The sequence below is a fragment of the Gobio gobio genome (assembly GCF_949357685.1).
Source record: "Gobio gobio genome assembly, chromosome: 4".
Lineage (NCBI taxonomy): Eukaryota > Metazoa > Chordata > Actinopteri > Cypriniformes > Gobionidae > Gobio > Gobio gobio.
Window position 1 is genome coordinate 14,366,412 of NC_137100.1, and position 72,089 is coordinate 14,438,500.

Here is a 72,089-nt window from a genome sequence, read left to right on the forward strand (position 1 = left end):
TCTGGGCCACTATTGGTGATGACTATTTTACAATACTTCAAAAATGCTTTCTTGATGGAATTCTTCCGACCAGTTGTCAACGTGCTGTTCTATCTTTACTCCCAAAAAAGGGTGATTTGACACTTTTAAAGAATTGGAGGCCGGTAGCGATTTTATGTACTGAATATAAGATACTTTCTAAATGTTTGGCCAATAGACTAAATAATGTGTTGCAAGAAATTGTGCATAAAGATCAATCTTATTGCATAAAGGATAGATCCATTACAGACAATCTTCATCTAATAAGGGATGTTTTTGATTTTACTCATTGTAACAATGTTAATTTTGGTTTGTTATCGTTAGATCAAGAAAAGGCTTTCGACCGGGTGGATCATGTGTTTCTTTTTGATACTTTGAAAGCTTTTGGGTTTGGGGAGAATTTTATTTCAAAAATTAAACTTTTATATACTGAGGCAACATGCATGATTAAAATGGCCGGTGGTTTAAGTATCCCTATAAGAGTGGAAAGAGGTATCAGGCAGGGTTGCCCTCTCTCGGGTCAACTGTACAGAATCGTGATTGAACCCTTGCTGTGTAAATTGAGGAGAGAGCTAACGGGTCTACAGGTTGATACCTTGTGTTCTAATATTAAACTTTCTGCATACGCTGATGATGTCACGGTTGTAGTTCGGGAGAAAGATGACATTCAGATACTCAAGGAGGCATTAGAGTGCTATGGGAAAGCCTCTTCAGCAGTTGTTAACTGGGGGAAATGTGAGGCTTTGTGGTGTGGACGAGTTCTTAAAGGTCCAGTACTTCCTGGTGGCTTACAGTGGGGGAGAGTAGGTTTTAAATACTTGGGGGTATTTATAGGGACTGAAGAGTATAAAAGAAAAAACTGGGAGGGCCTGTTGGAGAAAGTGTGTGCTCGGTTGTCTAAATGGACATGGTTGCTACCCCAGTTATCCTACAGGGGGAGGGCACTGGTTTGTAATAATTTGGTTGCATCTGTTTTATGGCACAAAATGGCAATATTGGAGCCTCCTGATGAACTGGTGAAAGAAATCCAGAAGCGACTAGTGGAGTTTTTCTGGTCTGGACATCACTGGCTGAAGGCAGCGGTGCTGTATCTGCCCACACATGAAGGAGGCCAGGGACTGATCAACGTCGCATCAAGAGTAAAGGCCTTCAGAATGCAGACGACACGGAGACTGCTCTACGAAGAGGATGTGAGCTGGGCTGGAGTTGCCTGTGCCCTCCTGAGGCGAGCCGGTAAAATGGGGCTGGACCGCCATCTTTTCCTCATGGATATTAATAAACTGGATCTTTCTGGACTGAGCTCTTTTTACAGATCACTTTTAAAAACATGGACACTGTTTAAGTTTTCACGGATTCAGAATGAGACACAAAGTCTATGGTTGAAAGAAGAACCGCTACTTTTTAATCTCGCATTGGATTTGGACATTTCTAAATCGGATACCTTCAGAAAAGCAATGTGGAAAGCAAATATAATAAAAATTGGACATCTAATGGAAGCAAAGGGATGGATAACAGTGGAAAATTTTGCTTTTAAACTGGGACTAAGATCAATCAGATTGGCACAGAAAGTGTTGAATCAGATTTTAGAGTCCCTGCCACAGGACTATAGACTGGCACTGGAATCTTTCGATAAGGAGGTGGATAAATGCGTTTTTCCAGAACTGAGTGTCGCTGCTGAGACTGGACTATGGCAAGAAAAGGAAGGTAGTTTGCTTTCTTTTAAGACACCTCAGTTGTTTTTGTTTCGTGATGCTGGAAAGAAAGCCATTTATACTCTGTGTGTTAAAACATGGTACTTGAAAACACTAGAGAGTGTTAAAGAATCCAAATGGCTGGAGAAGTTCGGGCTAGGCGCTTCCCCTAAAGGTAGCTGGAGGTCCTTGTACAAACCACCGCTTGAGAAAAGGTCTGGAGACCTTCAGTGGAGAATTGTACATGGGATTATAGCTACAAACAGATACAGAGCACACCTTGATCCACAGGTTGGGAGGGGTTGCCCTTTATGTGGAGAACAGGAAACCGTTTTTCATTTGTTTTTGGAGTGTGAAAGGCTTCAGTCACTATTTCTTCAGTTGGAAGAGTGGTGTCATACTCTGGGGGAAGTTTTTACACCAGTTTTATTCATCTATGGCCCTAAATATAGTAGAAATAGGAGGGATGTTCATGTTTTAATGAATTTTTTATTTGGACAATCAAAACTGGCCATATGGCTTTCACGGAAGAATCTTTTGAGAGGTGATGGATCAACTGATGTAATGGCCATTTTAAATGGTTTACTAAAATCACGGATCAAAATAGAGTTTACTTACTACAGACTGGTAAATGACATGGAAATGTTTAAATACATATGGGGAGTAAATCAATGCATTTGTGATGTTGATGATGATGGTGTGCTGCAAATTTATGTGTAACTACATTTGAAAAGCCCCCCCCCCCCCTCCCCCCCCCCCCCCCCGGAAATATCTGTTAATGTTTAAAGATTATGTTTTTTAACCTATTTTGTAAATAAAAAGACCTTTAAAAGTCTCTCTCTCTCTTTCTCACACACACACACACACACGCACACACATCCTTTTTTATACTAGTTTGTGGAGTCCAAATATCTTCACAAAGATAGCAAAATAAGGAATTTATGATGTTGTTGGGTCCTTCAGTTGGACTTATCCATCACAGAGAACTGTCTTTATTTAAAAAAAATTGTATGCAATTTAAAATAACTGTGTTCTATTTTAATACATTTTAAAATATAATATATCTGATTTATTAATCAAAGGTGATTTTTCAGCATCATACTCTTCAGTGTCACATGATGCTGATTTATTATCAATGTTAGAAATTGTTTTGCTGCATATATATATATATATATATATATATATATATATATAAATAACCTTTTGTAACAATACAAGTCTTTACTGTCCCTTTTAATGAATTTTGCTCATCCTTGCAGAATAAAAGTATTGATTTCTTTCAAGATAAACAAAAGATTTATTTAAGTAAATGCTGCTATTTATTTATTTATTTTAACTTTTTATTCATCAAATAATCCTGAAAAAGCATCACAGGATCAAAACAAACAAACAAAACCAAGCAGTTTCCAACAATGATAATAATAATAATCAGCATACTAATGTTTTCTGAGGGATCATGTGACTGACGACTGGAGTAATAATGATGACAATTCAGCTTTAATCACAGAAATAAATTATTATAAGAATGTTAAAATTAAGACCCGTTGTATAGGTTTAAGGAGATTGAAGGGGCATGGTTTATGGAGTCATATTTAGTCTTATAAAAGATGTTGTCATGTCAAACTTTCCTCATTTTACTATCTTTGTGCAGACATTTGGTTCTCCCAAAGTAGTAAAAACAACACACACAAAGAGAGAGAGAGAGAGAGAGAGAGAGAGAGAGAGAGAGAGAGAGAGAGAGAGAGAGAGAGAGAGAGAGAGAGAGAGAGAGAGAGAGAATTTGAATTTTGAAAAAACTTTAATTCACAAGTAGTCAACAATTACAATCACCTTTTTAACAAACAATCGTGTGTATAAAAATTAGGCTACTTACAATATATTTTTTTTTAGAAGCAAAAGATTAAATCATCCTCAATTACTGTACACAACACATCATGACTGCACCATCTCATTTTAAAAGTGGCAAGATCATTCATGTCATTGTAAAACCTGAAATCAATCAGCATTCTTGCTTTGACTAAAGATCTAAAAACCAGAATCACATCATCATTACACTCTTTCTCTATTTTACTTTTTCTACTCATATAAATCGCCAATTTGGCTTGACCAAAAATAAAATTCAACAATTGAAACTCTATGCGTTTTTTCTGCACATACTTAAAACCAAATATAAAAATTTCAGGATGAAAAATCTCATTGAACTTATCACACATTTCTTGAACCAACAAAAATAAAGGCGTAAGCCTAGAACAGTACACAAAAGCATGAAAAACAGTCTCCTTTTGAAGACAAAACGGACAACCCGGGTTTTTACTCGCATCCAAAACAGAAATAAAAGAGTTGACTGCAATAGCCCCGTGCAGAATTCTCCACTGCAAATCACCCGTCTTTTTTAGTAATGGTGTTTTATATAGCACTCTCCATTCAGGTTTTACATCACCTGCCCCATTACCCTGGCCAATCTATTTGCCAATGTTTTTGAGACTAACTTATAGTCACTGCATAAGAGTGAGACTGGCCTCCAGTTTTTAATCTCAGTGAGATCTCCTTTTTTTGGCAGAAGGGTAACCACTGCTCTTCGGCAGCTCAACGGCAACCCGCCCTCCAGCAAACCTTCGTTGAGCACCTCAAGCAGATCAGCTCCAATCTGTGACCAAAACGTTTTCAGAAAATCGACCGGTATCCCATCTATTCCAGGAGTTTTTCCGGACTCCATACTCTGGAGTGCTTCATGGAGTTCTCCTAAAGTTAGGGAACTCTCCAGGTCATTTATAGATTCTTCTGAGATCTTGGGTAAGCTTTCACCCAAAAAACGTTTTCCACTTTCTAGCCTACCCTCACTCCTATACAGGGACTGATAAAAACTCACTGCCTTCTCACGAACCTCTCTAGGATTTGATAATAAATTACCATCCTCGGAACGTAAGGCATGAATTATACGCTTTTGCCCATTTTTTCTTTCATGGCCAAAAAAATATTTGGAAGGTGCATCCATCTGATCAACATTAAAAAATTTTGCACGGACTAAAGCCCCTTGCGCTTTATAGTCTATTAATTCTTTGAGCTCAGCTTTTTTCTTTAAAAACGTTTCTAAATAAATACTATCACTTGAGGTTTGAGTCAATTCCTGTAAATCCATTATTTGTTTTTTTAGCGACTCCAATGAACGAGTTAAATCCTTGGTGACATTTTTAGTGTATTGCTGTGTAAACTGTTTTATTTGTACTTTGCCATAGTCCCACCATTGTTGTAGGGAATTAAAAGATGACTTTGTTTTTTTAAACTCTTTCCAAAAAAACTCAAAAGATTCTATAAAAAACTTATCATTTAGAAGACTTGTATTAAAATGCCAGTATGCGCTTTTAAATCTAAATGTATTCAAAAAGAATTTACAACTCACTAAATGATGATCAGAAAAAGATACTGGCGTGATATAGCATTTATTAAACATGTTCAATTGATGCTTAAAACCATACAGTCTGTCTAATCTAGCTAAAGATAAATGATTATCATGTGTATGAGCCCATGTATACTGTCTTTCATTTCCATTCAGAGCTCTCCAAACATCACACAAATCATATTTTTCAATTAAATGAACAAGACGTTTACGTGAGGCCATGTGGGGTTCAACATGATTTCTGTCTCGATCACATTCAGTACAATTAAAATCATCACCTACAAATAGTAAGTCTTCTGTACAACAATTTTGTAAGGTTGAGCAAAGGGTGTCTAAAAATAAAAGTCTTTCCACAGGTGCAATTGGAACATAGATGCAAATCAAAACAAGAACAAAACTTTGAAAAGTGGCTCGAACTTTTAACAATCGACCTTTTATAATTTCATCAACATCATAAGAAATTGGTTTAAAGTTCTTATTAAATAAAATAGCAACTCCGCCACTTAAAGTAGAGTTGTGGCTTAAAACAGGTGTTCCATTGAACTCTTTCATCCAATCAATAACATTATCTGAGCTACTATGTGTCTCTTGTAAGAATGCTATATCTATATTTTTCTGTTGAATTTCATCAAAAATATTTGCTCTTTTCTTAAAATTCCTTGCACCATTTACATTTAAAGAAGCGAGATGTATTTCACTCATCAAAAGAAAAGTTAAAAAGAAAAGATACACTCCATGATGCCAAAAAAAGGAGCTATCTCTATTCTTTATTTCACTTGCCATCTTTATTTAGGGCATTGTTAGTGTTCCTCACAATTTTTTTAAGTCTATAAACTTCCTTGTTGGTAAAGCAATCTCCGTCCATAAAACTCTTTGCTTTATCAGCAAACTGCTTTAGGTCAGGGAAATAATCTTTTACCCTTACTCCTCTCTTGATTTTCGTCGATCTTAAGAACAATTTTATATCCTCAAGTTCGTAGCTACGATCTACAACTTCACTTTGAGAAAAACTCACGCTACATTCTGAGGAATCACTGTCACTCTCGGTGTCTTGTGTCTCGTTTGCGTCATCAATTTTGCTAACTTTTGCCTCTAAAAAGTTGTTTTTTAATCTTCTTTTTTTAGGCATCTTAAAAAGGTTCTCTTTCTCCGTCAACTTTGCTTCACTAGTTTCACTTATAGCCGTTTGATTCTGTTCGTCATTTCTGCTGTCTTTTTGGCTCTCAGACAGAGAAACCGATGACTCACTAGAAACCGTAACTGCACTATTAGGACACGACTCAGTTTGCTCATTCGGAGCTGTGGCTAACCCAGCCTCAGACTCCCCCGGAGGATTTTCTACAGTTTCTGTCACAACCGAGCCTCCACTCGGCACAGCTGTCTCCATCTCACCGTTACTTTCCTCACCTTGCTGAACCATTCTATTCTCATTTTCTTTCTCCCCTTCATTATTTTTATTCGGACAATTTCGGATTAAATGTCCCATTTTTCCACATCCGAAACACTTAGTCTTTCCAGTAGTGACAAAAATGGTATAGCTAAAGTCCTCAATACGGAAATTCAATGAAAGATCCAGATCCGCATCATCTGGAATGACCATGTAAACAAAACGCCTGAAAGAAACTATATGTTTCAATAACGGTGATTCACTACTGATCGGTATCTTTTTAATTGGAGACACTAGCTTACCATAGCGAGACAATGCTTGAGTTAAGATCTCATCACTCACAAAAGGAGGTATGTTTGACAGTGTTACTCTTTTGGCAGGCAAAGAAAGATTCAAGATTCAAGATTCAAGAGTTTTATTTGTCACATACACAGTTATATACACAATATACAACTGGCAGTGAAATGTAAACAGGTCCGCTCCATGGACAGTGCAAATAACAGTTACAAGAAATTAAAATAGAAATAGAATAAAATTAGAATAAAAAGTATTAACATAAGTAGAATTATAAATAAATCAAGTAAAAGATAAAAATAGGAAATAAGATAAAAATAAAAATATAAAAATTAAAAATTAAAATATAAAAATATAAAAAAATAAGTGGATATGATAAGTGAGATAAACTGTAGACTTAGAAATAAGTGGTTAACATAAATATATATATATGTATATATAAAGAAGTATAATGTGCAAGGTTTATTACAGGTTGTTACGCAGTAACAATAGGAAAGTAAAGTGCAGTGCAATGGCAGTATGTGGATGTTAATGTTTAAACTGGATGTTTATGCGTGTGCGGGGTGAAGTGAAGTCACCTGACTGAGTTCAGGAGTCTGATGGCCTGGGGGAAGAAACTCCTCCTGAGTCTTTCAGTCTTTGCCATCAGGCTACGGAAGCGCTTACCAGATGGCAGCAGGGTGAAGTGAGAGTTTGCAGGGTGATTAATGTCTCTGATGATTTTGGTAGCTCTACCTCTGCAGCGTTTGGTGTAGATGTCCTGCAGAGACGGGAGAGCTGAGCCTGAGATGCGCTCGGATAAGCGCACCACTCTTTGCAGGGCTTTGCCATCGTGACTGGTGCTGTTCCCGTACCACGCTGTGATGCACTGAGTCAGGACACTTTCTATCGCCCCTCGATAGAAAGTTTTCAGGATGGCTGGTGAAACCCTGAATTTCCTCAGCTGGCGCAGGTGGTACAGTCTTTGCCTGGCTTTTTTCACCTGTGTCTGGATGTGTGTAGTCCAGGTCAGATCCTCGGAGATGTTCACACCCAGGTATTTGAAGCTGCTCACTCTCTCTACCGGTGTCCCGCTGATCATGAGAGGGGAGTATGACCGATGCTGTCTCTTCCTGAAGTCCACAATCAGTTCTTTGGTCTTGTTAACATTCAGAGAGAGACAGTTGTCCTGGCACCATGATGTCAGTTGCTCCACTTCGTCCAAGTATGCCGTCTCATTGTTGTTGGAGATGAGACCCAGGACAACAGTATCATCAGCAAACTTGATGATCGAGGTGGAGCTGTGTGTGGACAAACAGTCATGGGTGTAGAGAGAGTAGAGCAGGGGACTCAGCACACAGCCCTGTGGAGCTCCAACACTCAGGGTGATGGAGGTGGAGGTGAACTGGCCTACTCTCACCGCCTGGGGTCTGCCAGTGAGGAAATCTTCAATCCAGAGGCAGAGAGAAGAATTCAGGCCTAGATCCAGGAGTTTGTGTGTTAGCTTAATGGGAACTATGGTGTTAAAGGCTGAGCTATAGTCAATAAATAGCAGCCTGACATAGTTCCCACTTTTGCTGTCGATGTGAGTGAGGCAGGAGTGAAGGACGTGAGAGATGGCATCTTCAGTCGATCTATTGGGACGATAGGCAAACTGAAGAGGGTCCAAAGTGTCAGGAATGGAGGAGCAAATGTTGTTTTTAATGAGTCTCTCAAAGACCTTCATGACTAAAGATGTGAGAGCCACTGGACGATAGTCATTTAGGCAAGAGGGTTTACTGATCTTAGGTACAGGGATGATGGAGGATCGTTTGAAAGAGGTGGGGACAACAGATGTAGCAAGGGACTCGTTAAATATGGATGTAAAGAGCCCTGCGAGCTGATCAGCACAGGACCGCAGAACACGACCTGAAATACCATCCGGCCCAGCAGCTTTCCTGACATCCACACGTTTGAGTGCCCTCCGAACCTCGTCCTCCGAGACAGAGATCACGTGACCGTTGCTGCTCTGAGGGACTCTCTCTGACGCGTCACTCGCCGGAGTCGCGCTGCCGCGATTACCATCAAAGCGAGCGTAGAAAGAGTTTAACTCGTTCACCAGCAACGGATCAGCTCTCACCTCTGCAGAGGATTTAGTTCCAAAAGCACAGATGGTCCTCAGTCCCTGCCACATCCGCCGGGAGTCGTTGAGTTGGAAATGAGATTTCACTCGGTCTTTATAGCGGAGTTTTGCGGCTTTAACGGCGCGCCGGAGGGCGTAACATGAAGCTTTGTACTCCCTCATATCCCCCGTTTGGAGACCGGCATTGTACGCGATAGTGCGCGTGTTAACTGCAGTGCGGATTGAACTGTCCACCCACGGTTTCTGATTAGGGAAGGACGTTATAGTTATTGTTTGTGTGGCTTGCTCTGTCAGTGTGTTGATAAAGCAGAGCGCCACTTCTGTGAACTCGCTGACGTCTTCAGAACTCGCGCGGAACATGTCCCAGTCGACGTCATCAAGAGCTGCCTGTAGCGTGATCTCTGAATGGGATGACCAGCGTTTGACTTCCCTCCTCACCGGGGGCTCTTGAACGAGCCTTTGTTTATATTCCGGTGTGAGGAAAATGGCGGCATGGTCCGATTTGCCAAAAGCTGGCTGTGAACGAGCTTTGTAGGCGTTCTTAAACAGAGAGTAGCAATGATCCAGTGTGTTTGCTCCTCGTGTGGGACAGGAGACATGCTGGTGAAAGTTTGGCAATACTTTCTTTAGGTTAGCTTTGTTAAAATCACCCGCGACGATGAAAGCAGCGTCGGGGTGTTTGTTTATGAAGCCGCTGGTCACATCATGGAGGGCCGATAAAGCCAGCCCCGTGTCTGCCTGTGGTGGAATATAAACGGCAGTGGCGATGACCGAGGAAAACTCCCTCGGCAGGTAGAAAGGCCGGCACATGAGAGTTAAATGTTCCAAGTGAGGCGAGCAGGATCGCGAAAGAATGGAGATGTTCCTAGGATCGCACCATTTCTTGTTTATCATGAAACACACTCCACCGCCTTTAGATTTCCCGGCCTCGGCTGTTCTGTCCATCCGAAAAACAGAGAAGTTCTCGGACGGCGTCACGGCTGTATCCGGGACCGCTGGCGTGAGCCATGTTTCGGACAGACAATAGATTTTGCAGTCTCTCATGTCCCGTTGAAAACTTATCCTGGCTCTAAGATCGTCCATCTTATTCTCCAAGGATTGGACATTTGCGAGCAAAATGCTCGGGAGAGGAGGACTGAATGCTCTTTTTCTCAGTCTGTTGCGGATCCCAGCGCGTTTCCCGCGGTGTTTTTTGAATCTTCGCCGTCGACTCGAGTGGCCATTGTTCAACTCGGTGTCCCGGCGAATATCAGATGGAAGATTGGAGAAAGTGTCCTGAAACAGGTCAGTGTCGCGGTAACCAATTTCCAGAAGTGTTTTGCTGTCGTAACAGATCAAAGCAGATGATCCGTTGGAAAAAATAGAGAGTAAAAGAGAGTAGAATAATAAATAAAAGCAAAGTCTTAGCGGAGCGACCTGAACGGCGACCGAGCACGGCGGCGCCATCTTGTACTATGAAAGAGAAAGAGGTAAAGAAAGAGGTAAAACTGACACAAACTCTCCACTAACTACAATTCCCCGCTCTACCAACTCATTCGCTTTTTCTACACTGTCCAAAAAAACCACTAAAGCATTATTCATCCTAGAAGCGGACAAAACACCTGAGTGTCCAACCACCTCTCCAACAGCCAAGCAACAGTCCTCTATGCTCACCGCGGACGTCACCTTCACTGCGTGACGCCTCGTAAGTGAGCACAAACCCTGCACCCGCTGGGCCGACATGCTTCCTAGAAAACGGACCACACACGGCCCTACTTCAACTCTAATTTACAGAAACACAAGCAGAAGAAGCAGCGTAGAGAGAAAAAAAGGACAAAAAGTTTCACTCACAGCATTCAGCAGCACTCAGCCCCGCCGCTCACACCTCACACCCAACACTCACACCGGAAGTAGAGAGAGAGAGAGAGAGAGAGAGAGAGAGAGAGAGAGAGAGAGAGAGAGAGAGAGAGAGAAGAGAGAGAGAGAGAGAGAGAGAGAGAGAGAGAGATTTTTTTTTTATTTTACACAAACTTTATTAAAACATTACCAAAAGACAACACTCAATCACATTAAATCAACACACTCATGAAGATTAAATGAATCTCTACAACAGAGCAGAGCACATCTTTATGACACCATATATTGGAAAATTTTCCTAGATCGTTCATCAAACTGTAATAATTAAAATCTATTCTCAAACGAGCTTTAAACATTTTGACAAATACAAAAACAGCATCATCATCTGCAGAACCTTCAACCTTATTTCGTCTACTCATATACACAGCCATCTTTGCTGTTCCCAATATGAAATTAAAGAGTTGACACTGCTCCCTCTTTTTTTGGGAATACCTGTTACCCAAAATAAACAACTGTTTGGAAAAAACTACACCAAACAATTTAAAAAGATCTTCCAACATAGAGAACAGTGGCAAAAGACGACAACAGTCCATATAACAGTGAAAAACTGTCTCACGAAGAGTACAAAAAGGGCAGTCATGATTAACATCAGAGTTTAAAACAGAGATAAAAGCATTAACAGCCACGGCTGTATGTAAAACCCTCCATTGCAAGTCAGCAACCTTCTTCACCAATGGAGGTTTATACAGCGCTCTCCATTCAGGTCCAACACCATCAATCAAACCTAAGCGAGCTCTCCATGGAGTGTCAATTCTACCATTTAATTTATCTTTGTTCAGAGTTTTAACAATAAATCTGTATAACAATTTCTTGTCAACATCCTGTACCGACATAATGGAATTATCAGTTTCTAAAAGAAAACCTGAACAGTCCTTAAAATCTGGGAGAACCTTCACCAAAGGAAAAATGTCATCAACACTAGGTTGAACAGAGCCATCACAATAAAAATGCAACAGTGTGAGTTCAGAGTCTGTTAAAGTTTCTTTCCACTTTTTGAGCAACAAGGCAATGATTCGAACAGAATGCACCTTTAAATGAGAGGCAAGGGTAGGAGCATTGTCCATGTTTGCACCTGTAAACTGAATAACATGTCCCAAAGTCACTACATTAGACATACAAAACTGTCTGAGTAAACTGGGACCTATTTGACAGGTTGCACTCAAACGAGTTCCATACACAACTGGCTCTTGGAGAAGCCAATACAGTGAACTGTGATGTTCTGCTCTCTCAGGTAAAAACTTGGTAATCCACTGGTGTTGAGTTGCTTTAGATCCATCAGAAACAACGCTCTATTTAGTCCAAGTCCACCAAGTTGATTCAAAATAGTACATGCCAGCGTTCTCCATACTGGATCTGTGGGACCACACAGAAACCTCTGCACAAACTGGAACCGAAAAGTTGCCCCTCTGCTGCTCAGATGAATTAAGCCCTGTCCTCCTTCATCTTTTGGCAAAAATAATACACTTTGAGGTGTCCAATGCAGACGATCCCAAAAGAAATCAACAAGAAGTGCCTGAATCTTTGACAGCAGATCTGGAGGAGGATCAACACATGATAGGCGATGCCATAAAGTGGATGAAATCAGATTATTAATAACAAGAACTCGACCTCTGTAAGACATTTTTGGTAAAATCCACTTCCATCTTGCAAAACGACCCTTAACCTTCTCAAGAACATTATCCCAGTTTTTAAGGACAAAGGTTTCATCACCCAGAAACACACCTAGGTATTTTAAACCCCCCCCCCTGTCTTCCAATTCAATCCCACAGGCAATTGCAACTTTCTTTTCATTACTCCCCATATACTGAGAGCTTCGCTTTTGCCCCAGTTTACTCTTTTTTGAAATTATGCCAAATTGAGATAACACCTTTGTTAGCATTTCAATATCCTTCTGATTATCCACCATAATGACTAAATCATCTGCATACGCAGATAACTTTAGAGGCATATCACACCCTGGTAACATCACACCTTTTAAAACAGATCTCAGTTTGTGTAATAATGGTTCAAAAGCCAGAGAATATAACATGCACAGCCCTGTCTGATTCCCCGCTGGACCTGAAAAGGAGCGCTCAAAACACCATTAATCTTTAAAACACTCTGAACATCTCAATGCAAAGTCTTGATTTTATTGATAAAACCAGTAGTAAAACCAAAAGCAGTCATTGTTTGCCATAAATATTTGTGTTCCACGCGATCGAAAGCTTTTTCCTGATCAATAGAAATTATTCCCATTTCAAGGCCAAAAAGCTTAGAGATTTCTAACAAGTCTTGAATGAGAACAATATTGTCAGAAATCAACCTTCCAGGGATACAGTACGTCTGATCAGGATAAACAACTTGTTCCATCACTTTACTCAGTCTACTTGCCAACACTTTAGAGAGTATCTTATAATCCGTGCAAAGCAGGGACATAGGTCTCCAGTTTTTTATGAGCTGAAGGTCACCTTTTTTTTGGCAGCAGGGTAAGAACTGGCCTTCTGCAACTTAAAGGCAGACGTTCATTGGCTAGACTATTGTTCAATACTGCCAAAAGATCTTCACCAAATAAAAACCAAAAAAAATTATAAAAATCAACAGGGAGTCCATCTAACCCAGGAGATTTTCTGCTCTGCATACACTGCAAAACTTCATGAAGCTCATCCAGGGAAATATCTGTTTCCAAAACTGTATTGCTCTCTTGTTTAACCTGGGGAAGACCAGTGTAAAAACTCTGAACCATCACCTCTTCTTGGTGCTCACATTTATACAAATCACTGTAAAAACTCACTGCATGCCTACGAATAGCAGCATGATCAGACATCACATGTCCAGAATCAGACTTTAAACTATGAATAAGTCTCTTTTGACCATTTTTACGCTCCAAACCAAAGAAAAAGTGTGATGGAACATCCATTTCTACCACATTCTTAAAACGGGACCTAATCAGAGCCCTTTGTGCGGACACCCCAAGCAGGTTAGTTAACACAGACTTTTTAAACTCAAGAGCTTCAAAATAACATTGTTATTTTGTGACCTCAGCTAAAGTCTGGAGTTCTTCCACTTCAGACTCCAGAGCTTTCACTGACTTCATCAAGACTTTAGTGACGTTACAATGATATTGCTGACACAACTGTTTTGTTTGGACTTTTCCAAAGTCCCACCTCTGTTGTAAAGACATAAAATAATTTTTTGTACTTTGATGATTTTTCCAAAAAGATACAAAAATATCTTTAAAATGTTAATCTTCTAGTAAAGCTGTATTAAAGTGCCAATAGGCACTACTTGGCTTTACACATGTCAAAAAGACACAAACCACGACAAGTGAGTGATCAGAAAACCCAACAGGGCTAATAAAACAGTTTTTAACAACGTTAACATGATATTTAAAACAATAAAAACGATCAAGTCTGGCCATGGACAATAAATTATCTTTACAATGAGTCCAGGTATACTGTCTTTGATTGCCATGCAACCCTCTCCACACATCATGCAATTCATGAGTCTCTAACAATTGAATGAGACGGGTACGAGAGGCAGAATGAGGCTCTACATGATTTCGATCAAGCCTATTCTCTGTGCAATTCCAGTCCCCACCTATAAATAAAAACTCTTTATCATTACAATCTCTAATAACATCATTTACATTCTCCAAAAAAGTCAATCTCTCTTTTCCAACAGCAGGAGCATATACAGTAATAAATACAATTTGTACATTTTCATATTTTACTCTGACTTTTAACAAACGACCTTTAATAATTTCTTCACATTCAATAGATTGAGGATTAAAACTTTTGGAAAAAAGAACACCCACTCCACAACTATTACTTGTTTTATGACTTAGGAAAACGTCACCCTCCCATTCTCTCTTCCAGTCAACTTCATTATCAATTGTACTGTGTGTCTCTTGTACAAAGATAACGTCAAGTTTTTTAAGGGAGCATAGTTTGAAACATGAAGCTCTTTTTCTTTCGTCTCTAGCTCCATTTAAATTCAAACTGCCTATTTTTAACTCACTCATCAAACAAAAGAAAAAAAGAAAAACAAAAGAAAAAACAAAGAAAAACAAATGAAAAAAATTACTAAACATAATCACCATCTTCTAACTGCCTTTTAACCTTCAAAACAAGTTTCTTTAAACGATAAATCTCTTGGTCAGTAAAAACTTTCTCCCCTTCACTTTCAGAACTTTTTTGAAAATACTTAACCGAATCGATGAAAAGTTGCAGATTAGGAAACACACTCTCAATCTTCACATTCCTAGCTCCTTTAGTACTCCTAAGAAACTTCTTAATGCTCAACATAGAGTAGCCACTTCCTTCCAGGGGCAAAGACTGTGACTGCGAGGAAGCTAAAGAATCTACATCAGAGTCTACCTCAACATCCCTATCAAGAGACTGAAAACAATCATGAAGGGGAAACCTTTTCATTTTTTCAGAGGATTGAAAAACATCTCTATTTTTCCTTTTCTTAACATTATCTTTGACAGATTTGTCATCTACAAGCATCTCGCTTTCTTCATCTACAGCTTTTATTTTGTTCAAGCCTCTGAACTTTGTGTGATTGTTTTGATTCTTTTCCATTTGATTCTTTCGTTTTTTTCCCCTGAAACTCATTCAATTCATTCTGTTTTTGTCCCTGAAATTCGTTTTGTCCATTCTGTTTTTGTATTTGGAATGTATTTAAATCATCCAACCTTTTTTCTTGAGTTTCATTTGATTCACTCAGATTTTGCCCCTGAGATTCATTTTCACTCTGTTTTTGCCCCCAAGTTTCATTTATCTCATTTTGTCTGTTTGTTTTGTCTGTTTTTTGCCCCATGAAATTCATTAGATTCTTTTTGCTTTTGTCTCTGAGCTTTACTTGACTCACCCTGCTCTACATTCTTATTATTAATCTCAGCATTGGATTTTTCTGGACAGGCTCGTATGATGTGACCCTCCACTCCACATCCGAAACATTTAATCTTTTCAGAGGTTACATAAACGTTATAATCATAATCATCCACTCTGAATTTGAAAACTAAATTTAACTCTTCATTGTTGTTCTTTAGAATCATAAAAACTTGCCTTCTAAATGAAACAACATGTCTCAAATGCGGAGATTTACAGCCGAGAGAGATCGTTCTGATCGGTGACATCAGCTGTCCGTGTCTCGAGAGCTCTCGCTCTAACATTTCATTACTAATGAACGGAGGAACTTGTGACAAAATTATCTTTTTTGCCGGATTAACGAGTGGCACCGCATTAACCAAAACATCTCGAATCGTTACACCTTGCTCAACAATTGTTGCAACTTTATCAAAACTATCCACAAATATCACAACTCCATTGTTCATCCTAGACGCGGATTTAACGCCATCGTATCCAACAACCCCGCCGACTGCTAACGCGCAATCCTCCACAGAACACTCCACAGTCGGACAAAGCTTAAACACATGCCGACGTGTGAGCGTCTCCAGCCCCACACCTGCAACTCCACGAACCGGAATGACTCCCGGTTACACCGGTTGTCGCCGTCACCACAATAAACTGACCACTTAAACTATACCACTAAAATAAACAAATCTCCTAAACATAAAAACAGTTGGAAGAAAAAGAGAAGAAAAAACACTCACGCCACAAACACGCTCCCACGCTCGCATCCACTCACTCAACTTACGCTCAGAGAGAGAGAGAGAGAGAGAGAGAGAGAGAGAGAGAGAGAGAGAGAGTAGTGATTTACCACTATTTGTGACTTTTACAGGAAGATCTGGATTCCACCAGACACTTGGAACAGCCACCTGATTCGTCCTTCAAGGAACAGCCTTGTACCCCACGGTCGACCACATGTTATGTACACCCTACCTGAATCATATGACACAGAAGACTACATATGTCATGTACTGGTGGAAGACTGTGCCACTTGCGAAGATCAATGTATCCATCGCTCTGATGTCGCTTGTGATGAGGACATTTTCACCCTGTGTGCACACATCATGGCTCAACATCACCTCAGGCTTCCCAAAGATAGGTACACAGCGCTTGATCTCTACCTTGCTCTTAGACAAGAGCTGAATACACTGTTAAATGTGAGATAAAGACGTGCTGAGAAATCATTTGGTACTGCAAAAGTTATGGACTTTTCTTAAATTCTTTTAATTATTAGAGTTACAGTAATTTTAGGGAACACCAGCAGCATAGTCAGGCTTTTGTCTGTTTTTTATGGTATTCATCTGTTCATCTATTTAATGTTTCTGCTGTATAGTCTTGTATACTACATATACATATTTAATAAAAAAAAGATTGTATCTTTTCTGTTTGTTTATTTTTTTAAAACACTGTATTCAGTAGAACATAATTAATTAATAAACCTCCTAATAAACTTCTAACATTGTTGCTTTTGTAAAATTTGTAAGAACATTGTTTGTATATAAACACTGAGAACAGGAAACAGAAATACATAAACAATGAAATTGAGATGTAATAACATGCTGCTGCACACACACACCGTCTGACCACCTTGGACAAACACAACATTGAGGATAATATTAGTAAAGGATAATTCACAAGTATTACTAACATTGGTTATTTTCTGTATCCTTACCTTTATGCAATATCCATCACCCATACGTTTGCATCAAGGACATTTGCAAACTCTTCTGCAAGCTCAAGGTACGAAGTGTAATTATTTGGAACTTCCAACACACATCCACAGGTGTGGGACTGGGGACTTCTTGTGAAGAAACTCTTTGGCTGAAAGAACTGGACATGAATAAACTTTGCAACAAGGAGATCAGCTCCTACGAAGAAACAAATAATTTAGTAAACAATTTAATATGTATGCATATAATAATAATACTATATAATATTAAACACAACATAAGGAAATTCAAAACATTTTATAATAATCTATTTACTTATTTATAAATTAAGTGTAATAAATAAATATATACATTTTCATATCAATAACATGTTATATTGTAATGAATATAATGATAGCAAAATAAGTAATCAATCACCTGTGCAAAAACGCAGAAACTTCCTGAGCCGAACATCACTGAGGTTCTTGATGAATCTCTTCAGATAATCCATGATCTGGCTTTCTCTGTTGTTCAGTGTTTCATGTTTTAGTATGGCTACAACTTTCCTAGCTGTTGGAGTAAGGCTGATCATCAGTTCAATCAGTCCTCCTTATGGCAGTTTCAGTTCTTTTAAAACTGGACTCGAACACTCTGCTATGTAAGCTGGATCTTGCACAATTTCTTTGTGTGCCACATCAAGTAATATCTGCTTGGCATTTTTTTCAGTGATAAGTTTCACTTCATGAGCTTCCAATAATTCAATCCATTCTTCTCTTTCAGAGACAGATGTAAAGTCTCTCATTGCTTCTTCAACAAGGTGCTTTTCCTCTTGAGGAACAATCTCCAAAAATGCTGTGAAGAGCTCATCCTCCTCAATTTCAAGTCCAAGGCAGTAACACAGAAAAGGCTTGGCCAACACAATGGGAAAGTATTGAACAATATTGTAACCAAGAACCATCACTTTAGCTACATTTTCCCATTCATCTTTCATATCTTGTCTTGTCTTGTCATGGGTACCTTTAATGTGCTTCCTGCTGTACATTTCATGAAAAAAGTACCCCAGTACTCAGTGCATCTTTGAGAATTCCACCATTGTCTTGTCCTTTCTCAGAGCTACCATTAGGTAGGACCATCTCAATTTCTACAAGACAGTCATTGACAGATATTAAGCCATCTGTGAAAGCTGCATTTAAATCTTGTAAAATGTTTCCCCTGCGAAGCCTTAAAGGGTTAGTTCACCCAAAAAGGAAAATTCTGTCATTAATTACTTACCCTCATGTCGTTCGACACCCGTCAGACCTCCGTTCATCTTCAGAACAGAAATGAAGATATTTTAGTTGAAATCTGATGGCTCTGAAAGGCCTCCATTGGCTCAATGGCACGTTACACTCTCAAGACCCTTAAAAGGTACTAAAGACGTCGTTACAAAGTCCATCTCACTACAGTGGTTCTAAAATAACTTTATGAATCGGCGACAATAGTTTTTGTGCGCAAAAAAACCCTAAATAACGACTTACATAGTGATGACGATTTCAAAACACGGCCTCATGAAGCTTCGAAGCGTTATGAATCAGCAGTTTTAATCGCCAAATTTCAGCAGTTTGCGGTTTGACACGCGATCCGAATCATCATTCGGCTCATTGATTCATAACGCTTCGAAGCTTCATGAGGCTGTGTATTGAAATCGTCATCACTATGTAAGTCGTTATTTAGGGTTTTTTTGCGCACAAAAACTATTGTCGCAGATTCATAAAATGTGTGTGTGTGTGTGTGTGTGTGTGTGGCTTATCTTGCACTATTTCAGCAGGGTCCATTGGTAGAGTGTCATCCAGTATTGTACTGTCTTGCAAAACAGTATATCCGAACTGAATTTCTTCATCAATTGAAATTGAACTGTGCATTACATTCATTATGCCTGGTTCTAAAATCACTACACCGTCTTCTGACAAAAATGACGAATCAATGATGGAACCATTGTCCTCAGTTATGGCAACAGGTTCTTCATCGCATTCAAGCGAAATGGCAGAGGTAGAAGGACCTTCAGGTACATACTCATCTACTCTTTGAATGCTTGTGCTTGCAGTTGTGTCTGTCCTCTTGCAAGACAGATACAGTCTCAGTGTCTTTACCTACCTCATTTCATATTGTTCACTTAATGTTGTTTGTGGATCTACTTCTTCCTCGGTGAAGTCTCTTAATTTCAGCTCAAATTCATTTATTTCCCCTAATTTATTTTTTCCATTGGGAAAGAACAGCTCCTTGCCACACTCCGATAGTTCTGCCATGGTAGCACTCTTTAAAGCCTTTAAGTGTCTGGTTCCACCACCTCGTTTCTCTTAGATTTGGAAAAAGGAGCCACGGACCTCTTCAAACAATCCCATTTGGTAACTTCGCTCAGTTTTTTGGGCATTTGTGTTTCCACTGAGTTTTTCTGAACGATTATCACAATGCTTCCTCTTTCTGTCCCGCTTTCCTTGCAATTTTGCCTTGAGGTTTTCTGTGGCTTTAGATACTATTGTGTTTCATTCTAATGCAGCTACTTCTCTTCTGCAGTACTGTCTTATTGCTTTCATTAGCCAATTTATTTGTATTGACTAACAGATGGTGCAGTTTCACTTAGATTCCTGCTTTTCAAGCTTCCTCATGGCTATTACCATAAATTTTGAAATTATATTTTCTGCCACTAAAACATTTTTATTAATGTATTTACTATATGTGAAGCAGAGCTGTCTTGTATACGTAGATGATCTTTAATCAAATTGCATTAGGAAATATACGGCATACTTTGTTTCCTTAAAAGTGACTGACAACCAAAGTAAGTTTGTTTCGTGTTGTCAGAGTTATGCATGTAAGGATTCACTGGTTAATGTTATTATTAAATAACTAGGCCTAAAATAACATTGCATTCAGCCGGAGAGCAAATATTGACAACATAACCTGTAGTCTGCATTATTTGTTTGGTATTGCTTTTTACCTTCTCCTCTCGAAACGCAGACAGAGTGGCGTCATCCAACTCTCTATCGTTTTTTAGAAAGTTCAGGGAATTCTCCATTTTGTAAAATAAAGATTATTTATTTTCAATAGATTATGCATAGCACCTAAATAGGTGGCCTGGTTGAATCTGCCGCAAAGATTGTGTTGCAAGCACGCCAGGCTCCACCCTCTCACAACCACAACGATCCCAATCACCAGAGTACTGAGCACACACACCTGCACGTGATCATCACAGCAATCACCACCTGCACTTAAGCCCCACGCTCACACTCAGTCACCGTCCGGTAACGTTTGCACATGCTACTACTCATGCTTGCTTCCTTGGACTCACCTGACTACTTACCTGTTCTCTTTCGTATCCTGAGTGTCTCCTCATCTCTTCCTGTATCCTGGTCCTCGTCTCCTTCGATCCATCGTCCCGGTGTTCTACAATCAAGAAACGTATCGTATCATCAGCATATCCAGTATTCACCTGAAACACTCTATCTGACTCTCACCTCATCTGCTCACATCCTGGTTCTGCAAATAAACTCTGCTTGCACCTGCCTCTGTTATCCGTGTCACCTCTGTTTGTAACAGATTACCGGACCAACACAGCACTTCACCAGGATGAGCACCCCGGATCCCTTTCAAGAGCTCGTCGACGCCGTTCGGCGAGCTCTCCCCACCAGCGCACCTGCACCTACACCTTCACCGGCGAGCACTTCCAGAATCCACACCATGGCTTCTTCGCCCCCTGAGTACGCCAGTCCCATGGCCAGACCGGCGCCCTTCTCTGGTTCAGCGGAGGATTGCAACGGATTCCTTCTACAATGTTCGCTGGTCCTGGAGATGCAGCCGCGCCTGTACCCCAACGATCGCTTTAAAGTGGCGTTCATTACATCTCAACTTTCTGGTAAAGCGCTCCGTTGGGCGGAATCCATGTGGTCCACAGACAGTCCAGTGATCCAGACCCTGTCAGGGTTCATGTCTCACTTCAAGGAGGTCTTTGGGAAACCATCATGGGATTCGTCGATCGGAGAACAACTATATCATCTGAAACAAGGTACCTCCACTGTTAATGAGTAAGGTTTACAGTTTCGAACCCTCGCTGCTGCTATCCTCGGGTGCGGCTGCATCTCGCTGCATACGAGGATACCATCGGGCTAGAACGCTTCATTCAACGCTCCATCCGCTTCGCCACTCGTATGCAGTTGTGTATCAAAGAACACCAGGGCCAGTCGTCATTGTTCCTCCGCCGACCAGGTGATGTCAGCACTCCAGAACCCAACCCCGAGCCTATGCAACTGGAGAACACCCGACTGACATCAGCTGAGCAGCAGAGACGGCTGACCCAGAATCTTTGCCTGTACTGCGGTCTACCTGGGCATTACATCTCCGAATGCCCAGTCCGTCCTCCTCGACCCATGGTGAGTGCAATCATCCCTTCTCTAAATAAGATGAAGCCACTCACCACAACTGTATACCTTACTGCTGCTGGAATTTCCCTTTCAGTTACTGCCCTCCTCGATTCTGAGTCAGCCGGGAACTTCATCTCGGGAACCCTCTGCCGCCAGCTCAAGCTCCGCACGACTGCTACCTCGATGACCTACCAAGTCCAGTCGATAACTGGTAGACCACTCAGTCGGAGGCAGGTTAGTCGCTCCGTGGGCCCCATCGGAGTGCAAGTCGGAATCCTCCACATGGAGCGACTACACCTGCTGGTTCTGGAGGAGTCCACCGCTGACATCATCCTAGAGCGCCCGTGGTTAGAGCAGCACAACCCAGTCATCTCCTGGAAGACGGGAGAAGTCCTGAAGTGGGCCGACAACTGCTTCCCGGACTACTTCCCATCTCCACCGATTCGTCCCTCTCCGCGTCCCCAAGATCTCCCTGTCTGTGCCACGTCCATCGAGAGTCCGGTAGAGAGACGATCGGTGGATGTCCCCGCCTGTTACGCCCCCTTCAGAGACGTCTTCTGTCCCCAACGGGCTTCCAAGCTGCCTCCCCATCGGCCATGGGACTGTGCCATCGATCTGCTGCCAGGTGAACCAGTGCCCAAGGGGAAAATCTATCCCCTCTCCCTTCCGGAGGAGAAGGCCATGGAGTATTACATCAAGGAGGCGCTGAAGCAAGGCTACATCCGACCATCCACCTCCCCTGCTGCTTCGAGTTTCTTCTTCGTGGCAAAGAAGGACGGAGGCTTGCGGCCTTGTATAGACTACCCCTCCCTGAACAACATAACAGTTAAGTTCCGTTATCCCCTTCCTCTCGTCCCTTCTGCCCTGGAACATCTCCGTGGTGCCACTGTGTTCACGAAGTTGGACCTCCGCAGCACGTATAACCTCATCCGGATACGTGAGGGGGACAAGTGGAAGACCGCCTTTGTCACGCCCACAGGACACTACGAGTACCTTGTGATGCCATATGGACTCGCCAACGCCCCCTCCGTATTCCAGGACTTCATACATGAGGTGCTCAGGGAGTGTCTCCACAGGTTCGTGCTGGTCTACATAGATGACATCTTGATCTACTCCCGGAGCATGGCCGACCATCGCCGTCATGTTGCGGAGGTCCTTCAGCGCCTGAGGAAATACCAGCTTTACCTTAAAGCCGAGAAATGCTCCTTCCATCAGTGCAATTCCTCGGCTATATCATCGATCACAGTGGCATCCGGATGGATGAGAGGAAGGTGGAAGCCATCAGGTCCTGGCCAACCCCATCAACTGTGAAAGAACTGCAACGATTCCTAGGATTCTCCAACTTCTACCGACGCTTTATCCAGAATTACAGCTCCATCACCAGTCCCCTCACCAGCCTTCTCCACAACAAGCCCAAGTCTCTGTCCTGGACCCCATCCGCCACCCAAGCCTTCCAGACCCTGAAGGACACCTTCACGACAGCTCCCCTCCTAGTCCATCCCGATCCTGATCTCCCATTTGTCGTCGAAGTGGACGCCTCCACCACCGGGGTGGGTGGGGTCCTATCTCAGCAGCAGGGGAACCCCAGCCGTCTCGATCCATGTGCCTTCTTCTCCCACAAGCTCAGCCCGGCGGAGATCAACTACGACATTGGCAACCGTGAACTCCTCGCCATCAAGCTCGCACTGGAGGAGTGGAGGCACTGGTTAGAGGGCGCCAAACATCCATTCCTGGTCCTTACCGACCACAAAAACCTGGGGTATCTCCGCGAGGCAAGACGACTCAACCCCCGACAAGCTAGATGGGCACTCTTCTTCACGAGGTTCGACTTCCACATCTCTTACCGACCTGGGGCCAAGAACATCAAGGCGGATGCCCTTTCCCGCATCCACGGCCCCGAGGAACGTTCCGAGGAAGAAGAGGAACCCATTCTCCCCATGAAGCTCTTCCTGAGCCCCATCACTTGGTCGGAAGAGACCTTGCCCTCTACCCTTGCCTCCACCAACGTTCCGCCGGGCTGTCCTCCAGGCTTGCAGTACCTCACACGAGCACAACGCATCCCTCTCATTCACTCTTCGCACACAGCACTGGGCACTGGTCACCCTGGGGTCAATGAAACCCTCTAGCTGCTACGCCAGCGCTTCTGGTGGCCACACATGTCAGCTGATGTCAGAAGGTACGTGCGGGATGCCGGGAATGCGCCATGGCTAAGAGCCCTAGACACCTGCCTGCTGGGAAACTCCTGCCTCTGCCCGTTCCCAACCGTCCGTGGTCACACCTAGGGGTAGACTTCATCACAGACCTACCCAATTCAGACAATTGCACCTGTATCCTCGTAGTGGTGGATCGCTTCTCGAAGTCCTGCCGACTGCTCCCACTACGAGGACTACTCACAGCCCTGGAAACCGCAGAAGCCATGTTTAACCACATCTTCCGGTATTATGGCATCCCCAAAGACATTGTGTCAGACAGAGGTCCCCAATTCATCTCCAAGGTATGGAAAGCCTTCTTCTCGCTCCTAGATGTGACCGTAAGCCTCACGTCACCGGCCTGACCCCGTTCCAGTATGTACTCGGCTATCAGCCTCGTGGTTTGGGGAACCCTCCGACGTCCTTGCGGTGGATTACTGGTTCCGGGAGAGTGAGAGGGTCTGGGACTCAGCCCATCATCAACTCCAATGGGCCCTCTGCAGATGCAGGTTGACAGCCGACCTTCACTGCTCAGAAGCACCGACATTCCAGGTTGGGCAGAAGGTCTGGCTGTCAACCCGGGACATCAGACTGCGTCTGCGGTGCAAAAAGTTGAGTCCCAGGTTCATTGGCCCCTTCAACATCCTGCAGCAGATCAATCCGGTGACGTACAAACTCCAATTACCCCCTCAGTACAGGATTTACCCCACTTTCCCCGTGTCTCTCCTGAAACCTCACTTCCCTTCTGTTTCTGTTTCCCCAGAGCCTGGCGTTACCCCGGAGCCTCCTCCTCCACTTCTCGTTGACGACAGCGCAGCATACCAGGTCCAAGACATCTTGGACTCCCGGCGTCGTGGTGGTCAACTCCAGTATCTAGTGGACTGGGAGGGGTACGGCCCAGAAGAACGATCTTGGGTACCCAGGCATGACATCCTTGACCCGAACCTGCTGGAGACGTTCCACGCTACCCGCCCTGACCGGCCGGCACCTCGGGGTAGAGGTCGACCACCATGGCGTCGGGGTCCTCGGCCCTCAGGAGATGGCCGTGGAGGGGGGGTACTGTTACAAGCACGCCAGGCTCCACCCTCTCACAACCACAACAATCCCAATCACCAGAGTACTGAGCACACACACCTGCACGTGATCATCACAGCTATCATCACGTGCACTTAAACCCCACGCTCACACTCAGTCACCGTCCGGTAACGTTTGCACATGCTACTACTCATGCTTGCTTCCTCGGACTCACCTGACTACTTACCTGTTCTCCTTCGTATCCTGAATGTCTCCTCATCTCGTCCTGTCTCCTGGTCCTCGTCTCCTTCGATCCATCGTCCCGGTGTTCTACAATCAAGAAATGCATCGTATCATCAGCATATCCAGCATTCACCTGAAACACTCTATCTGACTCTCACCTCATCTGCTCACATCCTGGTTCTGCAAATAAACTCTGCTTGCACCTGCCTCTGTTATCCATGTCACCTCTGTTTGTAACAGATTGGAGGCGGGGCCACAAAGTTTTGCTTTTAGGTTATGTGTCTGGATTATATGTAGCTCCATGAAGGATATGCAGTTACGAGCAGCGATGCCAAGGAACTGTCAAGGAGATGCAGCTGGCAGAGAACACTGCTAGAGCACTCCAAACGCCAAGCACGGTAAATGTCATGCCCACTTAAGTCTGTAATGCTACCATCAATTTCTTTTAGCACAAACTAGAGTAGCATTTGAAAAACTGTTAAAAAAAGTAATTACAGAATTAACTAAAATGTGTGCTTTTAATTTAGTGTAAAAAAAAATGGGTAACCCTACATAAAAAAAGTTATACTGTATATAATGAATTATAACAGTACTTTAATGCATTAATTATTCCTTGTAATGTATCTTATAAGGCACTGTATGGTCTCATAAATAATTATAACCACAGTTATAATAAATTGCTAATATATTCATTGTTACACCTTTAGAAATTATAATGCATAACAACACGACAAACAACTGTCATGGTTAAGCTGCAGCAAACCAAGAGAGCCAAACACACCCAAAAATGAAAATGACCCCACGATTTACTCACCCTCAAGCCAGGTGTATATGGCATTCTTCTTTCAGACTAATACAATCTGAGTTTTAATAAAATATGTCCTGGCTCTTCCAAGCTTTATAATGGCAGTGAATGGCAGCCCAAAATTTGAAGACCAAAAAAGTGCATATTAAAAGTAATCCACACGGCTCTGGGGGATTTATAAAGGCCTTCTTCAGAATTCGCTTCAGAAGGCCTTTTGTATCCCCTGGTGTTACCATAATTATGAGATTCCGACTTGTAAAAAGTGTTCATGTCCTCAAAGATGTCACATCTGTTGTGGGTTTTAGTTTATTTGTACTTTTTCCATTTCCTGTGTTTCCATTGTCCCTGTTCATCTGTTGCCACTGTTTCTGATTTGCCCACATGTCTTACACCCAGAGGTGGAAAGAGTAACAACATATTCTACTCAAGTAAAAGTAGCCTACTATTATGTTAAGGTACAAGTAAAATTACCGGTCTAAAAATGTACTCAAGTAAAAGTAAAAATTAGTTCAATTAAAATGTAAAAGTTACTGAGTTACTTTTTTTTAACAGCGAGGTGGGGACTCTCCCGTGTAGGGTTGTAATAGTTTAGTAATAATTTACACAATATGATAACCATCTCAGAAAACCTCAGTTTCTCACAGCATCACAGCAATTATTTAATAAATAAACTGTATTATCAAATTATAGTTATTATTTAGCCTGGCGTGGCCATACTCTGGTCTGAGTCTGGTACCGCTCCATTGAGCTTTGATTATGGGGCGTGTTTCAACCGAGCCAGGAAAGACCTCAATTGGATAGACCCACAACCAATCAGAGCAACGGAGCGACGCGTAACGTCAACAGAACTCAACTGCACTGTGTTGCCAAGTCCGTGTTTTTCTCCATGTCCGCGGGTTGAAGCGACCCCAATTATGTGATTATATAAACCCAGGAATGCGAATTTTAGCAGGCAACCTTGCCAAAATAACATATTTTGCCAACCAAAGGCCATTTTTTTCCGGAGAACCCCCCGGAAAGTTATTGTTTTGGGCTATAGTTTTGAGTAGCAATTGTGCGCGACATTGCAAAAACACTTGGCAACCCTGTCTGCACGCACGCTGGATTAAGTAACGTTACAAGAAAAAGATGAGTGTAAACAATCTTTGCCAGTAATAAAATAATTTAAGGATACACAGAGTACTTACTAACACGATCATCGTTTCTGAGAGAAATAGTAAAGGTGAACGCATATACGAACAAGTTCTCCGTTTAGGATAAGAGCAAATTCAATCCAAGAGCCTTCGATGACGTGGATGATTACGTTACTGTTGATCATCTGTCCATCATCGTCTAAAGGCCGCCCTGACAATTTCATTGGTCCGAACAGTTTCTGTTCGGGCATAATTACTCCTCTATGGAGCGAGTCCAGACCGAATTGCCCGAGCAAAAATTTTTGTGGGCGGGGCTAAATTCGGCTGGCATCCAGGCTAGTTATTATTATCATCCGTTAAAATGGCATCAAATTAATGAAAACTTTTTTTTTTTAACAAATGCTTTATTATAACAAACTTGAAACCATTTGTTTGTTTTGTTTATTAAAATTTCAATAAAACATGTCTAATCAACTAAATTCAATAAATTATTATGAATTAGATTAACCACTTATTTTCATCAGTAATTTATTAAAATGTTTAAGAATAATAGAGTCCTGTGAAATATTTCTTTTTATGATTTAATATAAATATATTACCAAAACGGTGGTAATCAAATAAAATGTAACAAACTTGTATCCTTTTATTTTTTTGGCAAAGTGCTGCAAAACAAAGATGTACTAAATTAAACCATGGATTCAAAAAAAATATATTCTTAAATAATGTTTAAACTATGTATTATTTGTCAGTCACACACGTCTCAGTACAGTCTGGTTACCGATCTTCACTTATTGAGTTCTCTATCACCTGCAAGATACCACACTCTGAGTCTGCACCAGTTAACGAACAAGAATTTATTAATTATTTAGTAATAGTGCTCAATTGAATGAGTCTTTCCCTATTATCTAATTAATAACTACAATTTTTTTTTTCATAGCTCCCAGAGGACTACTAAGAACTACATACAGGTTCATAATTAAGGTGAATAATGCATAATGAATTTATTAATTCTAAAGTGAAGATCATGGTAACCCACTAATGACTCAAGTATTACCAAATTCTTCAGAACAAATAACATTCGGTAACATACTGAAGGGTCAAGGGTCAAGCCAAACATCACTTGTCTCTTCATCAGACACATATCCTTCAAGAATGATTTTATGTTCAATATTAAAATAAGAATGAATGATAATCAAGTTATAACCATTCCCTACATTTGATAAATCAGTTCTCTATATTCAAGGAGTGATTTTGGATATTGTAGTGTTTTAGTTGCTCTGTGCTTTTGAATCCAGATTATTCAGGAGCTGCTCTGATGTCTGTGTCAAGACGTGCTGACAGGCAAATGTCCTTGGTGTTTGAAGTGAGAAGAGATCAGCATGTGTTAACTATATGTCTTACTGAGGTGACCCCTGGGGTCATCCATGTAACAGCTATGTGACTCTTTTGGGGAGAAATGTACCTCTCTGATACTTTTCTTTCTTTATAGAATAAAGTCACTTCTGTACTAAATGTAGTATCAGCATGTTTTGGAGAAGCTTTGTTGATAGTTAGTTAAGATGTCCCGACCTTGATGGAAACCAGTATTGGAGATGGTCCTTTCGGCAGACGATTCTAGACTTGGAGGCGTCTTTTCTATGACCTCCGAGGTCACTAGGGACTAATCTGGGCCTGGGCGACATCAAGTCTACGCATTTTTAGTGATATATGCTCCTATCTGTCTACGTGTGGAAAGTTGCTTACATTGCATGTTGTTAGAACCAATCAGAATCATTCCACATGGCAGTAATGACGTGTCTAGACCTTGAAAACAGTATAACTGTTCAGAAAATTGTATGTACGTGAGACGGAGGCGGGGAGACTGTTAGAGGGAGCGCGGCCTACGAACTCCTCTTGAAGCTGGCTTCTGCTGATGAAACTGCAAACTATTCTTCAGTAAATTTTCTTTAATTAATCTGACTCCTGACTCCTGGTCTTCATTTTTCACTACTGGTCCTGGGTCCTAAGCTGTTACCCCAACAATACTCTTTTGTTCCTATGTAATTATACTGACTTGTTTGGGCTTACTGCATGCTCGGGCAGCGTTTGTGGATGAGTCATGTTCCCACTGCGGGAACATGACCATCGCGATGTTGCGGTCGAGACTAAGTGACCTCCGTAATGGGGGTAGAGTCCCCTCTGCAACACCCCAATCTACCGCCTCCGTGAGAGGTGGTACTTTGGCTGGTGGCCAGGGTGATCTGAGGGTTACAGTGTGGAATAAAGCCCTGGCGCTCGTTCCTCGGGCCACACCCCCCCCTCTTCCACATCACTACATGCGAGTGGTCGGACAGAAGCAACGGGACCGTCTGTTGACACCCCGCGTGTTTTTTCCGGCGCTCCAGAGGACAACAAGATCTCGATCTCAAGGTGGGCTAGAGTCCTCCGGGGATGAAGATTTGGCAGTGCTGCTGCCTTTGGGTGTGCCAGCATTGTCAGAGTCCGACCCAGAGCTTACAGCCATACTATCCCTGGCAGCAGCGAGCCTCGGGCTGGAGTGGAACCCTCCGCCCTGTCCCAATCGCTTACGGTTGGTCGATTGGTTTTTGGGGGCGCCGCGCCCTGACAGCCGTCAGGCCCCACCCCCAATACCTTTCTTTCCCGAGGTGTATGAGGAGGTCACGCAGTCCTGGAAGTCCCCGTTGTCTTCCCGTGACTGTTCGGTAGCCTTCTCCGCCTTCTCTGCCCTCGATGGGGCCACGGCGAAAGGGTACACTGGGGTCCCCCCTGTTGAACTCTCTGTTGCGATGCAACTGTGTCCACAGAGTGCTTCAACGTGGCATGGCGATCCTAAGCACCCCTCCAATGCCTATAGGTTCTTGTCCACTTTGGTGGCAAAGTCTTACAGAGCTGCACCACAGGTGGTGGCTACCATCACTTCTGCTAGGGCTTTGTCCACGAGACAAGCCTATGCTTTGAAGTGGAACCTCTTCATCACATGGTGTTCTTCTCGCAGAGAAGACCCCTGGAAATGCCCAATCGGGTCCATGCTCTCTTTCCTCCAAGAACGGTTGGAACGAAGGCTGTGTCCTTCCACCCTGAAGGTTTACGTGGCCGCTATCTTGTGGAGTCAAAAACAGTGGGTCAGCACAACCTGGTCAACAGGTTCCTGAGGGGGGCTAGGAGACTAAATCCTCCTCACTCTCCCCTCACACCCTCTTGGGACCTCCCAGTGGTCTTATCTGCCCAGCTGAGATCCCTTTGAGCCTTTGCGATCAGTAGAGCTTAAGTTCCTGTCTATGAAGACAGCACTTCTAGTCGCTTTGGCCTCCATCAAGAGGGTAGGGGACCTGCAGGCCTTTTCGGTTGATGAATTTGGGCCGGCTAATTCTCACGTGATCCTGAAACCCCAGCCTGGATACGTGCCCAAGGTTCCCACCACTCCTTTCCGAGATCAGGTGGTGAACCTGCAACCACTGCCCTTGAAGGAGGCAGACCCAGCCTTTGCACTGCTCTTTCCAGTACGTGCCCTCCGTGCTTACGTAGACAGAATGCAGTGTTTCAGGACCTCAGACCAGCTCTTTGTCTGTTATGGTGGGAAGCTGAAGGGAAAGGCTCTCTCCAAGCAAAGGTTGCCGCACTAAATAGTGGACGCCATTGTCTTGGTTTACCAGACGCAGGGTCGTCCATGCCCCCTAGGGGTGAGGGCACACTCTACCAGGAGTGTGGCCTTCTCCTGGGCTCTAGCACATGTCGCCTCGCTAACAGATATATGCAGAGCTGCAGGCGGGGTGACACCCAATACATTCGCCAGATTTTACAATTTCCGAGTGGAGCCAGTGTCCTCCCGTGTACTCGCTTTCAGCAGCCAGAAACTAGGACCTGCTTGGTGTCATCGCTTTGTAGCAACAATGACCCGATTCAATCAGATTTTGGCCGAATGCATACGTCACCGATGGGCCTTTGCACAGTCCCTCGTGACTTTCCTAATCAAATCAACCACAAACAAATAACTTTTTTTGTGTGATCAGGATATCAAGTTAATTAACAACCCGGACAAAGAATGGAGCCATGATGTCTAGCGGATGGTACCGCCTAAAGGCATTCACATGACTTCACTCCGCAAACACACATACATAGCACGCAGGAAAGAAGACAATTCTTGCACAACACGTGTTACTTGAAACATGGGGACTTAAAGAACTGTCTTAATAATGTTCAAATATATATAATCCGTTGATTTCATGTCTTTATACAATGTATTAGAATAACTAGGATGTTTACTGTTGTAAATCAAAACCTGTATGCCAGTAACTGTGATAATCTTGTATATCTGGACGCGCAACTCGCAGAATCACCGTTCTTAGTATCTCTGTTATCGCAAAAATCTGACTAGGCCAAATTTTGTTCAAAAATCACAACAAGATGCATAATTTCAGAAATACCAGCTTTCTAAAGAAATAGAGGCTTAGAATTTACACCCTATCGATTAACTGAAGAGGAGGGGGTTCAGAGAACAATGAAACACTCGCGCTCTCTCTCGCCACGGATGTGATTGGATCTCTCCATCTGTCGGGCTCGGCCACTCCGTCTATAAAGAACAGAAGTTTATCATTAACTCTTCGCACTCCGCCACTACGAGGAAAGACCACCCTGGCCTTCGCCCCCTCCCCTTGAGAGAAGGATTCCTTTGGCCGCCAGCCAAGAGAGAGAAAGACCTGCAAACTTCTGGAGCCACTTTCCTGAACTTCACAGCTATTCTCCCGGACACTCACCTCCGTAGCGAACTTCCACGACGATTCAAACTCAGACACGTACACGAGAGAGCCTAATGCCAGTATTATATTTCACCTTTAACTGCTTGTACGAGGTTGTCTTAATTAATCCTGATTCACGAAATCATAAATGTCTGAAGGGCTGTGGTGAACTGTCTCTCTCTCTCTCTCTCTCTCTCTCTCTCTCTCTCTCTCTCTCTCTCCCTCGTGGATTCTCTCTTTCCATCATTCTCTTCCCTTTGATTATATTCGTTAAGTTTGATTTTTCCTTGTTTGTACCATATCGTTTGTTTCTCCTATATATATGCATATTTACCCCCGTGTGATTCGTAGCTTTGTATTCTGTAGTTGTTTTACTAAAACCCAATAATTGCATTAAATTGAATCCGTATTGTTTTGCTCACAAATCTCGAAGTCACTGAAGCGTAAGATCTAAGCTGCCCATTTAAGCTTGATTTTCATGTATTACTACTTCAGTAATACAAATTGTGCAAACATAAGAGATATTATTTGTCCTGATCAAACAGATCAATGTTTCTTAAGGTTTGTAAGATTGATAATTGATGAAGAAATCAATTTGGATAAAGGTTACTTTTAAATGATTAAAGGTTCCGTTATACGTTAATTTTTGTCTGTACAACAAGCAATTCATATTCATAGACTCATGAATATTCATACCATTTGAATTAATTATTCCCCAAGACTTATTGTTGTTACAGCTTGCTCGCCATTCCACTCCACGGACTGGATACATTCGATATTTTCTCAGGTGAGTTTCCCCTGAAGCCCTGAGTTCCTCCAGCACTGTTGATGCCAACACCAGAGTGCATGCCCGCTCGGTCAGCCCCCGTGTTATGCTAGGTGCCTCCATGTGCATGGTTTCCCCGTTGGGCAACACCCACATGTGTATTTCCACTGTAAGCCATTCTGAGCAGGTGTCTTTCCCTTGGCAAACCCCTTGCCACCCCTGGGGTTGAAACATTCCACCTTCGGCTGGATACCCCAGTGTGTTCCATATGCATCCCGCTTGCTGGTTATATATGTATTCTTAAGTCCTCCCTGCGGGCAGGCATGGTGTTCCATATTTCCACATGGGATATGCTTCCCAGTGTACCTTGGTATTCCTGTGTTAAGTCGAGTCCTAGTCTCGCGACAGGGAGCTTGGACTTGCGCAGGGCACTGGAAGACAGCCGAGTGACGTGATTAGATTGGACCCCCATTCGCCAGTCACTGACATAACTTGGAGTGATTGAACGAAAGGGAATGTCTTGGTTACGTATGTAACCCTCATTCCCTGAGGAGGGAACGAAGAAGTTACGTCACTCTGCCACTTCCGCTGGAACGGCCAGGAGTTCAGTCTCGGCTCCTCAGCAGGTAAAGCCTAGTTCAGACTGCACAATTTTCAAACTCGTCGGATCACAGTTCTTTTCACACTGCATGACTATCTCGGGTAGCATTCAGTCACTGCTGTGTTCACACTGCACGATGGATCGGCGACAGGGTTTCACACTGCATGACTGTACAAGAGGAAAAACCGCCGACAGCTCTGTTCCATCCGCAATCCCATTCCATCTTTGATCATTCGCACTGCGTGATTGTCACTCGCGTGCACGAGCACCGATATGCCTATGATTTCAGGCATTTGTTGGCGATTTCCCAAAACCTGTCGGCGAGTCAAAATCGGGGCTAAAATCGGGCAGTGTGAACTTGGCATTATATAATGCAAGATTGCCAGCGCCCTTCCTTATATACCCACGAGCTGGGGCGGAGTTATGCTAAGCAAATTCCGCAGACCCATGGTATTTCATTGCCATTGGCTCGTTTTCTAAGAACTCTGCGGTGATAAGCTTCTAAGCAAAACCCTCATTTGTCAGTCACTGACGTAACTTCTCCGTTCCCTCCTCAGGGAACGAGGGTTACATTCGTAACCAAGACAAAATGTGAACACAAAGCATGTGTAGTGTAATTCCTTTCCAAATGAGGGTAGTATTGAAGTTGTGTGGAGTTCTCATCATAATTTCAGATATAATTTGAGCCTTGCGTTCGTTGAAATATTTGAACTTTTCTGGCTAGATCGTATGCAACAATAGCATATGTGAGCTGAATTTTGGCTCTCCTGCAAAACAGCTGAAAAGTATGATGATTTAAGAAGAGTGTCTTGATGAAATCTGAATGTTGGTCACTGAATGTTGATGTTAATATGAAGTGAAAATGGTAATGCATTTCCTGACCATTTGTTATCAGATTGCTGAAAATGCATCTTAAATGCAGAAATATACTCAGAGAGTGACCATAGTTAAAATGACAAGTTACCACATCAAACATTGGCTTACACTAATGATGCGTCAAGAAAATTTCTAAAATGTGCTTCTACGTGTTACTACGCTATAGTCAGAATGACAGATTTAGATGAACGCAAAGTTTGCTTTGTACTAAGTATTATGGTCTCAAATTACACATTCTTCCTAGTGGAATATTTTACATTCCCCCAAATAACCTAGATACCTGACATTGAAGCAGCTTTGTCTCGGCTGATGAAATCCTTTGTAATGTTTCGAGTCAAAATTGAGGGCTATGTTATTGCTAAAGCAGCACATAAACTGTAAATTTGAATTCCCCTTCAAGGGAAACATGTCTGTCTGCCATTCTTGTCTCCTTGTCTTCGAAGCTGTAGATTATTATCCAAGTTCATTTACATTTAAAAAATGTGTCATGAAAATTTAGTAGTTTGATGTAGTAACTGGATTAAAGCAGTAAATCATTGATAGCATCTTGCAACACTTCAGTCACTTCCAAATCACTTTGGAATGGGGCATCAGGGTAGATAAATCATTGTCTGTTAGTAGTGCACAGGTCACAACCCTGTACAAGCTTTCCCTCTCCGTCTCTAAATCTCTCTACCACTTCCATTGTTAGGATGATGTGCGTCTCCTGTAGATGTGACAATCAGACGAACTGCACGTGGGACTGGTGATGCCTTCAGCCTGATGTGTTCTGACACCACCTGATGCCCTCACAGCAGTACAGAGAGAAAAGGAAAGGGAAAATGTGTATGAGAGAGAGGGGGGAGTAGTTGAACTGCTTGGCTTTCTGGATCAAAGCACAATAAAGACCGATGGGATGGGGATCACACCAAATTAACACCAAGAACAGAAAAACACTCCCACGGACAGATATTAGAACCCCACTTTGCTTTTAGGCTTCTGCCTCTCCATCTATGAACATAATGTGAACAATGTGCATTCATTTTTCTCTTTCAACACCAACCTCCAAATTTATGATTAACATTCATGGATGAATTCACTAAATAGCTGGGCTACTTTTGCACAAACCCCTGTGTTTTATTCATTAATCATGCTGCATTTAAACGGATAGTTCACCCAAAAATATAAATTATCCCATAATTTACTTACCCTCAAGCCGTCCTAGGTGTATATGACATTCTTTTTTCAGACGAATACAATCAGAGTTGCATTAAAAAATGTCCTGGCTCTTCAAAGCTTTATGATGACAGTGAATTGCTGCCCAAAATTTGAAGTCCATTATCCATTATAGAAGTACTCCACACGGCTCGGGGGGGATAATAAAGGCTTTCTGAAGCGAATCGATGGGTTTCTTGGAAGAAAAATATCCATATTTAGCACGTTATAAAGTAGAATATCTAGCTTCCATATTTAAACATGGATAATTTTTTGTTTGTTTGTCTGCTTTGTTTGTCTGTGGTGTTACGAAAGACAGTAACACCACAGACATATTTGCCACAAACCAATTTCTGTCAAGCCAAAGACTTTTCTTAAAGGAAGGACATTATTTTGATAGTTTCAAATTCTGGAGACATTTATTTGGAAATATTAATAGATTGTGTTTATCAATTTATATTAAAATCAAATCTACAAGTTATATTAAGACCACAGACGCTAATATGGTGTGACATACAATTGTCAAAAATTTTGCAAAATATAAGGAAATACAACAATTATATTAGTGAACTGGCCACTAAAACAACAGACAGCGTGGACAAATAAACAGTGCTATCAGTGGGCAACTGTATATTACATTTCAAGTCAAGTGCTCTTAGAGGATTAGTAAATCTGCTGTTAGCCATTTTGCTTGATAACAGTGTTATGTAGCCTGAGGATTTTGAGATAGGCACTCTGTCAAGTGTAAAGAATGGCCCTTAAACTAGAGATGACATGAATGCTTTAGCATCTAATGAGAGTACAGAGAGGGGGAGAAACAGGACCTGCCTAATCTGATTTATGCTCACAGTCACAATCTGTCTGATCACATAAAATTGAGGCAGAGTGTTGATTTTGTATCCTTATTGGCCCTTTGGTCTGATCTGTAAATGCTTCCCTCACATTTTCTTCCTAATTATTACAATAGAATCCATTGTTTTTAAAGTGTTAAATTTTTTAAAGAAATTTTCCAACTTTAACTAAACCATTACTGTTAATCATTTATTATTTCATAATATATCAGAGAATAAAAGCTTTAACACTCTGCAAAAAGAGCTTAAAAACAATTGGTTACACAGTACTGCATGATTATCTAAACATTTCTGTGAAAAACTTTCCAGTAGTCCTGATAATGCTCAAGTAATTAATTAGCTATTATCAATTTAAGATGAGCATGTTAAGGATGTGAAATATTCAAGTGATGTCCGTGGTGATGTTTTATGTTCTGAATACCCAGGTGAAAAAGTGCACTAAAATACACTTTATTTCAGTCCACTTACACTTCCATAATGTACTTAAAGTGCTCTATTTTCACACACAAATTTTCTAGGGGAGAGTGGGGCACAACCTAACGCTGTTTGACTTTCTTTGTGTAAATCCGCTTAGGGTTCAGACTATTTATTTTTGTCCCACATTAATTTCACATGTCTAGTACAATTATTTGGGTTTGCTTCATTAATACAGTGTATACTTTTTTCTTGATTTACACAGAAAGAATTGAAGTGAAATGTGACAACATGCACCATATGTGGGGTACATTGTAACATATGAGGGGCACGTTCCCAGACAGCATTGTGACATTGAGTCAATGTTGAAATTCCATCAGAATCATCAATTTGGTTGAGGTAGAAATGTCAATGCTAAGTAATATTGGATCAATGTTGAAAATTCTATGCTAAAAAAAATAGTGGACCAATGTTGAAAATTCAATGTTAAATAATATTGGATCAATGTTGATAATTCCATGCTTTTCAACGTTGATTTTTGGTCAGCTTAATTTTCCACTGGTGAGGCTTACTCATTCTATCTGTCCCATCATTCAACATGTTAAAGTAAATTCAAAACAATTGGGTACATTTCTGTGAAAAGTGAGCACATGCATTATCCTCAAAGGATGAATCTCTACCAACGGGTGTGTGGATTAACAAAGAACTACTACCATAAATTGAACTCAATGGGATGAACCAGTTGATTATTATTAGGCATATTGTTAATATTAATGTTTTAATTATTGTTTTAAAATCTCCTCGATCATGGAAAACATCTCCAATCCTCTAATGTTTTTACATGCAGAGAGAATAGAAAGCAAGAAATAGAAAACACGAATACACGAATAGCAAGAAATAGAAAACACGAATACACGAATACAGAGAAATAGAAAACACGCTGCACAATAGAAAGCATCCTGACCAACTGTGTGGCAGTGTGGTATGGGAGCTGCTCTGTTGCGGAGCGCAAGGCACTGCAGCGGGTGGTGAAAACTGCCCAGCGCATCACAGGGACTCCACTACCTGCCATCGAGCACATCCAGAGGAAACGCTGCCTACATCGAGCTCGCAGCATCCTCAAGGACTCCTCTCACCCAGCCCACAGACTGTTTTCTCTCCTGCCCTCCGGCAGGCGTTTCAGGATCCACCGGACCAGGACCAGCAGACTAAAGAACAGTTTTTTCCCCAGAGCTGTCTCCTTACTGAACTCAAACCCCCGTTGATCCACTTCCCTCATATACTGATAACTCTCCTACCTCACATCCACCTTCACTTTGTTATTTGCACTACCGACTGTTTATTACAGTAACAACTGTTTACTTATGCATTTTGCACTACCACACCGTAACTGGATGATGCTCATTTGCACTGCCGACTGTTTTTACAGTACCAACTGTTTACATTTGTATTTTGCACCGTACTTCTAACTGTAATATGCAATCACTTCCACTGCACTTTTTTTTCGGATTGCTTCTGTCCATAATTTATTGCACTACCTTAATCCACTGCCATATTCCTCATTTTAGCCTAACATATCATTGTATACCTCTATCTGTAAAATTCTGTTTATAGTAATAGCCATCTGTATATTATATTATATTCATAGTACATATCCACCTGTAAATTCTGTTTATAGTTAAAGCCATCTGTATATTATATTCATAGTACATATCCACCTGTAAATTCTGTTTATAGTAATAAACATCTGTATATTATTCACTGTACATATTCACCTGTAAATTCTGTTTATAGTAATAACCATCTCTCTATTTATAGATATATTTATATATACTCAGTACATATCCATGTCCTGCACTTATGCAAACGTTGTATATCCTGCACTTGCTGCTATTGCACTTCTGGTTAGACCTAAACTGCATTTCGTTGCCTTGTACTTGTACTTGTGTAATGACAATAAAGTTGAATCTAATCTAATCTAATCTAATATATAATGACTGTCACAGAGTCCTTAATTCTTGTGGTCATCCAGTAATATAAATCATAGCCTGTTTTAAATTTATAAAATGTAGGCTATTATTATTATTATTGAAAAAATCTTGTATAATTTACATACATTTAATTATTTATCTAAAGAATACAGTATTAATAAAGAATTTAGAATATTTTCCCCTACCGATTGAATGCGCCACAATCCAACCGTCGGTGGCGGTAATGCACCTTCAGATCAAAGCGCAGTTTAACAGACTTCAAGCACGAAAAAGACAGAGACAGGACAGCAACAGTGTTTTTATAGGTAAGTACAAAAAGATTAATACAATTCATCTCAATTTTAATTTTGTGTTTTTATTTATCTTTCTTTCTTACAACTTGTGTGCTTCTCCTATGCGAGTCAGAGTGAACCGCAACGTTAATAGAGTCACGTGAATGCCCTCCGTACACAACCAACGGCCAGGATATTCTTTAATACATTGAATTTCAGTTTGTTTTTCACCAAACCCTATCATATTTTTTTTTATTAATCTTTATTTCTTAAGCTGGGCATACACAGTGCAATTTTCGTCTGATTTCGAGCCAAATTCTGACTCGTGCAACTCTTATTTGGGTCGGGCCAATTTTTATCTTTGTTATGCGTCGTTTGTTCTGAGGTGTTCCCATGATTTTAGAATCAAAATGATTAATATGTGTGTGCAACGAGTAAGATGTGCATTTGTGGATCCGGTGCTGCGCATGCATTGCATTCATTGTCTCGTTTGTGAGTTGATCCTATTTGATTCATTTGGATTTTGAGACAATAGGATCGACTCACAAACGAGTCAATGAATGCATGCGCGGCACCGGACCTGCAAAAGCACATCTTACTCGTTGCACGCACAGATTCTGACCAACATTAATACAAAATCGAAGTTTTGCATTCACAATTATGTCTCTATTTGTAAAAAATGCTGCACATTCATGTATTTCTGTATTTAGCACACACAAGTTGAAAGGCATTTGTTTGTGGACAGTGAAAATATCTACAAAATGTATCAAGTTCATGGATAATTGTTTGTGCATTTATTAATCATTTTGATAGTAAAATCATCCCATATTTGTCCAGTGTACAGGGAGAAACGAGAGACAGTCAGATGAATTTCTGGCATGTCAGTTCTTCTGGTCAGCCCTCGTGCGGGTATCACACAGCTGAAGCAGAGCTACGAGCTAATTGCCCTGTTGGCCTGTGAGGGGAAATAGGACAATCAGTTCGTAGCTCTGCTTCAGCTGTGCGATTAGCTCACGAGGGCCGAGCAGAATTACAGAATTCCAATTCAATCTTTAATGCAGCAAGAAAGAAGAGTGAGATCTTTAAGTTCTGTAGGCAAACTGCAGAAAACTGCTGCGCCTCCAGTTCGTGTTGTAAAATGGATAATCTCTTCCAAACCACTGTGTAGCCTATCCAGCTCCTCTTTTATTAATTTAGTTACTTGATTATTAATTTACTTGTTTCACTTCCACATTTTATTTGTTTATTCACTATTAAATACAGTATTAATATTAGATAAAACCAGATAGATATTTGAAGATATTTTCACCTTACTTTTCCATTCATTCCTCCTGTGTGTCTGCAGGTGCTTTAAAGGGGAAAGTCTATATACTAAAATTAATTAAGTAGTCTTGAATTTAAATTCAGCATGTTTTAACTGGAATGTAAAGATTTTGATCACATTTCAAGTTTCACTTCATTTTGTAGTACATTTGTGATGTATAATTAGTCACATTTCCAAATATTTACTAACATCTTGTTGTTTTAGGTGCATTACAAGTGAATGCTGATAAAAAGGAGGCATCAGAGTTCATCTTTGCTGGGACGGTGTAAAAATGCTTCCGTTACGCCCCTGAAAGGCTTGGGGGCACTGCTCGTGGTGGAAACCCCTGAGTTTAGAGTATTCAGAGTATTTCATTCTTTCTTCTACCTTTTTTCTATCAGTACTACTGTCCCATTTCTGTCTTTATTGGTGAGATTCCATTTGTATTTACTTCCATTTTGCAGATGCAGATTGTCATGTTTTTCACTTGTGTTATAAATTCTGATGTAATTGTTTTAAGTCAATGATTTCCTGTTGAAACTGTGGGGGCATAAATAAATACATTTGCATTTGCAACTGAAGGATGTTGTTTACTTTGAGTGACTTTTTGATACAAAATCAGATCTCTTGCAGCCATACATGAAAATTAACTGGTATAAAATCCTGCTGTACATAAAGCAAGATTGATTTTATAGTGTTTCTATGTTGATTCAGTGTTAAATAAGTGATTTAAGTTGAAAAAATATAGATTTTATGGCCATCTTGATCTATTTTTCATCGTTGAAATAACATTATTTCAAGGTGCAAACCTGATGAAAAATCAATGTTAAATATCAACATTGTTTCAATGATAATTTGATTAATCCATTAACATTGATTCTATGTTGATTCAGTGTTAAATAAGTGATTTAATTAAAGTTGAAAAAATATAGATTTTATGGCCATCTTGATCTATTTTACATCATTGAAATAATATTATGTTATGTTAATATTAAGTGTGTGTGTGTGTGTGTGTGTGTGTGTGGGCATGTTTTCGTGAAATATCAGGACACAAATGTGTATAATGACATGGGTATGACATAGGTATTACAAAAAGAGGGTGAAATATGAGGACGTTCCCCATGTCCTCACTTTTCAAAATGCTTATAAATCACACAGAACAAGTTTTTTTTCACAGAAAGTGAACTGCACAGTCTCCTGTGAGGGCTAGGTTTAGGTTTAGGGGCAGTGTAAGGGGATAGAAAATACGGTTTGTACGGTATAAAAACCATTACGCCTATGGAATGTCCTCACATTTCACAAAAACAAACGTGTGTGTGTGTGTGTGTGTGTGTGTGTGTGTGTTAGTTACTGGAGCGCATACATAATAAAACGTGTTTTTACAGCCCAATCACAACTACACTATGCTGTCTGTCGTCTTTACACCTTCAACAATTCAACAGTTTACTCTACAGTAGTTCAACAAATGCGTTTGGTTTGTAATACTCACATTTGATTCGCTTTTCTCCGTCTGACGTATCCTTTCCTGTGGCCTCATGGGAAGGCAAGGATAGAAAAGTATCCGACGATGGGTGCTTCACAATCTGGGCGGAATCAGTAGGCCATCCGGGAACTTCTCGCATACTCTTTTATGATTACTGAGGTTTCGACCATACTACTCCTTTCACGTACTGTTTTTTCCTACTATATAGTAGGTAAGTAGGCATATTCGAACGCAACATTATACGCACGTCCGAATCTCGCGAGAAATAGTCCAAAACCCCGGTAGTTCTCGCCTACTCTTTTATGAATACAAAGGATTCGGACATACTATTTGCTCGCCTACTGCTTTTTACATACTATATAGTAGGGAAGTATGCAGTTTCGAACGCAGCCCAAGTATAGAAGGTAGAAATGTCCTGTGGTCCCTAAAAGGGTTTGGGCAATAATACTTCACTTTGCATCCACTGTCACCTGCCACCAGAAGACATATCTTCATATAAGAATGTTTCTACTGGCCAACTATTTACTAAATGTGCATGCCTATTATGCTATTAGTTGACCAGGTAAAGCTCATCTATGTGATCTACACAGACAAAGTGAGTGCATTAAAAAGGAGCAGCTCTGGGTACCAGTTTATCCTGGCTATCCGTCACTCTGCCACAAAGTTCCCTAAGGCTTTCTCTGCTTTGTTCTGCTCCAACACCCAAGATCAGTGCATTGGTCCAGATGTTTTCTAGTCTACGGCAGGGGTTTTCAATCCTGTTCCTGGGGACCTACAGCACTGCATATTTTGTATGCCTCTCTTATCTGACACACTCACTTCATGGAGTTCTCTCCTTATGAGCTGGTGATCTGAGCAGGTGTGTTAAATAAGGGAAACATAAAATGTGTAGAGCTGTGGGTCTCTAGGACCAGCACTGAAAACCGCTGGATAGAGTGGGATTCCAGTTGAGATTCTCACTGACTAATTTCACCTCTCCACTAATTAAGTTTCTGCAGCAACTGCATCTATCTGCCCCAGGCAATGCCATTCCCAGGCTGATGAACCAGCATTTCAAGTGACCAAATCCATGAGAATATGCTGAGGAAGTTTGTAGCTACACTGATATTCCTTTTCTTTGCATACTGTGAAGTTCCCAATGCCTTTGCACCATTTGAGCTATGTTATGGACCAGTGAAAAATTTTCTTTGGACCTCCGACGCAAGATCTGAAATGCCCCACCTGCAAAAACTGCTGAAAATTCTGTTATGCTATATGTCCTAAAGATGATAGACTGGTTAAAGTGGTACTGCAGATTTGTTAAATGATTGCCAAGACAGGAAAGCAATTCTTACAAATGATTTCTCACTAAAGCAGTTTTAGAGCTTGTAATCGATAGCAGTAAAAAAAAAATCAGATTTTTGAGAGCGGAGCAATTGAATGCTGAATTATTGAACTCAAAACTAAGAGAACATCACATAAGATGACTTCCTTAAATGGTTGTCACCATTATGGTGATTAGTGTTCCCTTTGGTTGGCCACATGGAACTTCAGTTATATTTCTATAATTCCCTTTCAGTTGATGTAGTGGTGCAACAAGAAATTAGTGTTTTCAAAGGAAGAGAAGTAATAAATAGGTTGCCTTTTAAAAATTATCTATCTTCAAACTAGATCTTTAGCCAGTTTCGTGTAGAATTATGATTTATTAAAATTGAATTGCTAGCATTTATGTCAAACACCTTGTGAAACATCAAACTTTTAATTTGGCTGACATAATCCTCCTGAAGTTAACAATAAAATATTTTGAAACTGATCTTGCTTAAGTCACACATAGACATCAAAATGTATGCAAAATGCCACAATGGTAACTTTTTTAAAATTGTAATAATTTGATTTGCTGTCTTTGTAACTACAACAACTGTTTAAGTTGTTACGGAATGTATACTCGGAACACAAAGAGGAATGGTAAACAGAGTTTATTCAAGACAGCAACAGGCAATATCAACAGGTGAGCAGACACTCAATGGATACTTGATATCCAGTAGATGTGGGTGATGGAAAGTCTTTGTCTTACCGGTGCAGGGACTTGTGAGATTCGAGGAAGAGGAGACCAAGTTGGATGCACACACCTCGACCTCTGACAGATGATCATGGAGAATGAAGGTAACTATTGGAGGTAACCGCTGGAGAATAGTACACCGGCGAAATTGCTGGAGATACATGTAAGTAGTCTGTATAGCATAAACGAGACTAGACAAATAACTGAGGTGAGGTGTATGCTTATAAAGCCAGTTGATGAGGGTGCAGATTAGGTGCAGTGATTAATACTCAGGTGACTGGGTGTGCTGTGGTTGACAGGTGAGAGAGCCTGGCAGATCTGTCACATTAGTATTCATTTTAGTATTTCACACAAAAAAATAAAAGGAATAAAAAGGAATAAAAAGGAACTTTATGTAAGAAATGTATTTCAATTAATCATAAAATGGCCCTGATATGTCACTAGACATTAAGAAATCATGTTAATTTCAAATACTTATATCACTGACAACAGTTGTGAGGCCAGGATATTGTCATTTAAAAGTGAAGTTGCAGACCTCAACTGATGTTGATGTTGACATGTTGTGTTTTGGCCTGAAGCGCCACCCTCCACCTATCTACCAATAACAAAGTCGTTAGTGTTTCGGCATCTGGTTGCCAGCTCTGCGCTAGTTACCACAGCTGCAGCTACAAACTTTTTGGATAAAAAATGTCTAACTTTACGAAACCTAAAAGACCTCGTTATGAATCAGAAAAACATCCTGACAATGTCCGAAATAAAACAAGGATTTGTATAGGAGATGCCTTTGAAAGATGGAGACGGTTGAAAACGGAGAAGAATTTTAAGACAGACGCCAACGTTGCTAATTTTCTCCTTGACAGGTAAGGTTTATCTATGTTTGGCAAGCTTGTACTTAATGTAAATGGACAATTCAAATATTCATGACAGTCGAACAAAGTTATGTATGTTCGTGCAAAGTAACTTTAGGTAAGCGCATATGGAGGAGGTGAGTCATTTAATTGAAAAGGTAACGTTAAGGAATTGTTTGGCAAATAAAAACGGCGAGTCGTCATTGCTAACATTAGAAATGCATTATCAGAGCCCGTTTCTCAGTCATTATGCTGAGTCGCTGAGGAAAACAACATTAGCACGCCCATTATGGCAATGTGAAAACGTATTTGAGACAGTAGCCTAACGTTACCTCTGTAAAAATGATTCCTCATTCATTCTTCGCATATATAGTGGACAACACATGCTGCAAGTTGACCTGTATGACACATAGTGACTTAGGCTTGTGCTTGTACTTACGTTAATGACAGATACCTACCGTTACAAGTTAGACTAACAGCTAACTTATTGTTCTAACAATGTACTGTCACATACGAGCGTTCATATTTACGATTATATTTGGCTAATCGCCATTAGTGCATTTTTGCGATACATAATTACTTCACAAAACATCTCTCATGAAGCATAAACATAATTAACAGAAGAAAAAGAACTTGCTGTGACTCGTCACTTGCCATTGGAAGCTCCTTGTAGCAGCCTACGTTCCTGCTAGATCCTGCAGCCTATCTGGCAACCTCAAGTCAGGGGGAGGGTGAGAGGGGATACACCGCTCTACAGTAATTTGAAAGTGATTGCAGTACCAGTTTTGGCCACAATCCTACATACAGTTCTTTTAATTCAGTTGGATAACGGTTGCTTCAAAACAGCCATGACGCGACAAAAGACAGTATAACCCATTAAAATCAGTGATGTTGTCTACACAGACACTGCATTTGTCCTTCATGTCAGTACGTCAAAAATAGAATGAGGTATCAGTTTACTGTCAGAGATTTCTACATGTAACGCATCGCACCGCTCGTGTAGACACAGTGTTATCTTGTAGAATGCGCGATCAACACCGCCACTCCCTATACACAGAGTATGTGCGATTGCAAATCTAAAGTGAAAGTAAACGCGAGCTCCCTGATTCGCGCAAATTAGGCTACATATAATAGCCTGTTTCCCAATATCAAAGCTATCTTATGTTGGGTTGTGTAGTTATAACTACCTCTTAGCTCTGGTCTCTTGAATATTACTCTCATTGGTCCTCATTTATCAATCTTGCGTAAAAACGGGTGTATATGTTGGCGTAAGATTATGCTTACACTCCTCTCACCGCCTGATTTATGAAGCTGTGCGCTCCTCTGAAATCCAGGCGTACTCAAAACCTGCCCTTGATAAATGCCGCGGCTGAAAACGATCGTCATTAGAATAACACGCCCCTATATATTCAAGTCTCTGCCTCCCCCACGCCCTCATTTTACGCCATGGACACACGGAAGACGGCAAAGAAGCGAAACTTCTCTGACGTGGAGATCGAGACCATCACCAGGGAAGTGGAAAAAAAACACAAAAAAAATGATTTGGGAGTTTAAAGAGTGGGACTAAAGGCGCCCACAAAAAGGTGTACGGTGGAAATCCAGTTTAAATAGCTGTTTGGATGAGAAATTACCTATCATAATTCATTATTTTACAGCACGTGTTTTGAAATAATTAGCATTTAATTTCGTATCACGTCACGTGTATTGGGGTGTACAATAGTGATGATGTTGTGATGTGGAGTACCATTCATTCGCATTAATATAATTGCATGACAATTTGTAAGATTCTTCTTATTATTATTATGATTTGTATTATTAATGACGCTTATTGTTATTTAGAAGAAGAATGTCGTTATTATTATTATTTATTTTATTATTATTTAAAAGAAGAAGAATGTCATTTTTATTATTTTGTCAGTCTGAATTATTTTCAGTCCCAGTCCGTGCGCAGCTGCCGGGCCTAACCAACGTCAGGTAAAGTGCACAGGCTCGCAACTGGAGGAATACATATGCCTACAAATCAAATGCTTTGGTAAATTCACACAAATTAAACATTGAAGTCCATGTTGCACAAAAATAAACACTGAAGTTTATAATTACTTATTCGCACGGGATTAGTATATGTGAGGACCTCTGGTGATTTGTAATAATTGCAGAGAATGTCTGTGATCTTAATCCCGTGTGAATCGGCCATGTCTGTAATATGTAAAGTAAAAATTCCCCCGCAAATGACCTACCATATTTCGGCAAACACCGAGGTCCTGTGATAACATTAGTCCCGTGCGAATTGGTGGGTCATTCCACGAAATCGGTGCCTTTTGTGTCCCTAAGAAATAATCAGACATAGAATTATTATAACAAAACATAAATTTGTGATTTAAAAACATAATAATACTATGTATTGTTTCCTCAATATTACATTAAATTAAAGTAAATTAAATATTATTTTAAGTAATTAAAATTGCTTCTAAGATGATAAGGGTAAGGTTTTTGCCATGTCCCTCGATATGATTGTTCTTTTTCAGCAGGACTTTTAATTTGCAAACTGAAGGCAAAATTATTCTAAAATCACATTTGCATATAGCTATAAGTATATTCTTATTGTTAAGCAGTGTTTGGGCATAAGTATACTTTTTTTTTTAACATATAAATCATTTTATCGTTGTCCCTTGATTCCATGTCATTCCTGTTACCCTCACCAAAAACCCCTAAAAAACAATTGTATATTCCAGTGACATCACTTCCAGGAAGTTACATCATCTCTCATCATTATTCCAACAGTTAAAACACAAGTAATTTTCTCTCTCTCTTTTATAATGTTCTATTTTTGATGATTTATGAGGGTTGACTGAGGTGGGGACATCATGCAATGTCAAACCTGTTACCATTTTTAAAGTATAAATTAAAATTATTATTTATTTAACATAATGAAATCAATATCTACAAGTAATATCGCTTCAAAGTTTACACCATGTGCTTTTGTGGTATTGACTGTTAGCTAGCAGTTAGCAAATTAGCTTGAATTTGTCAAACCTGTTACCGTCAGCCCTGTTACTTTTCTAGTAACAGGTTGTGACATGTGGGTAACAGGGATGACATTACATGTGTCACCTAAGCCACACTGTTTTTAAAATTTATCTGTGTAAAATGCAAACATTTTTAAATGTCATCCTGCGTGTATTATTGAGCTAATGCCTATATTATTCAGAGTGGGTGGTATATGAGGATCAGTTACATTTTTAGTTAGAATTGTTGGTATTAGTATTATTGGTAATTAAAGTATTAACTGTTTAAATAGTTTTAACATTTGTGTGATTTAAATTTTATTTTATATTTGCACTTTAATGCACTTTTTCAGATGATAGTAGTATGCCATTAAGTGCAGCAGAAAAACAAATGATATTGGAAGAATGTTTGTAACCAAGCAGATCTCGCCCTCCATATTTTTTTCCTACTATGGTAGTCAAAATTTTAGATATCTTTGAAATGTAATGTGCTTCACTAATACAACTATGCCAAGTAAGTGCAAAAAATATAATGCAATTTAAAAAGTTTACAATATTATGTAAACAAATTTGTGCAGTGTATGCTGAAGAATGTGTGTCCTGTCATCCCTGTTACTCTGGTCAGTCCTGTTACCATGATGTCAATCCTGTTACCGTCATTAATTTCATAAAAAATATTAAAATTATATTTGAAATGGCCTTCCCTGTTTTTCCATTGTAAACCTATCAACATTGTATTTTGAACAAAGCCCTTCTTTTAATATCTCTCTTGTAAAAATATATTTTTTTCTTAATTGGCATGTGATCATCCTCTAAAATTAGTAAATTCTTGGTCATCTGAATGACAAATATAAGATTGAAAAAAATTATCCAAAATTTGAAACAATCCGACTGAAAAGAGGGACTAAAATACTGCTCAAATACGTTAAAACTATAACATATTTCTAATTAAAACTATTGTATATAGTAACGCTTGTGTCTGTAACAGGGATGACAAAAATATCAAAACATGAGGTAGATAAATAGTCATAAAATAAAAAATTTCGTAGCCTGAGATGGCACAATAGAATTTATTGTCATTTTAAGCTGTCTTCATTTCATGGATATTTTTAAAACATAGATTAAACTTATTTTATATTTTAATTTTTCTAAGTTGAAAAGGCACCGATTTCGTGGAATGACCCTGGTATGTCTGTGATTTGGCCAGGATTAGGTGGATCGTATATAATTTTTGCAAGGTTTTTGTGTCCTGTGCGCATTTCTATCTTTATCTTACACGAAGAATGGAGCTAGGCTGCATATAATGCGCACCGTTATGAATTCCCGTGCGGCCACGCAGATTACTTTCACTTTAGAATGAGCACCAATTTGGGAGTAAATTGCTTGAATGGTGTGTTTAATATTATTCTTAATGAAAAACACAAAAACAGAACAGTACAATGACAACTCGCTTAAATGGGCACTTTTACATTTAGCTTTGAAACTGAATCTTCCGTTGTATATTATTATTGCTCAGTTACGTTTTTAATTGTGTCTGTTCTCTAACTGAACGAAATTATTTGTATTACTATAAAACAATCAAAATGATATCGATACGACTGTTTATAATTTCATACAGCTATATCTATAACGAAAAAACATTTTCAATTTTCATTTTCAAACATTTCAACATTTTTCATTTTCATTTTCTTTATATTATATCCGGGAGATAAGTCAGTAAATTCGAGTAAAATCACAGCTTGTCCCGTGCGAATGCGTAACGCAAAATTCAGATGTGTAATTTCTAAATCACAGGAGGTCCCCAGATAATAGCCTACTTATCCCGTGCGAATAGGGCTTTAGTTGTTGTTGTTTTTGTTGTTTTTTTCACAGTGGGTCATAATATAGCATATCTTTGTCAGTGCGTTTTGTGGTGTTAGGAATTGTTTTTCTGCGCATTTTCGCACTAACTCAAAACGTGCGTACACCACCTCCTGAGCTGGCGTAGGATTTGAGCGTGCCGTACGCCAACGTTCATATTGATAAATCTCAAAGTCACCATGGTTTTGGGTGTACGCCAGGTGTACGCTGGAAATTTGGTGTACGCACTTTTGATAAATGAGGGCCATAGAGAGAGTACTTTGATTAAAACTGTTGTTTTTTTTTGTTTTGTTATTTATACTGTTTTTATTTCTATGTTCAGTTTGTGAACAGGAGGTCACACACACAGCCTCAATAAAAAGTTCTGGGCAGCATTTCCCGATAACGTTGTCTCTTAGCGCGCTACGAAGACTCTAAAGGTATAACTTAACTTAAGGTATACCATTTCTAGGCATGTTCCCCGAACTATATCTTAGGAGGTTGCTTAAGGTATACCTTCTTAAGTGTGACGTTAGCAGGTGCTGTCCGTGGCGGCGGTGCTGAATTTGTTTATCAACGGCTCAAAAATCGATTATTCACTCTATCAGGGGCTGTTTAACTGCGTTATGTGAGAAAGCGGTGTTCTTTATAATAGAAGCACTTCAGAAATAGTTGAAATTGCATTTATCAGGACTCGTGAGATTGTAAAAATATAACCCAAATTGAAAACTAAATCCAACCGTGGATATTTTATATAATTTTGAAATGATTGTGCGAACCAGCTACCTCTCATGCCCATTTTCATAATATATTTAGCCATAGTCTTCATTTACTCCACAAGCAGAGTTGATTGCCCGCATCACATTATCGGTGTAAATCACAAATTTCTGTTATTGGATGACCTACTCAATAAAGGCGCAGCATGCGAAACATAATCAACAGATACTATAGCGGAGAAAAAAGAAAGAAAGAGAAGAGCGGCGACAGCTGAATTTCGGGGCTGAGCTCCATCGGGTTTGTCTTGACAAAGTCGGACCAACAAGATCTAATAGCTGCTGAATTTGCTGCCATGGCAGGCAAAATACATTTTGAATCGCAGCTTTTGACATGGTAGCCAGGGGACTAAAGTTTTCACAAATGAAATAGTGCGCATACACTAAATGGCTCCGCGGACGGCGCCGTCTTTGATTTAGCACAACTATTCGCTGTATCGCTGTCATAGTTTGACCAAACTCCCCTCCACAATCATTCCCTTTAAATAGGCTCCTAAGCCTTTACTGTCTAATGGTTTGCCAGCTGATGTACCTTTGGACAATATAATTAAAAAGCTAACAACCATTAGTGCAATGACAATTTTAATCCTTGCATTAAAAAAACTATTAAATTAGCCTAACTGAACACTGGGTGTATATTACAACTTCAGAATTATATACGTAGGCTACAGACTGACATGTAAAAAAGCTTTTTGCACAGTGGTGGCCACTAGTGGAATCCAGCCCAGGACACTCATAATTCATGTACAGTAAGGCAGTGTTTCCCAATCGGGGTGCCGCGTCTGACGAGAGCAGGGGTGCCGTGTAAAAGTCCTTCAAATATTTTTTTTTGTTCAAATTTTTCAAATAATTCTCTCTTTGTAAACTTTGTTCAATGCATGCGAGTGCTGCCGTATGTTCGAATATGACCAGTCATTTTCGCCGTCATCACCCGGGTTTAGTGCCAGAAAACATGAATGAGAAGTCGCGCGCGCTGTGAGAAAATGTGTCTCTGTGCACTCATCCGAAAGCGCGCACACGTCTCACAGCGCGCAAATATTGAGTTATCTTTCAAGTCTTGCTCTTGAATGGACAAACTCACACAAAAAGTATGTCAACATGTCCATCTTGATGAGTATTCTAGCAGACAGAGTCTGTATATGCCTTAAATCTTTATACAGTCGAGAAAAACAACGCATATCCATGCATTAGGTCTTAAAGGGGCAGTAGCCTTTACTGCTGTCTGTTTAATGTCAAACAACAAAACACAAGGACATCTCTCACTGCTCTTGATTGAATAGCTTTTGTAAGTTTAATAAGATTAATCTTTAATTTATACAGTCAAATATGCAATGTTATTTTACATTTGATCAATTTCTGTACCTGAAAACGAATGTTAGACGTACCTGAAAAACCTGAAAAGCATAGTTTATTTTATTAGTATCTTTGCTCAATAGTATTTATTTGTGCTACTGCTTGTATTTAAATTATTTGTTCTTATTATTTTCTTTATTTTTATTTGACAGTAGTCCTTTTTTCCATAAACATAGCAAAAACTGAACCGTACCGAAACCGTGAACCTAAAACCGTGATACAAACCGAACCGTGAGCAAACTGTACCGTTACACCCCTAGCGTAACGTATGCGAGGGGGTGCCACAAAATGGAGAACATTTTCAAAGGGTGCCATGACTGAAAATAGGTTGGGAAACACTGCAGTAAGGTCTGAAGATACTAATGTGAAATCATACAGGGAGAAGCCAGTCAGTTCATTTTGTGGCAAAACCTTTTACAGTGCGTGTTTATTGTTGTCTTGCAATGCACTTGCAATGCATTTGATAATTCATACTCAGAAAGTAGAGCTGACATTACATTCACAGACATCCCAACCTGAAAAAAGTAATTTCAGGGAGGTATCTCTCCACCCTAAAAGCCCGCCCACACTGACAATTGATTGGTTGACTTATCGAAACAGGCCAATCAGGATGCTCTCCGTCTTACATGCGCTTCATTAGGTGCACACTAGCACACACACGCAAGGTCTCTCGCTCTCTCTCCCTCTCTGCCGTGCGCGCGTGCACAGTTTGTGTCTCGCATGCACGCTCTTGCTCGCTCGCTCTAGATTGCGGGAGAATTTAACTAATTTGCGGGCATCAGGGAGCCGCTATAAATATGCGCGAGACTCCCGGAACTTCCAGGAGACTTGGGATGTCTGCATTCATTAAGATTAAAGATAAACATTTATTAAGTTAAAACATTTAAAAATGCACCTGAAGACTACTTTTCCAGTCACAAATTTTGCCATTGAGGATTTCTTTAAAATACTGTGCAAAAATCTTGTCTTGTCTCATTCTTGTGAATTCAATCTCGAGTCTCGTCTCATCTTGTGAGCTACTGTAAGTGTCTCGTCACACCCCTAACGTCCTCTTTTTGTGGTACCCTCCACTCTTTCGTGCAATGCAATGTAAGCAATCCTATTTTTATCCATATAAAGTATATGACTAAGCCACTGGTGTTGTCTTTCATGTACTTTTTGCAGGATAATTTTTATGCAGCATATTAATGTGTAAAAGTGTGGCAAGGGGCAATTAGAGTTAAAAAGGCAAGCTGAAAGAGTAGGGTTCATGATCCTTTAAAAAATTGTTTTGAATTATCTAAGTGTTATTATAATCAGTGAGTGGTATCAGTCTCAGATTTCCTGAATGGTGCACCACTAATTCTTACTTTTGCTGTCCATGTCCAGCAAGGTTGTGGCAAAGTGGCAAGGACCATAATGTAACATATGATATATATCAACTGTACAAGGAGAAAAGCAAACAGGCCTATTATGTCAGCCTGCTCCAGCAATGGAAAGAGCAAAAGGCCAACCTTGGATACCTCATTTGTGCTATGCAAGGGTCACAGACATTCTCATGACCATATAATGGAAGATATAAACACTTCTGTGTGGCATACTTGAATGATTTAGTAATGTAAGTCACCTCATGGGAAGATCACCATAACTATATCAGACAGTTACTGGGCAATCTCTAGAGAGGAAGATGGCGCATGGACATCCAAAAAAGTGAATGGAAATGCAATATCTGAAATGCTGCCTTTAGTGAGATTAAGTCAAGCTGTGGGTGGATAAAGTGGAATCAACTGACACCAATCCAGACACCAAGTAGCCGGTGAGATCCTTCCTTGGCTTGATAGGCTGATATTATCATATTTGCAGCTCCACATGAACCCAGTGGAATGGACAAAGGACCTTGAAAGGGCATTCACTACCTTGAAAATGTGTGTGCGATCATCCAGCAACAGCCCTTAAAAATCCAGATTTCAATGAGAGATTCTGTGGTTACTGCTGTATTTCCTCAAAGAGGAAAGGCTTGTCCTTTACTGATGCTAGAATCTCTTACTTTGAGTTGAGACATTCGAAAAGGATGGTGTATATGGCAAAATCAAACACTAAATATAAATTCTGTTTGCTGTAGGTGAGGTTTGTGTTCCCGGGCTCTGTCTGGCATACTTGTTGCAAGGGTGTAAGTACCATTATACTCCATGCAAAAGCTTTCCTGTTCAACCTGTGGCTAAGCTTAACTCGATTGTGCAACAAAAAGTAGAGAACCATGAGGTGGGAATATCTGATCTTATTGAGCCATTTTCAACTCTCCAGTGGTGATGCACGCCTTGTTAAGCTGTTGAGCGTCTGTAGCAACAGTTGCCTTGGGCGATGCTGAAAGGTGTGAGAGAAGCTTGGTGTCTTACAAACTACAGTAAAAACATGTATTCAGCTGTCAAAAATAACAGAGGGAAAGTTGGAGAAAGCTATCATCATTTGAACTTTTTGAAATTGCCCTGTGTCTTGTTCTGTCCTACCTTATACCCTTATTATTTCCATATGTTCCTTGTTTAGTCTAGTTAGTCTGTGTATAACAAATGTAGAACTCCTTAATCCTTTTACCTAGTGTTTTATCTGGTTTTGAATGTTCAATTTAGTTTTAGAGATATAGGTTTGTTTGTATCTATGTTTTGGTGATTCTAAACAAATAAAGCTGTTTGTTAGTTTCAGCCTCAAATAACATACCACCCACAGTCCATTCACGGACCATCTAAAGAATTGTGGTGAACAGCACATTCCAGGACCCAGTTCATGGCTGGGCCCCTCCCTGTCCATAATGGACAAAGGTTTGCTACATTTTGATTGGATCTTGATAAATCATCAGATAAAGATACAGCCAGAAACCTCTTAAGCCAGGGACATTCCAAGCTGACGTAGTTTTTTCGGTGTGTTGTGATTGAGGCAAATCAGACACATAATTGCCTGTTACATTTAACAAATACGTTTTAAATACTTTGTGCTGTGTAACAGACCTTCCCCCACACAGCAGAGAAGGATCCTCGGTTTTCCTGGAAACAAAACTGATAAGATGTTTTACGACCCCAAAGGAATTTGGCCACACGGAAAGTCCACAGGGGAGAGCCACAAAGCCTGTAAAACACACGCTTTTGCCTCAAGTTATAGACAAACCGTCTATAAATAAACAAGCACCCTAGGACCTTGTATGTACACACATAACTGTCTTGTAAAGGGTCAGTAGCATTGTATGCCACTTAAGAATATCTTATGAACAACTTACTATTTCATGTAACCTAATATATGTTGTGTCTCCTATCAAATTAATGCTTGCTTCCCGACTCACACTTTCATGCATGTCACACTCTCGTAGGAGGCAATATGTGTTTGTTGCATTAATTAGAGTATAAATGGGCACAGACCCATTTGATTTCATGTTTAAAACAAAGGGCCATAAAATCTCCAAAGGAACTATCCTCTTGGAAATCCCAACAATCTCATTGGTCAAGTCTACTTCAGGAGGTGGTGACCTCTTCCAGACTTCTTAAGGAGCAATGCACTCGTGCCTCCCTCTCTCTCTTCTCCTGCTCCACGGACACGACACGCTGTGTCTGTGGGCTCCCGCCAGCAGGCCCCCACAAACACCGAGCCAAAGGCCTCACAAGGCCATGGACCAGAAGGCCCAAACTCTGCATGCCATGTGCAACTTCCTCCACGGAGTCGAAGCAACCACGCAAGCTCATCATTTCTTCTTCAATCGATGCAGAAGAACTTGACTGCCACTTCAATGCCATCGGACGGAACTAACAAACTTTCTCCTGCGATTTCACCTCGGATGGTTTTCTACAGCTCAGGCTAAATGCAAGTAAAGTACGAAACAGAAATCGCTGTGTAGTTAGTAAAACTTTGTAAAACAAAGATGTTTATTAATGGTGGTTCTTCCAAAAGGTTCTAGACTTGCTGCATAACTTCATCCATCTGTTCTGACCCTTTTTCCTCCAACCACTTTAACCTTACCTCTTATCATGTATGTAGCGTGTTAGATGTAGATGATGTATTCTTTATTGTCCTCAGTAGAGGAAATTTGTTTCCACAGCTTGTACCAGGAGAAACATTCAGCACACATAGTATACACATTCTACACATAACACACATATTATTGTACACATAAATAGACATGCTGCACAAAGATGGCATTAGCAACAAAAACCTATTAAAAAAAAAAATGGAAATTACGCATTATGTAAATTTAGCGCTCTTATAGCTGAGAGTACAAAACTTTTCCCTAGGCGTGATTTTTTTATGGGGCAGCTGTCTGTATCTACGGCCTGAGGGAAGAAGGGTGAAACATGAGTTGAGAGGGTGGCTAGGATTTTGTATTATAGTGTTTGCTCTACGAATGATAGCAATGTCAATAAGAGCCGTCAAGTCGGGAGTTGGGAGACCAATTATTTTTGCAGAGATGTTGGTGATTTTAAGGAGCTTGTTTCTATTAGTTAGAGAGAGCATGGTGAAGTAGCAGGTGGCACAGTACAGGAGGATGGGTTCAATGATACTACGGTAAAGGAGAAACAAGAGGTGTGGTTTGACGGAGAGAGTCCTGAGTTTACGTATGACAAATAGTCTTTGTTGGCAGCGTCTATGAATGTCTGTGATGTGATATCCAAAACTTAATTTATTGTCCATAATAACGCCAAGGTACCTGAAACTGTTGACAATTTCTACTGACTGACCATCGATGGAGATAGGGCAGTGAGAGGTGCAGAGTTTTTGACGTGTGTCAATAATGAGTTCCTTTGTTTTTGTAACATTGAGGAGAAGATGAATGTCTGTACACCATTGGGTAAAATGGGCAACCGATTGATGATAAGCTATAACTGATTCCTTGCCGGTGAGGAGGGCGAGTATGGCTGTGTCATCTGAATATTTGAAGTATTTTGTGATGGTGGAGGAGCTACGGCAATCGTTAGTGTACAGCGTATAGAGAAAGGGACTGAGGACACAACCTTGTGGCTGTTTTCCAGATGGTGGGACAGTTGCTGTCTGTAGTGACTTGTTAAAGAGTGAGTGGAGAACAGGAGAGAGCTCCAGAGCACAGTCCTTAAGCAGCCTACCAGTGATCCCATCTTTCACATTCAATGGTGCAGTTCAGGGTGTCAAACCTGGCATAAAAATTATTCAGGTCTTTGGTGAACGAGTTGAGATCAGTAGGTGTAGAAATGTTAACTTTCGAAGTCGTTCCAGTGAGTGTTTTCACTTTCTGAAAGGCCTGTCTGTTGTTCATGCTACTGAAATCATGTTCTAATTTGTCCTTGTATACAAGTTTTGCCTTTTTAATCTCATTTTTCACGGAGCGATTAATGTCTCTCAATGAAAGCCAGTCTTTACGATTAAATGCTTGTTGTTTCTTCTTGAGTTTAAGTTTTATTTGGTGGGTAATCCATGGTCTAGAATTAGGATATTTTCTTAGAGTTTTGACTGGAATAGTGGTTGTCATACAAAACTTGATATAGTCAGTTATTATCTCCGTTTTTTTATCCAAGTCACCATCAAAGATACTCCAATCTGTGCATGCAAGTTATCCCTGAAATTGCGCAGTTGCGTCTTCTGACCACTGGGTAATTTTGTAAGTGGGGCTGGCTTTTCCCTCTTTAGCGTTTGTTTATATTGTGGAAACAAGAAGACAAAAAGGACGCCTCCGTAACCTGGTGCGTACCCCTCCTCGCCTTCCCAGTTTCCTCGGCTTGCGCAGGATGTCAGCTGGGATTACATCCAATGGTATTAAGCCGAAGGTGGCCGAGCCCCGGAGAAATAGGAGATCTTGACGGGAGAAGATGAGTTTATTGCTGCAATGCACATCCGGGTGAACCGCTGCACACCTGAGACTGCAGGTGATCAGAAAAAAGATCACCAGGATCCCCAGCATTTTTCCGATGAAGATCATGTTAGACATGATGGTAATTTATAGACGTACACAAAACATAGATGAACTCAGATGAAAGGGCAAACAAAACCAAAAAAACCTAACAAAACAAATGCGGACCAGTGACTCAACGAGGTACAGACTGTGTTGTCGCAGCAGAGCATGCGCCATAGACGTTTTTTGTATGTTATGTACAGTTATGTATGTATTGTGCCGTATGTTTAATGTTAGTTTTAGTCTTGTTCTGTGTTTTAGTTATTAAAGTTTGTGCACAACCTGACCTGCAAAAAAAATCGTCCCTTAAATTATCGATCTTGCCAATGCACTCTGAGCGCTTAGGTAAATTCAAAAAAATTATTATTTTTCTGTGGCCATGAAAAATATCCTTTTCTAAGAATTAAATTAATAATAAATACTGAACGTCCTTAGGACGAACTGATTGAATGAATGTAATTTAAATGTAGCTACATGAAGTTAATCTAGTAAACTGATTCAAATATTCATAATTAATCATAATGAATAATCATAATGAGTTATGAATAATTATTAAAGGAACTGTATGTAAGAAATGTATTTCAATTAATCATAAAATGGCCCTGATATGTCACTAGACATTAAGAAATCATGTTAATTTCAAATACTTATATCACTGACAACGGTTGTCCGGCCAAGATATTGTCATTTTAAAAGTGAAGTTGCAGCCCTCAACTGATGTTGATGTTGACATGTAGTGTTTTGGCCTGAAGCGCCACCCTCCACCTGTCTACCAATCACGAAGTCAGTAGTGTTTCTGCATTCGGGTTGCCAGCTCTGCTCTAGTTACCACAGCTGCAGCTACAAACTTTTTGGATAAACAATGTCTAACTTTACGAAACCTAAACAACCTCGTTATGAATCGGAAAAACGTTGTGACAGTGTCCGAAATAAAACAAGGATTTGTATAAGAGATGCCTTTGAAAGATGGAGACGGCTGAAAACGGAGAATAATTTGAAGACTGATGCCAACGTTGCTAATTTTCTCCTGGACAGGTAAGGTTCATCTATGTTTGGCTAATTTGTACTTAATGTAAATGGACATTTTCAAATATTCATGACAGTCGAACAAAGTTATGCATGTTCGTGCAAAGTAACGTTAGGTTAGCGCAGATGGAGGAGGTGGGTCATTGAATTGAAAAGGTATAAAGGAATTGTTTGGTAAATAAAAACGGCGAGTCGTCATTGCTAACATTAGTAATGCATTATCAGAGCCCGTTTCTCTGTCATTATGCTGGGACGCTGAGGAAAACAACATTAGCACGCTTATTATTGCAATGTGAAAACGTATTTGAGACAGTAGCCTAACGTTACCTCAGTAAAAATGATTCCTCATTCGTTCTTCGCATATATAGTGGACAAAACATGCTGCAAGTTGACCTGTATGACCATTGCTAATGTTATTTAGCTTTGCTGTAATTTTACTATAGTATTTTTTCATGTGGGAATGTACTGTCACATACGAGCGTTCATATTTACGATTAGTTTTGGCTAATCGCCATTAGTAAATTTTTGCGATTCATAATTACTTCACAAAACATCGCTCTCGAAGCATAAACATAATTAACAGAAAGAAAAAAAACCTTGTCACTTGCCATTGAAAGCTCCTAGCAGCCTACGTTCCTCTGGATCCTGCAGCCTAGCTGGCAACCTCGAGTCAGGGGAGGGGGAGAGGGGAGACCCGCTCAACAGTAATTTGAAAGTGATTGCAGTACCAGTTTTGGCCACAGTCCTACATACAGCTCCTTTAATATTTCTCCTCAGAGCTAACTTGGTGGAGAATGCGGGCATTTTAAACAATTGTTTGCAGATGGACCCAGCAATCAATCATGTGTTGTTCCATAAATTTTATTAACATCATAAACGCACATACAAACTTCTGATAAAATCAGCAAAACTATAGCTTAAGTGCGCCTTCCTGGGAACAGCAGAAAGTTTACCAATGCTAGAATGCATGTTTAAATCATACAATAAGAAACTATCCTGAAATTATCTAAGAAATCATAATTTCAGTCGTTAAACGAGAGTAAGCCTTTTTCTGATGAAGAAATCCCAGATTAGCAGCACGTATAAATGGTAACTAACGCTACCAGAATAAGTTATCCTGATCTTGGGTGAAGAAGACACCAATTTCAACTTTGAATGCCTTCTCCTGATGAAGAAATCTCAGATTAGCAGCATGAATTAACCTGTGTGACGAAGAAATCTCACTACAGTGTTAGCAATAGTGACTGAGTGAAGCTCCTCAGTCACCGATCAAGGCCTTATTATTATTATTCGTTACGTCGTCGTATTCATATTGATGCGTCAAACTGCTCATATGAAACAATCGCGTCGAATTAGTGGTGTAAATTCTAGCCTAGCTAACTAGAAAATCACCATTGTCTGTGAAGTGATGTGCTGTTTTGATTTGGGAGTCATGACTGACCACGCTAGAGTTCTCAATGTGTGCCTTCAGCAGGGCTTGAAAGTCTGCTCCCTTTCGAGTGGCGTTGTGGGCTGGTGTCACAGGTCGGGGTGGGCACTTGAACAACCGGTTGTCACCCCTGACTTGCATACCACCATGAGGAGCTGCACCACAGGACACAGCAGACGGGACAACAAAAGTTAAGTATAAAATCTCTTTATTTACTTTAAAACATCTCTTTAAATCAATTACTGAAGAGGCTTCAACATTCTCTTCAACCGGGTCGGAATGGAGGGAGAAGTGAGTATGCTTCACAGCTCTGGCACTTTGTCCACAACTTTAACAGGCTCTTCACGGGACTCAGACAAAGAGGAAGATACATATACCTCACAGCTTTAGCAGGCTCTTCGCTGCACTCCGACAGAGAGAAGGGTGCGTATACTTCACAGCTTTAGCAGGCTCTTCACTGGACTCAGACGGAAAGGAGGGTACGCATACTTCATAGCTTTAGCAGGCTCTTCACTGGACTCAGACGGAGAGGAGGGTATATATACTTCACAGTTTTAGCAGGCTCTTTACTGGACTCAGACAGAGAGGAGGGTACGTATACTTCACAGCTTTAGCAGACTCTTTGTTGGGCTCAGATGGAGAGGAGGGTACGTGTACTTCACAGCTTTAGCAGGCTCTTCACTGGACTCAGACAGAGAGGAGGGTATGTATACTTCACAGCTTTAGCAGATTCTTGGTTGGGCTCAAACGGAGAGGAGGGTATATGTACTTCACAGCTTTAGCAGGCTCTTCACTGGACTCAGAGTCAAGTCAAGTCAAGTCAAGTCAACTTTATTTATATAGCGCTTTTAACAATGTAGATTGTTTCAAAGCAGCTTCACAGTGTCAAACAGGAAAATAATGCAGCATAATTTTATTCAACTGTATAGCCATTCTAGAAAAAACGCTGATGTCATCAGTTCATTTCAATTATCATACAGTGACAGTGTGGGCTTTAGATCAATAATTCGATCAGTAATTTAGTTTAAATGGTTAATTTAGTTTATTATTTAGATTTATTTCGATGTTTAGTTGATAAAATTTAGTGTCCCCAACTGAGCACGCCAAGCCAGAGGCAACAGTGGCAAGGAAACCAAAACCCCATTAGGTGACCTAATGGAGAAAAATAAACATTGGGAGAAACCAGGCTCAGTCGGGGTGCCAGTTCTCCTCTGGCCAATTAACAAACAGCGTATTATTATTATTATTCTGGGAGCTGTACAGCTCGGAGGTCATAATAGATCAGAATATTCAAGGGACCGGGGGCAACATGCTGGAGACGGGTTTATTGAGGATGATGTTGATTAAATAATTATTAAAGTGCAATATTCGAATGATCAGAGGCAACACGCTGGAGACGGGTTTATTGAGGATGACATATCGATTTAAGTATTATTTAATTGTAATATTCGAACAATCTGAGTCAACACGCCGGAGACGGGTTTATTGAGATGCCGTGTCGATGAGGCAGTTGCAGGGGGAGTCTAATCACGGTCTCTGCAGACACTTCGGGGTCCTGTGTTGGTCTTCTCTGGGCGCAGGTCCACCATCTGAACTGGATATGGCCCGGATCCGGCTGACTGCAGTAAACCTCGGGATAAAACAGAGAGACTATCATTAGCGTAGATGCCATTCTTCTGATGATGTAACGAGTACATCAGGTGTTATGGGAAGTGTTCCCGGTTCCGGCTGACCTAGTTAATGCAGCTTAAAAATAGGGACCATCAGGGGTGAGACTGGTGAACTTTTACAACTTATATGTGATATAAGCAATAAGCTGGAAGAAATGTCACTCCTTGAACCAGACAATAACATATCAACAGCATCCCCACTTCTGAGCTTCACAGAGAAAATGGATTTTGTTTATACTGGAACCAGACAATCACACTCGATCGCTGCGAGCCCCCAGATATCAACCAAAGAGCGTCGAGCCCCACAACCACCAAAGACTGTGGGCCCAGCTCGCTCTGCCCCTCCTCCTGTGAGATTTCTTTGGTCACAACGCCATGGCACACACCCTCCTCCATCTGCACCAAAAACAACTGATACCAGCTCTCAGTGACGTGTTCTGGGTCCTCGCAACGTCAACAGCAATCTTATCAAATGTTTACAAAACAAGCGCGAACCCAGTGCACCTGTTTCTTTCTCTATTTCTGTTCTGTTACGTGATAGAAAGTCCAAGGCTTTCTCAGGCCGTATGGCAAACCCATCTAATCTGCTGCCTGTTACTTGTCAAACTAAGATTACTGTGGGGGAAAAAATTTAAATGAATACTGTTAAGTTAGCACTTTTAAACATCCGTTCACTTAAAAACAAATCATTTCTAGTCAACAACTTAATATCCACAAACAACCTAGATTTTTTGCTTCTAAATGAAACGTGGCTAGAAGACAGCTGCAGTGCAACAGTCCTCAATGAAACAGCCCCTCCTAACTTTACTTTTATGAGTGTCAGCAGACCAGTCAGAAGGGGTGGGGGGGTCGCTGCTCTATTTAAAGATGTTTATCAATGTAAGCAAGAATCATTCGGTGATTATTTGTCTCTAGAATATCTGGGCATTGTGCTAAAAGGTGCACCACGCATCCTGCTTATCATTATTTATAGGCCTCCGAAACATTCTCCGGCCTTTATTGATGACTTTACAGAGCTGTTATCAGCAATCTCATCTGAGTATGACTGTTTTGCTATTGCTGGGGATTTTAACATTCACATTGACAATGCTGAATCCAGTACAACAAAAGATCTCATGACTGTTCTTAACACTTTTGATTTGACACAACATGTACACGGACCCACACATGATCGTGGACACACTCTAGATTTACTTATCAGTAAGGGGCTAAACATTTCATCGATAGTTATTAATGATGTGGCACTGTCTGATCATTTCTGTATTTTCTTTGATATATCAATCTCTCCTGCCATTGAAATTAGATCTGTCTCTGTCAAAAAGAGATGCTTAAATGAGAACACTAGTGTGCTGTTTATGAAGGCTATATCTCTAACACCAAGCATATCTGCAGACTCTGTTGATTTTCTCCTTGACTCTTTTAACTCAAAAGTTAAGGGTGTAATTGATGATATTGCTCCTGTGAAAGTCAGAAAAAAGAGTAGCAAACAAAAAGCACCTTGGAGAAACTCAACAGCAGTGCAAATAATGAAAAGACAATGCAGGAAATCTGAACGCATGTGGCGAAAGACAATGCAGGAAATCTGAACGCATGTGGCGAAAGACAAAACTTGTAGTCCATTACAACATTTATAAAAACAGTCTTCGTGCTTTCAATGTGGAACTAGGCAAAGCTAGACAGACCTTCTTTTCAAATATTATAAACAGAAACATAAACAACACACGCACTCTTTTTGCTACTGTAGAGAGACTAACAAACCCCCCGAGTCACATTCCCAGTGAAATGCTCTCAGACAGCAAATGTAGTGAGTTTGCTTCCTTCTTCTCCGAGAAAATCATTAATATCAGAAATGCGATCAGCACATCGTTCAGTTGCTCTGAGGTGTGTCAGATGAGACAACAACCTCATAAAGTTATTATGACTGATTTCGAAGCAATTGATGGTAAAATTTTAGAAGAAATGGTACAGCACCTTAAAACATCAACCTGCACTCTTGACACACCCCCCACTTCTTTTTTCAAAAGTGTGTTTAACTGTTTAGAAGCAGATCTCCTAGAAGTGGTAAACGCCTCACTTCTTTCTGGGACTTTTCCAAACTCCCTTAAAACTGCAGTAGTAAAGCCTCTCCTTAAAAAGAGAAATCTGGATAACTCCATACTGAGCAACTACAGACAAATCTCAAATCTCCCCTTCATAGGCAAGATCATTGAAAAAGTTGTTTTCAGTCAGCTGAACAAATTCTTGAACTCAAATGGATACTTTGACAATTTTCAATCTGGTTTCCGACCGCATCACAGCACAGAGACAGCGCTCATAAAGATTATAAATGATATTCGCCTCAAAACAGATACAGGCAAAACGTCAATTCTGGTACTACTGGACCTCAGTGCCGCATTCGACACTGTTGACCACAACATACTTCTTGACAGGCTAGAAAATTGGGTTGGGCTTTCTGGAGTGGTCCTCAAATGGTTCAGGTCATATTTAGAAGGGAGAGGTTATTATGTGAGTATAGGTGACCATAAGTCTGAGTGGACATCCATGACATGCGGAGTCCCACAAGGGTCAATTCTTGCACCACTCCTATTCAACCTGTACATGCTGCCACTGAGCCAAATAATGAAAAATAACAAAATGGCTTACCACAGCAATGCTGACGACACCCAGATCTACTTAGCCCTATCACCTAATGACTACAGCCCCATTGACTCTCTATGTAAGTGCATTGATGAAGTTAACAGTTGGATGTGCCAAAACTTTCTTCAGTTAAACAAAGACAAAACTGAAATCACTACATTAGGAAACAAAGATGAAATTCTCAAGGTGAACGCATATCTTGAGGCTAAAGGTCTAAAATCAAAAAATCAAGTCAGAAATCTTGGTGTGATTTTGGAGTCTGACCTGAGTTTCAGTAGTCATGTCAAAGCAATAACTAAATCAGCTTACTATCATCTAAAAAATATTGCAAGAATTAGAAGCTTTATTTCCAGGCAAGACTTAGAGAAACTCGTTCATGCTTTTATCACCAGCAGGGTGGATTATTGTAATGGTCTTCTCACTGGCCTTCCCAAGAAGACCATTAGAAAGCTGCAGCTCATACAGAACGCTGCTGCCAGGATTCTGAGCAGAACCAGAAAATATGACCATATCACACCAGTCCTCAGATCTTTACAATGGCTTCCAGTTACATTTAGGATAGATTTTAAAGTACTATTACTTGTATATAAATCACTCAATGACCTAGGACCTAAATACATTGCAGATATGCTGATTAAGTACAAACCCAACAGATCACTCAGATCATCAGGATCAAGTCAATTAGAAATACCAAGGGTTCACTCAAAGCAAGGAGAGTCTGCTTTTAGCTATTATGCCAGCCGTAGCTGGAACCAGCTTCCTGAACAGATCAGATGTGCTCCAACAGTAGCCACTTTCAAATCCAGACTCAAAACACATCTGTTCAGCTGTGCATTTACTGAATGAGCTATGCCACTGTACATCTGACTGATTGCACCTTATCTTATACATTTACTCAATGAGCTCTGTGCTTTGTCCAAACTGCTTGCACTTTAATTATGTGTTTCAATTTAACCCTGTTTTATTTTTAGTTTTTAATTATACTTTTTATTTTTTATTATTTTTTATTTTGTTAAGGCTGTCTGGGTGGAAGAGGTTGAGAGACGGGGGAGCGATAAATCAAAATCCCTCCGGTGCAAGGACGATCCGTTTAGATCTGCTCTGACGGATAGATCTGTATAGCCTTGGTGGTAAGAGGAAGGACCGTGTAGATCCGCTCTGACGGTCGAACAAAGTAGAGATAGCCCTGGTGTTCCTGTCCAGGAAGATTTGTCTGTAATGGTAATGTTTAAATGCACAGTTACCTGACAAATATTTTTTTGAGTACTCCCTCCGGTGCGAGGAAGACCCGTTTAGATCTGCTCTGGCGGGTAAAACATCTAGAGAACGCCCTCAAGTTAGGCCAAGAAGATTTGTCTGTAACGATACTGTCTAAACGCACAGTTACCTGACAAATATTTTTAAAGTAAACCTGACTCTCCATTTTCTTCCACCACAGATAGGGGATTTCATCTTTATTTTTTATTTCCTTTTAATTCTTATTATAACTGTTATACTATATATATATATATATATATATATATATATATATATATATATATATTTTTTTTTTTTTTTTTTTTTTTTTTTTTTTTCACTTATGACTATTTTAACTAAATTCTATGTAAAGCACTTTGAATTGCCACTGTGTATGAAATGTGCTATACAAATAAACTTGCCTTGCCTTGCCTGCCTAACAATCATTTCATTGAAAAAGTGTTTTATGTGTATGCCACAGTAAAGAGATGTGTTTTTAGTCTAGATTTAAACTGACAGAGTGTGTCTGCTTCCCGAACAATGTTAGGAAGACTGTTCCAGAGTTTTGGAGCTAAGTAGGAAAAGGATCGACCACCTGCAGTTGATTTGGATATTCTCGGTATTATCAACTGGCCAGAGTTTTGAGACCGCAGTAGACGTGATGGAGTATAATATGTTAAGAGCTCGCTCAAGTATTGGGGAGCTAAACCATTTAGTGCTTTGTAAGTAATAAGTAAGATTTTAAAATGTATGCGATGTTTAATAGGCAGCCAGTGCAGTGTTGACAGAACTGGGCTAATATGGTCATACGTCCTGGTTCTAGTAAGAACTCGAGCTGCTGCGTTTTGGACCAGCTGGAGTTTATTTATTAAGCGAGCAGGGCAACCACCCAGTAGATCATTACAATAATCTAACCTTGAGGTCATGAACGCATTAACTAACTGTTCAGCATTTTGCATTGAGAGCATGTGCCATAATTTATATATATTTTTAAGATGGTAGAAAGCAGTTTTACAGATGCTAGAAACGTGGCTTTCAAACGAAAGATTGGTATCAAAGAGCACACCCAGGTTCCTCACTGACGACGAGGACTTGACAGAACAGCCATCAAGTGTTAGACAGTATTCTAGGTTACTACTTGTGGAGCTTTTTTGTCCAATAATTAAAAATTCATTTTTTTTTCTGAATTGAGTTGCAGGAAATTACCGGTCATCCAATGTTTTATATCAGCTATGCATTCCGTTAATCTTGTGAATTGGTAAGTTTCTTCAGGGCGTGAAGAAATATAGAGCTGAGTATCGTCAGCATAACAATGAAAACTAACGCCATGCTTCCTAATGATATCTCCCAGTGGTAGCATGTACAGGGTGAAGAGTAGCGGTCCTAGCACTGAGCCTTGTGGTACTCAGTGCTCAGTGTGGTCAGACAGAGAGGATGGTATATATACTTCACCACTTTAGCAGGCTTTTCACTGGACTCAGACGGAGAGGAGGGTACGTGTACTTCACAGCTTTAGCAGGCTTTTCACTGGACTCAGACGGAGAGGAGGGTGCGTATACTTCACAGCTGTAGCAGGCTCTTCAAGAGAAGGCGCAGGCATGGGGTCTCGTCCACCACTCGCTGATGTTGAGTTAGATGGAAAGCAACTGTGAAGCACAAATCATTCGATGCAGTTACAAGTTCTCCAAGAAAAGTTTCAATCATCATACGATTCCATACACTTCACAGGGACGTCCATTGTTCCATAATCCGACTAGAATTCGACACTTGTCTCACCCCAGGTGCTGGCCTCACTTCAGTTTCTCACTCTCTCCTCCAGCCCGTCCTTCTCCTTGCCCGGGTCCACATCTCTCCCAATCGCCGCTCTGTTCTTCTTGCCCCCTCACCTGATTGTAATTCCCGTCATTTGCCAATACACCCGGAACCGGCAGCCTCCTCATTCCCCCGCTGAAAGCTCTCCCAGCAGAAACGCGGGCTCCATTTCAAGTTCCTCCCCGTTCGAAATTCGTCACCCGTGACACTGGCACTGGTCTCTTGTCAGCGCATGACAACAGAATGTGTGAGCAGACACTTCTGATAATCTGATAGCAGCACTCACGTCACAGATCTGCGTGTAGCCAAAGTTAACTCGTAAGCAAACCTACCCGTATAAGCTAAAGCCCTTTACCTCAACTAAAGCTGTTAGCACCCTGCTAACACCAAGACACGTTTGAGCGTATAGTGTAACATTCGAACCAGAGACACTACATACTTTGAGACCATTTAGGCTAAGGAACTCTGAACCACTGACGGGGAACCATTCACAAATGCTTTGTTGAAGGTATAATCAATTAAAGATATCAATGAACCATCAAAACATGAGGTTTCTTATAAGGCGTGATATTTCAGTAAACTGTAGGACTCATTTTGTGAAAGCTGGGCTAACCAGACGAGTAGGAGAATGTTTTCCCTCAACCAGAGGCATCATCAAATGTGTCTAGATTTATAATTGATACAAACTCATATATAAATTAAATACATCGTTTCACGAGACTGTCTGTTTCTGTCACTCACGTAGTGAAAACCTGTCGGAAGAACCATCTGTATTTTGAGTAATAGTTTGACCACACGTACAGCCCGGTCATTAGCTGACTGCTTGTAGCCCGTCAAAAAGACACTCAAATTCATCATTCGTGTTTACCAACAGAGAATCTTAACACCCTGCCTTACTAGAGGCATCCATCAGCTATTCAACGCCTTAAGTGGCTCACATTACCATTCACACGGCCCCCATAGCTGTTCTCCTACACAGTTAGCTTACCAGCTCTGTACAAACTTGCATTTGAATGTCTGTTAATCTAACCCTAACGGCAAAACTGCAACACAAGTGGACACCAGACACCCAGACTGAGCTACAAAGACTTGACCAGCATCATCGTCTCCTCGGCCACACTCCCACAGGCCTCAAAAGAAAGGTAAACGGACTGATGCTGTAAGTCACAGAGTTCCACAGGGAACCATCTCCCGCTCATCATGAGAATGCACAGTGCACCTGCAAGGATGCTGACAGAAGGGAGCTACCAGAGGAGATAACTGGTCTTCAGGAGGCTCTGACAGCTGCTAGGCACACAGAGCAGCCGGATAACACCACTTTACAAGACCTTGAAAGAGAACTGTTTAACTCAAAGAGCCTGTTAAAACCGCCAATGTGGCACTTAAAGAGAAAAGACACAAAAGCTAAGGCCCTTGGAGGCCATCTGCATGCAGCCAAAAGCTGAAGTCCAAACACTGACTCAGCAATCCTGCAGCATTAGAGACAAGCTTAATGTGGTCTGGTCCGAAGAAAAAGACTAAACGGCCCAACCAACTGCAAATTAACCCCCACAAGAAAGAGGAACCCTGCTGAACTTCACATCAGCAGCGCTAGCTCCTCCAGCACTGCACATAGACACAAAGGGGGGAGGATCCAAAGCCCTCTGCTTAACCTTTCACCTGCCAGTTTCCTGAAAGCCTCTGCAGCCGCAAAAGGAAAAGGATTAATTCAGACAAACCCTGAAATTGCACGTGAAGAGACACTTATCAAGCAAATGAACCAAAGCTTGCAGGAGACCACGACGTCCATGCCTATCTACGAGACATTGACCTTCACCTGCAGTCTTCGGCGAGGGTGAACCAATAGGATAGACTCTATATGCTCTGGGTCACATCCCGCCCAGTGTTGTGACGCTTTCTGGCTCGGCAGCCAGGAAACCTCCACTCAACTACCAGCGTGCCCAGGTCAGACATGAAATTTCCTATGTTTCTACTGCAGACTCAGACAAACCTGGAATGGAAGGAAAAAAAGCCTGTATTAGTGAAATTTGAATTGTACTGTTTGAAAGAGAAATCTTCAATGACACTGTAAGCCTCACATGTCAACAGCCTAGACACAGCACTGAAATTTACAGACCATTGATACACACTATTTGAATTGGCACTGCTGCGCATTGGTTTCCACGACAAAAGAATGGCTTGTCAAAAGAAACGCTAAACCCAGAACTCAAAGCGCATGCGTCGCTGTGAGCTAGCATGGCCGAGCGCCATCCATCCATCCATCCATCCATCCATCCATCCATCCATCTTCTTCCGCTTTATCCAGGGCCGGGTCGCGGGGGCAGCAGTCTAAGCAGAGATGCCCAGACTTCCCTCTCCCTAGACACTTCCTCTAGCTCTTCCTGGGGTACACCGAGGCGTTCCGAGGGCAGCCGGAAGACATAGTCCCTCCAGCGTGTCCTTGGTCTTTCCCAGGGCCTCCTCCCGGTTGGACATGCCCGAAACACCTTCCCCGGGAAGACGTTCAGGAGGCATCCGCAACAGATGCCCGAGCAACCTCAGCTGACCACTCTCGATGTGGAGGAGCAGCGGCTCTACTCCGAGTTCCTCCCGAGTGACTGAGCTTCTCACCCAATCTCTAAGGGAGCGCCCAGCCACCCTGCGGAGAAAGCTCATTTTGGCCGCCTGTATCCGGGATCTTGTCCTTTCGGTCATGACCCAAAGCTCATGACCATAGGTGAGAGTAGGAACGTAGATTGACCGGTAAATCGAGAGCTTCGGCTTAGCTCTTTCTTCACCACAACAGACCGGTACATCGACCGCAAAACTGCAGAAGATGCACCGATCCGTCTGTCAATCTCCCGTTCATCCTCCCCTCACTCGTGAACAAGACCCCTAGATACTTGAACTCCTCCACTTGAGGCAGGAACTCTCCACCAACCTGAAGTGGGCAAACCACCCTTTTCCGACTGAGGACCATGGCGTCGGATTTGGAGGTGCTGATCCTCATCCCAGCCGTTTCACACTCGGCTGCAAACTGTCCCAGTGCATGCTGAAGGTCCTGGTTAGAAGGGGCCAACACAAGGGCCAACGTCATCCGCAAAGAGCAGAGACGAAACCGCGTGGTCCCCAAACCTGACACCCTCCGGCCCCTGGCTGCGCCTAGAAATTCTGTCCATAAAAATTATGAACAGAACCGGCAACAAAGGGCAGCCCTGCCGGAGTCCAACATGCACCGGGAACAAGTCTGACTTACTGCCGGCAATGCGGACCAAACTCTTGCTTCGGTTGTACAGGGACCGGACAGCCCTTAGCAAAGGACCCCGGATCCCATACTCCCCGAGCACCCTCCACAGGATGCCGCGAGGGACACAGTCGAATGCCTTCTCCAAATCCACAAATCACATGTGGACTGGTTGGGCAAACTCCCATGAACCCTCCAGCACCCTGTAGAGGGTATAGAGCTGGTCCAGTGTACCACGGCCCGGACGAAAACCAGACTGTTCCTCCTGAATCCTAGGTTCTACTATCGGCCGTATTCTCCTCTCCAGTACCCTGGCATAGACTTTGACAATGGAGGTGGAGAACATGGTCCATTCGGACTCAATATCTTCAGCCTGCCTCGGGATCCGGTCAAAGTTCTGCCGGAGGTAGGAGTTGAAGATCTCTCTGACAGGAGACTCGGCCAAACGTTCCCAGCAGACCCTTACAGTACGCTTGGGTCTACTGAGTCTGTCCAGCTTCCTCCCCCGCCATCGGATCCAACTCACCACCAGGTGGTGATCAGTTGACAGCTCCGCCCCTCTCTTCACCCGAGTGTCCAAGACATACGGCCGCAAGTCAGATAAAACGACCACAAAGTTGATCATTGACCTACGACCTAGAGTGTCCTGGTGCCATGTGCACTGATGGACACTCTTATGCCTGAACATGGTGTTCGTTATGGACAAACCGTAACTAGCACAGAAGTCCAATAACTGAACACCACTCGGGTTCAGATCAGGGGGGCCGTTCCTCCCAATCACGCCCCTCCAGGTGTCACTGTCATTGCCCACGTGGGCGTTGAAGTCTCCCAATCGGAGCACTTTCCAGCACCCCTCCCAGGGACACCAAGAAGGCCGGGTTCTCTGCACTGCCGTTCGGTCCGTAGGCACAAACAACAGTGAGAGACCTATCCCTGAGCCGAAGCCGCAGGGAAACGACCCTTTCGTTCACCGGGGTAAACTCCAATACATGGCGGCAGAGCTGGGGGGCTATAAGCAAACCCACACCAGCCCAACGCCTCTCACCATGGGCAACTCCGGAGTGGTGAAGAGTCCATCCTCTCTCGAGGAGTGTGGTTCCAGAGCCCAAGCTGTGCGTAGAGGTGATTCCGACTATCTCTAGTCGGAACCTCTCAACCTCACGCACAATCTCAGGCTCCTTCCCCACCAGTGAGGTGACATTCCATGTCCCAAGAGCCAGTTTCCGTGTCAAGGGATCGGGTTGTCTAGGCTCCTGCCTTCGACTGCTGCCCGATTTTCTCTGCACCGGCCTCTTACGGTCCCTCCTGTGAGTGGTGGGCCCACGGGAAGGTGTCCCCACGTCGCTCCTTTGGGCTGAGCCCGGCCGGACCCCGTGGGGGAAGGCCCGGCCACCAGGCGCTCGCATACGAGCCCCAACCCCAGGCCTGGCTCCAGGGTGGGGCCCCGGCTGCGCCGTACCGGGCGACGTCACAGTCCTCCTTTTTTTTGTCAAAAAAAAAGGGGTTTTTGAACTGCTCTTAGTCTGACCCATCACCCAGGACCTGTTTGCCTTGGGAGACCCTACCAGGGGCATATAACCCCGGACAACGTAGCTCCTAGGTTCATTCGGGTACTCAAACCCCTCCACCATGTTAAGGTGGCAGTTCAAGGAGGAGTGGCCGAGCGCCATTCGCTTAAACCACTATCCACCTAAAGGTTTGATTTTGATAAGTATGACACATTACATTC